General features: G+C 54.0%; 1 protein-coding gene and 1 long non-coding RNA gene across 3 annotated transcripts; one reads left to right on the plus strand and one right to left on the minus strand.

Annotated features, from left to right (window-relative positions):
* Nucleotides 1-15,050: 15,050 nt before the first annotated feature.
* Nucleotides 15,051-24,173, minus strand: MRGPRF (MAS related GPR family member F). 2 transcript variants are annotated; one of them, XM_522086.6, is made up of 3 exons: nucleotides 23,734-24,173; nucleotides 20,500-20,603; nucleotides 15,051-16,914 (listed from the first exon to the last, which is right to left on the minus strand). In XM_522086.6, exons 2-3 carry the CDS (start codon nucleotides 20,545-20,547, stop codon nucleotides 15,931-15,933), a joined length of 1,032 nt encoding a protein of 343 aa, XP_522086.2. In that variant the 5' UTR covers nucleotides 20,548-20,603; nucleotides 23,734-24,173; the 3' UTR covers nucleotides 15,051-15,930. The 2 variants fall into 2 exon arrangements, with proteins under 2 accessions (XP_522086.2, XP_063640295.1); XM_063784225.1 differs by lacking the exon at nucleotides 23,734-24,173 and adding an exon at nucleotides 21,169-21,776.
* An 84-nt stretch (nucleotides 24,174-24,257) lies between these two features.
* On the plus strand, nucleotides 24,258-25,234 carry LOC104001235 (uncharacterized). The gene is made up of 2 exons (XR_001707389.3): nucleotides 24,258-24,554; nucleotides 24,782-25,234. It is a non-coding gene; the product is annotated as an uncharacterized LOC104001235 (long non-coding RNA).
* Nucleotides 25,235-51,736: the final 26,502 nt, after the last annotated feature.

Genomic DNA, 51,736 nt, shown 5'->3' on the forward strand with positions numbered 1-51,736 from the left:
CTATCTTTTTGTTATTAACATTGCAAGAAGGTCAGATAATGTCGTCAGTTTTTTGATATTTGTTGAGATGCATTTTGAAGCCTAATGGATGGTTAATTTCTATTTTCTTTCTATATCCATTTGACTATGTTTTTAAAATTATGTTATTTGCATTATCTGTAGCTTTATTAATTTGTCTGCTATAAATATCAACCCATTATGACTGAGGTCTTGTCATTTTGTCTTCCACCTATTTTGAAACTTTGTTAAGTGACTACAAATCCAAAATTATTTGATAACACTGAGGAACTGTGTCCTTTATGTAGTGGTCCTCTTCATCCTTACTAATTTTTTTCTTTTTTGAGACAGAGTCTCACTATGTTGCCCAGGCTCCGGTGCAGTGGCCATGATCTTGGCTCACTGCAAACTTCGCCTCCTGGGTTCAAGCGATTCTCCTGCCTCAGCCTCCCAAGTAGCTGGGATTACAAGCATGTGCCACCATGCTCGGCTAATCTTTGTATTTTTAGTAGAGATGGGGTTTTGCCGTGTTGGCCAGGCTGGTCTTGAACTCCTGACCTCAAGTGATCTGCCCACCTCAGCCTCCCAAAGTGCTGGATTACAGGCGTGAGCCATCGTGACTGGCTCTTTATTTTTTATTTTTTTTATTTTAAGTTTGCAATTACCAGTTTCCTTCTACAGGGATATCATTACTTTTTCTTGTGAGAGCCCCACGTTGTCATAAAGGTTTTGCTACCCAGGCATTTGGCATTGGCCTCTGTGGATATTCAAAGGATTTCACAGGTCCAGGACCAGGTTTTTGATGGATTTCTTGGCTAGGAGATTTGGCATCATGCAAGTGGTAGTAAATTCAGATCCTACACCTGTGAATGGTGCAAATTTGGGGCTCTAGCTACTCAAATCGGTGCCCAACTCTACCCGCACGCCCACACATCCACACACCCAGTTACAGGTGGGGTGGAGCTCCTAACAGCACCCTGGGCAGAACACTGCTTCCTCTGGGCAGCTCCCTGGGCCCTGGCCTCATGCAAGTTCCCCTGTTCAAACTCCCTCCCCCACTTGATGCACTCCAAGACCACCTCCTAACCCCTAGCCCTCCCACCCCTAGCCCCTAGAGCCTGTGTCTCATCTGGTGCACCCTGGGCCCCCGGCGTCAGCTCTGGTTGCTGATTCATTTGTGGCACCTGAAGATTTCTCTTCCTGTCTGTCATCTTTCTACTCAGTATTTTATTTGGGTGGGGCGGGAGGGGAATTGTGTTTTCTCGAACATTTTTTGGTCTCCACAGCGGGAGCACAGACCCATGTCCCAGAGTTACCAATCTCCACAGGTCACTATAATTGGAAATGTCCCCTCAGGTTCAAAACGGATTTAAACATTTACCAAACTCATACTATGTGCCAGATACATACATTCTATATATATAAAAACACATATACATATATAATGGTGCACACACACATATGCACATAGACATATATACATATCACACATAGCATATATTCATATATACATATGTAGCACATATATACACATAGAGCACATAGCTCTATACACAGCACATATACATATACACAGTAAACACACATATATGTATACCCATGTACACGGACACACAGAGCACATATATAACGATGACCACGAACTCACAGTTGTGGGTAGGAAACACACAGTTAAAGGCAGTCCCACCCTACAGCTCAGGGTGTGACTAACAAGGTGAGGGACTCAGAGGGTAGGACTCAGGTGGGAAGGGGAGCTGGGGGGAGCCAGGTGAGGGAGCGGGGTGCTGGCTGCAGGAGAAGTGTGCGTGCACGTGGCTGGGTCCCAGGGTCAGGCCCTTCCCAGGCGGGCTTGGGCACCGGCTGCCTGATCCCTCTCCAGCTTGTTGGGGAACCCCCTTCTAATGCCATGGAGCCTGGCCTCTGCCTCTGGGTCACCTGTGCACCCACATGACCGCTGCAGGACGACGCAGGTCTACTCCATGCGGATTCAGGGGTGTTGGGGCAGTGCTCTGTGGGGAAGGGAGACCAGGGGCCCCGCAGCTCTGAGAGGGGAGGGTGCAGACACGTGCTGCTGTCCCACGGTCCTTGTACTTATACTTCTGATGGGTCTTCCCAGGCCATTGTCCCCCACCTGCCACCTTCCCCATCCCCCACTCTGCTCTGGGTGTCTGGACAGGGTGGTGATGTCCAGTGGGGCTCAGAGGCCCTCAGGGCGCCTGGCTTCCTCTTGGGGGTCACCAGGGAGCCCCTTGCAGACATTTCCCAAGGGCCCGCAGTGTGTCAGGGGCTATTCCAGGTACCAGGGTGCTGGAGAGAAAGAGACAGGCCCCTCCTCGCACCTGTGGATGCCGTTCTGCAGGAGAGACGGTCCCTGAGCAGGGACAGCAAGGTGGCTTCAGCCTGGCACCTGTGAGGGTGATGGTGAGAGCTGTGATGGGGGCCTTTTTTTTTTTTTTTTTTGACATGGAATCTTGCTCCGTCACCAGGCTGGAGTGCAGTGGCGCGATCTCAGCTCACTGCAACCTCTGCCTCCTGGGTTCAAGTGATTCTCCTGCCTCAGCCTCTCAAGTAGCTGGGATGACAGGTACATGCCACCATGCCCAGCTAATTTTTGTATTTTTAGTAGAGACAGGGTTTCAGTATGTTGGCCCGGCTGGTCTTGAACTCCTGACCTCAGGTGATCCGCCCACCTCGGCCTCCCAAAGTACTGGGATTACAGGTGTGAGCCACCATGCCCGGCCTTGATGGGGGCCTTTATGCGGAACCCTGATGGGTTGCAAAGGGATAAGGGTTGGGGGTGGGGCGTGTGTTAGGGAGATGGCCCCAGAGGACCCCTCCCGGTGGGAGATGCTCAGCTGCAGGGACCCCTGAGAGAGTGCAGGTGACATTCGAAGGAATGTGTGGTCATGGGTGGGGTAGGGGAACAGAGAAATGACAGGGAGGCTGATCTCTCCATTTACTGGAACGACGTGATTGTGTGCTGTATTCGAGGATAGTGATTCAGTGGAGAGGGGACTCCTGATGCGTGGGAGAGGCCGCAGCTGCAGGAATGATTTCCTGGGGAGGTGTCGAGAGGAGAGGGGACCCAGCCCACAGTCGGGAGCTTGGCCAGCTAGGAGCTGAGACATCAACATCATCAGGAGGAGGCGCAGAACCAGGCAGCCAGGGACTTGAGGGGGGAAGGTGACACTCCCTGGCATCCTCTTGCTCCTTGATAGCAGGAGGGTGTCAAGTATTGGGGCTGAGGAAAGGAAGAGGTACTTGGGGTGGAGGGGTTGAGAGACAGGAGCCCTTATCCCAGCCGAAGTAGAATAATGAGCTGTGGCTATTTTCTAGTAAAAGCCAACACATACATGAAAACTGGCCACATCAGTGGAGATGCCTGGCTTCTCTGCAGTGACGTGAGCTTCAGGACGCAGGGGTGAGTGGGGAGGTGGAGGGTGGGGGAGAGTACGTGTCTCTGCCACCCCTGAATCAGGGGCTGGCATACAGTGGTGCTCAATAAATGTATGTGGCTTGGCCCCTGGATTAAGCGCCCCGCAGCGCTTAATGAACTCCTGAACTCCCGGCCCTCCTTCCCTCGTCTCTGCAGATGGAGTGAGTTCAGCCAGCATGTCGGCTGGATGGGTGGGCACCGTGTCTGACTTGATCCCTCTGTCTGTCCACCTGGTCCCTAGTGTGAGTCCAACTGCACCGTTTCGTAAGCCCCCTGCCACTGCGCAGACCCTGGTGAAAGTGAAACATTCCACAGGGATTTGGGCTGTGAGAAACAGCCTGCCTCTTATCATATTCTGCTGGGAGAAAGTGCAAGCAACACCCCCATGATCTTATCAATATCCTGCCAGGCAGCAAGCCATACTGCCCAGACCCCTCCCACCCATACCTATAAGTACCCCAGCCTGTAAGCGGTGGTGGGCTCTGGCATCAAGCTGGTCCCCCACCTCCGCAGGTTTTTACAATATACCTGCGTTTCCTGTAGAGCCGCCACTCTCTCTGTGTGTGTGTGTCTTTCCTTAACCCTCACCTCCCCTTTAAAAAACCTAACACTAGGCCAGGCACAGTGGCTTACACCTGTAATCCCAGCACTTTGGGAGGCCGAGGCAGGTGGATCAACGAGGTCAGGAGTTTGAGACTAGCCTGGCCAATATGGTGAAACCCTGTCTCTACTAAAAAATACAAAAATTAGCCAGGCGTGGTGGTGGGTGCCTGTTGGGCACTGAGTAGCTGGTGGGTCCCAGCTACTCGGGAGACTGAGGCAGGAGAACCACTTGAATCCAGGAGGCAGAGGTTGCAGTGAGCCCAGATGACGCCATTGCACTCCAGCCTGGGCAATAGACCGAGACTCCGTCTCAAACAAACAAACAAAACAAAACAAAACAAAACAAAACCTAACACGTAGTACCATGCCTGCAGGTAGTAAATGTTCAACAAGACTTGCTGACGGATGAATGAGTGTGCAGACCAGCAGGTTATACACTGGCTGTTTCCTGTAGGGGGCTGAATGGTGGTCCCTAAAGATAGGTCCCTGTTCCAGAACCCGTGAATGTGACTTATTTGGAGGTAAGGTCTTTGCAGATGTAATAGAGTTAAGGATCTTGAGATGAGACCATCCTGGATGATGCAGTTGGCCCCTAATCCCAGTTCTTATAAGAGACACACAGAGGAGTTGCCTAGGGAGGAGAGGGGGCCTCATGAAGACACAAGCAGGGACTGGGTTTATGAGGCCACATCCCAGGAACGCCTAGAGCCACTAGAAGCCAGAAAAGCAAGGAGGGGCTCCCTAGAGCCTCAGGGGGCGCACGGCCCTGCCAACTCTAATTCTGGGCTTCTGGCCTCCCGACCATGAGAGAGGAGCTTTGTGCTTTAAGCTGCCCGGTCTGTGCGGCCACAGGAAATTCCTATGCCCCTTGGCGCAGGTGTGCCCACCATAGAGAGCAGAGTGCCATCGCCACACACTGCTCATTGAGGGGTTGATCCTGGACTTGGGAGAGGGCAAGTGGAAGCCCACCCACAAGACGCCTTCCCAGCTGAGCCCGACACAGCAGGAACAGCGGGGACCCGGCCCCAGGTGGCTCTGCTCTCAGCCTTCTCTTCCTAGGAAGGGTGCGGGGGTATCCAGGGCTAACCAGGGGGCCCCGTGCCCAGCACATCATGAGCACTCAGAGTTTATTGGCTGAGTGCCTGATGGACTGATGGACTGATGGACAGTGGGACCCCCGACTGCTCAACCCTCCTCAGGGTCCCACGGTTCCCCTGAGTGGCTCTGGGGCTCTGTTAGAGGTTCTGAGCTTGAAGCTTGCTCCTGATCCCCATCAGAGCCAAGAGAAGCCCCGATTTATGCCAACTCCTGCCCCCAGCACTAATCGATGCTGAACGAGGCCTCGAGGAGGTACCGCAGCGGGGGGAGGTGATCATCACTCAGGCCGGGGACGGCCGCACGGCGTCAACGGGTGTTTACAGTGTTCTAGTGTGCTCAGCACTGCTTTGCTTGGCCACTGAACACATCAGAGACCGTAGAGACCCCTGGGAGGAGAGGCGTTAATAGCAGTGACCGCCCCGGGTCAGGACCCATGGAGGTGAACGTGCACAGCCCTGAGACGGAGCACCTCCTAAAATTTGGGGGTCTTGTTCTTATTACCAAGGTTATTTGTGTTTACTGTAGAGCACATTGGAGACGCCGGATAGATACTCAAAATACCGAAAAAGAAAAATTGCTCATAATCTCACCACCAGAGATAATTCCTTTGGGAATGGATCCTTCCAAGCGTTTCCTGTGTGTAAGCTTTCACACTTTGGGGTATGTTCGTGTTATGCTTTGATTCCCTAGTTGTTGGGTTTAAAATATTTCAGATTTTTTTTTTTTTTTTTTTTTTGTGATGGAGTCTCTCTCTGTTGCCCAGGCTGGAGTGCAGTGGCTTGATCTTGGCTCACTACAAGCTCTGCCTCCTGGGTTCATGCCATTCTCCTGCCTCAGATTCCCAAGTAGCTGGGACTACAGGCGCCTGCCACCACATCTGGCTAATTTTTTTGTATTTTTAGTAGAGACAGGGTATCACCGTGTTAGCCAGGATGGTCTCAATCTCCTGACCTCGTGATCTGCCCGCCTCCACCTCCCAAAGTGCTGGGATTACAGGTGTGAGCCGCCGCGCCCAGACAATATTTCAGATTTTTAAAGTATTTTCTTTTTTCTTTTTTGAGATGGAGTCTTGCCCTGTTGCCCAGGCCAGAGTGCAGTGGCGTGATCTTGGCTCACTGCCACCTCTGCCTCCTGGGTTCAAGTGATCCTCATGCCTCAGCCTCCCGAGTAGCTGGGATTACAGGCGTCTGCCACCACCTGGCTAATTTTTATATTTTTAGTAGAGACGGAGTTTCACCATGTTGGCCAGGCTGGTCTCAAACTCCTGATCTCAGGTGATCCGCCCACCTCGGCTTCCCAAAGTGCTGGGATTACAGGCCTGAGCCACCACGCCCGGCCTTTAAAAGTATTTTCTATTTCCACTGCCTTATGGCCAATAATGGAGCCTGATTTTTAGAATGTGTTGAGGAGTGTGAGTGTGTGTGTGTGTGTGTGTGTGTTGGGGAAGGCACTAGGTTGGAAACTGTCCTCTCATATTCAATGTCAAGTAAGTTTTCCAATAGAGAATCTCTCATGTTAACTTTTAGGATTCCTGTCCTCAAAAGCCTTGCTTGACCTTTTGTCCATGCCACTGAAGACACAAAAATGTGTTCTTTCCCACGGCTAGTATGACGTTGTCCCTTTCTCCCTGTGCCTTAAACATCTTTAAAAACGACACAGATAAGATGCAAAGATTCTTATTTTGAAAGCTTCCAATGCTAAAGAAGAAAGAAGGTCTACCCTTGTCTTCACCCCCAGGTATCACTATAAATCCTTGAAGATTTTTTTTTCTGTGCATTTACCTATCAATATATGTTTTTTACATAAATGAAAATATAGGGCCTGGTTGTCTCGTAAGCTTGCTTTCTCAAAAACAAACTATGTCTTCTTGAATTTAGCTTGTCCGACGCTTCTCCGTGCTGTGCTGCACACTGAGGTGGCAGGTCCCAGGGTTGGTGACATGAGCTCATCCGCGCTTTGAATGTTTTTGAGGTGGGTTTCATTATTTCTGCTTTATTTGGGCTCAGAGAAGCTGAGACACTTGCTGGGCTACCTGGCTACCCTGGCCGAACAGGAACTCCCCCCACGTCCCACAGGGTGCAAAGCATCGCTTCTGTCCCCCATGCTCTCCTGCCTTCACCCAGATTGCAAAAAACAGGCCTCTCACCTGTCCTGGACGCAGTGTGTGGTCCCTCGGTGAAGGTGGCTGGTGCCTGCCCACTCCAGTGCTGGAGGCCTCAGCAGCCACCTAGGCCCAGGCCCCTGAGCCGCTCACCCTGTTCTGGCTCTGGCCTGAGCTGCCTGCTTCTCTCCCACTGGGCAGGGCTGCCCCCAGGCTCAGAGGAGCCTGTCCCCAGGATTCCCTGGTGATCTTCGCTAGGTTCCCTCTGAGCAGTGGGAAGCCGGGCCTGAGGTATAAATGCAGGATGGGTGCCGGCCCCGCCTGCCAGGGCCTCTGCACGTGGGTGCCGCGGTGCTGGCCCAGAAGAGCCAGCTCAAGTCTAATGGACCTGAGCACGACCCCCTGGCCCCCACAGGAGACAGCTTGGCGGCAGTGAAATGGAGGATGAGGCTGGGGCCTTCAAGGAAAGGTGATACCTCCCTTCCTGAATGCCACCAGGGATGGCCGAGGAGACCTCACAGCATTAGTGAGACCCACCGTGGGGGGTTCAGGTGAAGCCATGGAGGAAATGGGGGTTCTTGTGGGCTGGGAAAGGCTATTACAGCCACCCCCAACTGCCTGCCTGGGGAGATGCTCTGGCTAATGGACTCACTAAGGATGCTGCCTACGGAGGGATGGGGAGGAAGAAGAGCTGGGCCCGGAGCCCAGGATCTTATTTCCAGTCTGAGTTCCACTGCTCGTGAGTTGCGGAACCACACCATTCACGTGACCTCTCTGAGCCTCAAAGTCCTCACCAAAATGCCTGTAGTCCCTCAGGGCCTCCCTCAATTCCTAGAAAGAAGGGGAGCTCACACACATGCCACACAGGCAGATGGTAGAGCAGCCCTTTCCCCCACACCGGCCGAGGCCCCCTTCCTGTCTGGCGAGGGAAGAGTTCTGATGTGTCAGTCCCCTCAAGGGCAGGATGGAGGCCGGCATCTTATCCGTGTCACCTGCCCTGTGAGGGTGCTGGCCTGGAGCAGGTGCCGGGTGGGCCGTATGGGTGGTGCAGCGGATGGCTGAGTCTCTAGGACGGTCCCCGAGCTAGCATGGTGTTCATTCTCACTGCCCCGCCCTGCAGCGGAAGGAGGTATAGGCATGGGAGATGCTGGGCATCTGCTTTGAACAAATGTGCATGAGGAAAGAAAAAGCGGGGACCCCAGACGTTAAGGCTGATCACAGAAGTAACCCTAGGCAACTGACTTGGGGGACAGTCTTAGGGGTGTGGGCAGTGCTGACTCTGCAGTGACAGTGAGGACTTCCCTGGCCTCTTTATTCTGGGTTTGCTGTGCTGGACCTATGGTGCCTGTCTCTTCTCCAGGAGGGGAGATCCTGCCTGAGAATGGGCCAAGACCCAAGAGACAGAGACAGGCTGCCCAGAAAGACATAAGCTTCCAGAAGGTGGCAGTTCTCACATTTTTTGTGCCTTCTGTGCCTAGAACATTGCCTGGCATGTAGAGATGCTCACATTTCTTGACTAATTGCTAGTTGATTGACAGAGTCCCCAGATCCAGGCACCTGGATCCAGCTGTTCTTGAAGCCCATCTTTGCCTGGACTTTTTAGTAATAGGAGCCAGTGCATTCTGTGTGTGTGTGTGTGTGTGTGTGTGCGCGCATGCACACACACACGCATGTGTGTTTCAATGGGGTTTTTGTCATTTGCAACAAAGATTCCTGACCAGTGGAGAAACTAATACCTGAAAGAGGCAAAGAGGCTTGTTGCAAATACCTGCCTTTACATATGCAATTGACTGGGTCCTGGTGGGATGACACCGTGAGGTTGGTAAAGCCCCACTTTCTGTGTTGGGCCACATGTGTCAGGAGGCAGCTCAGCTCTGCTTCCCCAGGCCTTTAAAGAACATGTGACATCAGGAGTGGTCCCTGCAGATGTCTTATCTGAAGCCTCCCTCCGGGAAGAATCTGCTTTCAAGTTCATGTGGTTGTTGACCGGGCTCATTTCTTTGCCGGCTGCCAGGCTGGGAGCCTCTGTTTATTGCTGGCTGTTGGCCAAAAGCTGCCTTCAATGGCTTGCCACAGGGGCCTCTCTAATATGGCAGCTCACAACACGGCAGCCAGCAAGGGAGAGAGTCTGCTAGCAAGATGCAAGTCACAGTGCTGTGCAGCCTAATCAGCTTTGCTGTGTTCCATCGGTTAGAAGCAAGCCACTTGGTACAGCCCATGCGCACAGGGAGGGAATGACACGAGGGTGAGATGGCATCACTGGGGGCTGTCTTGGATTCTGGCCGCCACATCGGTGGGCTGACCAAGACCCCCCTTGCGCTGCTGGTTTCCTGCCTAGCACAGAATATGCCGCAGACCAACAACCACCGTGTGTTTTTGTTCTTTCCTTTTCCTTTCCAAGTGGGAATTCTAAAAAAATATTATTGTTATTTGCTTTTTCCTTTCCATTGCGTGTTGTGTGTCTGGAGAGTGACCATCATTTGGCCAAAGGGCACTGTTGTGGCCTGAACGGGGTCTCCCCAAAATTTGTATGTTGAACCCTCAAACCCCCTGTACCTTAGAATGTAACCATATTTGGAGAAAGGGTCTTTAAAGGGTTAATGAAGTTAAGATGAGGTCACTAGGATGGTCCCTGAATCCAGTCTGATTGGAGTCCTGATAAGAGGAGGTGAGGACACAGACAGGCACAGAGGGACCACCCTGTGAGGACACAGGGAGAAGGTGGCCGTCTGCAAGCCAAGGAGAGAGGCCTCAGGAGGAACCAGCCCTGCCACACCTTGATTTTGGATTTCTGGACTCTAGGACTGAGAGAAAGAAAATTTCTGTTGTTTAAGTGCTCCCACCAGTCTGTGGTATTGGTGAATGGGTGATAGCATCCCCAGAAAGTACTACAAGTACCTTTCAAAGAGGAGGTGTTTGTGGCTCTGACGGAGGGTGGCGTGAGTAACACCCAGGGTGTGGGCTCGGAGCTGGGGAGGCAGGCCCTGCGGTTGACTTTGGTCATCTCTCTTCTGTGGGGAAGGCAGGCATTTTATGTTGTAAATTATACAGCTACAGATTTTGGCTGGGAGCATTTAAAAATCATACGTAGGAAAGAAGTGGGCATGTAGAGGGTGGACTGAGGGGAGGAACGTGGCCAACACCTGCTGTTTGCCTGCCAGTTTGTTTGTTTGTTTGTTTATTTATTTATTTATTTATCGAGACAGAGTCTCACTCTGTCGCCCAGGCTGGTGTGCAGTGGTGTGATCTCAGCTCACTGCAACCTCTGTCTCTCAGGTTCAAGTGATTCTCCTGCCTCAGCCTCCCGAGTAGCGGGGATTACAGGCACCTGCCACCACGCCTGGCTAATTTTTGTATTTTTAGCAGAGACGGGGTTTTGCCATATTGGCCAGTCTGGTCTCGAACTCCTGACCTTAAGTGATCCACCCACCTTGGCCTCCCAGAATACTGGGATTACAGACATGAGCCACTGCACCCGGCCATGCTTGCCAGTTTTACCTTGGGCGCACCTCTTCCCTGTTTTCAGTCCACTGGGCTAAGGTGGGGTGACTGTCACCCCCTGTCCCCCATCCCTGCCTCCAGCTCCTGGGAGGGTGCGTGCCCCTGGCCTGGCCAGTGCACTTGATATCAGGACTTAAGCTAGAATCTCCAGGAAGGGCGTGCTCTTTCTGCTGGGATTGCAGAATTTGTAGAAGATAAACCGAGAACTGCCGCTTACCTGCCATTTAGTTTTTCCATTGAGAATAAATGGAACACAGACCAAAACAGGGATGAAAACAGGGAAAAGAGAAGTGGCCTAGCGAACATCATCTGCGGCCCTGGATCCAGCTGTGTCTGAAGCCAGAATCACTTCTGGAACTTTCTGGGTATGTGAGTTAGTAAACTCCCTTAAATACACACATACCTCCCATGTATCCCACATGCCAAAGCTAGATTAACCCGGGGTTTCTGTTACTTGCCACCAAGCACCCTGTCTGATACGGTGTAAAAGTCTGCCTGGGACACTAATCTACAGTGGCATAAAACCAGAGATGGATGGTCCACCCAGGTCGGGGCAGGGCTGTGCCCAAGGCTGGACCTACTGCCCAGTGGTGCCAGGGAACTTTGGGGGGATGATGGAAGCGATTCTTCCGCAGGGATAGAAACATTCTGATGACATGGGCACATAAACATTTGTCCAAGATAATTAAACTGGATATTAAATGGGTCAGTTTTATTTTATGTAAATTAGGTCTCAATTCAATTAATTAAAAAGATGTTTAAAAAAATCTGCCTGAGCGGGGGAGCCTCCTCTTGCATGCCAGGAAACTTGGCGCTGGCACTCTGACTCACCCGCGCAGAGTTTTCCATGAGTTTTGATTTTGTGAACTGTGCCCTGTTGTTTTCAAGTTCTCCAGCTGTCAAGCCCCTACTGGCTTAAAAGGGAATGTTTTGCACTTGTACTCTCAGTGGTTTTGGTTTGGGAGGATCTCTGCAATGTGTTTGCCCAGCTTTTTGGCCTTGTCACCAGCCCGTCGAAGGGCACATTTCCCAGGCCTGGTCATCTCCCTGTATGCCGAGGGGCCGGACCACACGTGGACCCTCATTTCCCTGCCCTACCTTCTAGATGAGGCCCTGGTTCTTGGGGAGGAAGGATGGTCCTAGCTGAGGATTCCAAGCCAAGCTGTGCAGATGTGAAAAGATCCTGGGAGCTTAAAAATCCTGGCATAAAATATAAAATTCAAGTTATCTGAAAACGACAACTGGCAGGGGATCCGGGAAAGCTGGGTGGATGCCAGAAAGGCATTCCGTTTTCCTTTTGTGAAGACAGGAGACAGAGACGGGAGAGGCATCGGCGTTCAGGCCGTTTGCTGAGTGTCCGCTGAGCACCTTGTTCCCAGTCCCCGCTTTGATTCAGATGCCCACAGCCTGAAACTGAGCTGTTTCCTCCATTGGTCTCCACAGAGTGTGGATAGGTCTCGATGGCCCGTCTGGGTTATCCTAGGGCTGTGATGGGCACGTCCAGGCCACTCCATGCGTCTCCCCGGAACCCCAGCGTCCAGTGCTTTGCAGATGGGAGATGGAAGGTCAGAGACCTGAGCCTCCAGGGCAACAGGAGGGCCACTGTGGGGAGTCCCTGGATGGTGATGTAGGCCTCCAGCCAGGGCCGTCCACCAGCGCGACTGACCTTGGATGAGAAACTCCATTCATGAGCCCCCACTTCCACAGCTGGGGCTGACAGTATGGGCCGTGTAGCCCTGCATGGACAGTCAACAGAAAACCTACGTGCAGCTCTTGGCCAGCACCCACTGCCCATAGTATGTCCGCAAACAGCAGATTGGTGCTGGGGACAAACCACTCACAGGCACATCCCTTCTGCAGTGGCCATTCTGCTCCCTGCCCTGAACGCCCGACCAGGGCAATCAGGCACAGCGGCCGCCACCCCAGGCCACTGCACAAACTCCTGGAGGTCGGTGCTGTAGCTGACTTATCCAAGGAAAGTGAGGCACAGCAAGACTGAGGTCCCATGGCTTATAGGTGGCAGCCCTCTGCCTCCCTGAGGCTTGCTCTTGACTTTCCAAATTTGGCCTTGCTTATCCCTTGCATAATCTAAAAGAGCAGCTTATTTTTATAGAAATAGTGGGTGGCAGGACGCACGGAAAAGTGGAGAGTTCTGCCCTGCCTGATGCCCCCACCCCTGCCCCTTCACCCCAACCTTCCCACATACCACATGGTTGTTACTAAGTCGGCTTTGTAACAACCAGGGCAGCCCAGATGCTCTGGTCCCATGCCCCACTCTCCATTCTGCGACCTGCTGTGGATCCTTTTTCCAGAGCTGTGGGATGGAAATCTCCCCCGCAGCCCTCGGCTCCTCCCAAGCCCACTTTAATAATTAAATACCAAAGGAAGGAGGAGGAAAGTGGAGGAGAGCGGGCAGTTCCCGCTCATCTCATCATCTGTGCAGTCTCCCTCCATTAGCACAGACAGCGAGGTGGTCCAGGGAGGTGCGGGAATCCTGGGGCTTTGCGGGGGGATGGAGGGGAAGAAAGCTTGTTCCCTAGCAAGACTGCAAACACCTGCACCTGAGAAGGGCCACGGGTTGGGGGAGGCCTAGTACCTGGGGTTCACCTCTGCCCCTCCCGCCTTAGGATCCATCAGGGCAGATGCCTCCTCCTAGAGTCGGACCCAGCCTATTCCTGACCTCCAGGCCCTGCTACTGCGTGAGGCTGTCCACCCCCTCACCGGCCCTGGCTCTGAGCTGTTGCAGCAGCATCCAGGCAGGGAGGCCCCTTCCTTCTAGGTCAGCAGCTCCCCACGAGGACTCAGGGCTGGAGTCCTGGGGTGGGGACTCCTAAGGAAGAGATGAATTCCCAGGAACTGGGATGCTCTGGGCCCTGAGGAGGAGCCAGGACCCCAGATGGACGCCCCCCCCAGCTGCCTTCAGGAGAGGGACGTGCTTCTGCCCACTTGTGTAGCTAGGATGCCCGTGCTGGTGGGAGCTTTCACCACTGGACGAGGTCCTAGCCCTGCCTCCTGGTGTGTCTGCTCAAGGCCCCACCTGGCTTCTCTGAGTCGCTGGAAATGACCTGTTGGACATGGTGGTCTCCAGCTCTGCTCTTCTGGGATCCTCTGACCAGCACTGGGGAGGGTGGGACTTGGAGGATGGCAGAGCTCGTTCTGGGCACTGGGAGGGAGCGGGTGGGGACATGCAACCTTCATCACCTAGAGGTCCTGGAACTACGACATCTGGGCCACATGAGATCCCCTCTTTTCCTAGAGCGGTGGTCTTGCTGAGAGGACCCGACCAGGATTGTTAGAAAGGGGAGCATGGAGGAGCAGTGGGCTGAGTGGGCAGGAGGGCAGTGGAGGTCAGGTTGGCCGGGCAGTGGATCATCAGGGACACAGAACTGGGGGGTCAGCCCACCGAGGGCTGGACCACTTCACCAGGGGCAGGCTGAGCAGGCTCCAGGGCCTGCAGTTAGAAGGCCACGTTCCAGGTGGCTGGGTGCGTGAACCTGGTGGTACTGCCCACGTCTCTACTCATTCCCACCTGGAGCTCGGAGTGCTGCCCGCCTGCCTGCTCCTGGCTCTGCTCTGCAGACGAGGGGCCCAGCTCTGTCAGCCACGTTTCCTGACTGGGGGCACCAACACCTCTGCCATGATCTCTCTCCATGGGACCATGGGGTGAGCAGGCTTGCCTTAAGGCTTGTCTCAAAGGAGCCAGGGTCCTAGGTTGCACACCAGGAACCCAGGATGGGGCCCTTCTGGGGGCTGACCAGAGGCAAAAGGGCCAGGCAGGAACCCTTCTAGCGTGGCGCTGGCTGGGCTGTCATCTTGGGAGGGCTCCCAGCCTATCGCTGGGTTGTAGAGAGATGTCTGGGCACTGGGAGGCTGGCTCAGGGATCTCAAGACAGAGAGGGGCATCCTGAACGGGGGCAACAGGAGGAGAGGCAGCAACCCACTCCACGGAGCCTCCGGTGGACACAGGCAGGACCATGGTGGCCGGCCCAGGGCCTGGCATGGAGGAGGTGAGAGCTGTGGCTCTCAGAGGCCGTGGGGGCCTCCGAGCTGAGAAGGGGCACTGGGATACGCCGGCACAGGACAGCCCGGCTGACCACGGCTCCCTCTGGCAGGGAGTGGACAAGCCACAGGAGCGGGAACACGGGTGTGTGCAGACCCAGCCCCAGGAGGAGGCCTGAGAGCAGAGGCAAAGAGCAAAGTATGCGGGAGAGCTGGCGGGGGGTGCCACCCGTCCCGGGACTCTGTGCCCTTGGGCGTCCTCACTGTCGGAAACAGAGACCCAGGGTAGGACTGTGGGCATGAAGCCTTCCTGGCTGCAAGTTATAAAATGTTTATTGATATACATTTTGTCTTTTATAAAACTTCCGTTGGCCACATTGGGCCACTGTACACCACAGTGCCAGTCCCCAGGTGGCCAGGGCGGAGCCAGTGTCCACTTTTGGGTGGGGGCTGGAGCCAAGAGGCTGTCCAGGAGCTGCCCAGTGGGTCCTCATGGCCTGCGGGATACCTCAAGTGCTCCCGGAGGCAGCCTAGGACTGGCTCGTCCCGGAGTCAGAAAAGGCAGGTCAACTACCCAAGGTGGCCAAAGGCCCTTCCTGTCTCCAGAGCCTTGACATAACCAGAAATCCCCCCATCAAAGTCACCAAATGACTCGACGGGGGGAAGGGAGGTTGTTTGCAGAAAGACTTAGCTACAAGGCATGTGAACCAGAACTTTCTTCCAGACACCATTTCCTTCACATTTGCTCACTGATAATGCCTTAAGAGGATCGAATCTCTGGAACAGCCCTGAATGGCAGGGATGAGGCTGCTGGCCTGGTGCTGGCTGGGACACAGTCAAGGAGGGCTGACCCAAGAGGCAGAGGTGGCTAGGCTGGGTGTTGACCTCCTCTCTTTTACCAACCAGCCTAGGGCAAGGAGGGGCCCCACCACCTAGGGGCAACTTCTGTACAAGAGGTCTCTAGGGGAGCAGAATGGGTGGGGGAGCCGGGCAGGGGCCACAGGGTCTGTTTGCTGGTGGCTGCCCAGTCTCCCAGCCACCCCTGGAGTCCCTAGCCCAGGGAGAAGGAGGCCCGAGGAGAGGAAACAGATCTTTCTTCTCCTGTATAGACTCAGAAGCAGGTGCCCATTCCTGTCCCAAGGCGAAGGGTCTTGGAGGCCGCTTCCTGCCCCTGCCTCCTCCAGGCGCTGGAGTCTCAGGAGGCGTTCCCCGGGGGACACTGCATCTCCATGGTGACTGTGTTGGGCGTGCTGCCCCCGGCCTCCCCCAGCTCAGCGCCGTCCCGCAGGGCCCGCTGGAAGACCACCCTGAGCGGCTCCCACAGCCGCTGCGACTTGTCCCTCCCGGCCAGGAAGTAGACGATGGGCTTGGCGCTGCTGTTGATGCAGATGCACAGGTCAGTGACGTACTCGGGGAAGGGGGCCGGGATCTGGAAGACCCAGAAGAGGAACCAGTCGATCCCTAAGTAGATGGAGGACACCAGGAAGACGGAGACCATGGCCAGGATGACGTGGTTGAGCTTGGCAGAGCGCTGGCGCCGTCGGGCCCGGCACTCCACGTGCAGGATGAGGGCCAGGCAGGGCAGCACCATGAGCGGGCAGCAGAGCAGGAACAGGAGGATGCCCAGGAAGATGTCCATGTGCCTGCAGGCCGCGCCGGGGGCCCCGCGGCCCAGGAACACGCAGAAGTAGTTGTGCAGGCAGGTGACCAGGAGGGACAGGACCCACAACAGGGCGCACACCACGGCCGACAGGCGCTTGGGCCGCCGGCGCCAGTACCAGGCGGGGAAGATGACCGAGGCGCAGCGCTCGGCGCTGACGGCCGGCAGGAGGCTCACGCCGGTAAGGAACATGCAGAGCCCCAGGACCCGGCACACGCTGCGGATGTAGTCGGCAAACGTGCCCAGGAAGCCCCCCGTGTTCAGGATGGAGAACACCGCCTTGCTGAAGAGGTAGCCCACATCGGCGCTGGCCAGGTGCAGGAAGTAGATGGAGAAGGGGTTCCTCTTGATGGAGAAGCCGAAAAACCAGAGGACCAGCCCGTTGCCCACCAGGCCACACAGGCAGAGGAGCAGGAAGATGTAGTTCATGACGGCCGGAGGCGGCAGCATCGCGATCTGCTCGATGGTCAGGAAGCCCCGGCTGTAGAGTTCCGGGGCCTCGGTCAGGCCGGGGCACATCTGCGCAGGTGCAGAGAGGGACACCTGTGATGCCGGCTGGCCCCCACCCACAGACCTGCATCTGGGGCCCAGCGTGGGGGAGGGGGGGTCCCAATTAGGGACTTGGGGCAGGGAGGGGGTCTGTAAGGCAGTGGCTGTGGAGCAGCTAACTGGCTGCAACTCTATCCTCAAACGCCCCTGACCTCACCTGATGTTAACTCTCCGTCCCAGCGTCTAGAGCTAGCAGCACAGAATGGTGCCTATAGGAGTAGAGGTAGCACCAGACAGTGCCCAGGAAGGGTGCCAGGCTGCCCACCGGTCAGAGTAGACTGTCCAAAAAACATCCAAGTCGCACAAAAAACTGCAGAGCCTTTCCTTTTTTTTTTTTTTTTTTTTTTGAGACAGAGTCTCACTCTGTCACCAGGCTGGAGCGTGCAGTGGCACGATCTCAGCTCACTGCAACCTCTGCCTCCCAGGTTCAAGCGATTCTCCTGCCTCAGCCTCCTGAGCAGCTGGGACTACAGGCACGCGGCACCATGCCCGGCTAATTTTTGTATTTTCAGTAGAGACGGGGCTTCGCCGTGTTGGCCAGGATGGTCTCGAACTCCTGACCTCAAGTGATCCACCTGCCTCCCAAAGTGCTGGGATTATAGACGTGAGTCACTGCGCCTGGCTGAGCCTTTCCATTTTTAAGAAGAGCAAAGAGACATGACTCCTAAACACAGTGTTAGAATCCTGGATTATACGCTGGATCTCAACAACTGCTGGAGAGGATATCGTTGGGACCACTGGGGAAATGTGAGTATGGACGATGCAGAGATAATGGCATTGCATCGGTGTTGCAGCTTTTGAATGTGACAATGTACTGTGGCTACGCACATTTTCACTATGTGGCTACGGGAACGTCCTTGTTCTTAGAAGATACAGGCTATTTGGGCATCAAGGGCTTGGTGTCTGCAATTTACTTTTGTTTGTTTGTTTGTTTTTGAGACAGAGTCTTGCTTTGTCAGGCTAGAGTGCACTGGCGCGATCTTGGCTCACTACAGCCTCCGCCTCCCAGGTTCAAGCAATTCTCCTGCCTCAGGCTCCCGAGTAGCTGGGACTACAGGCACGCACCGCCATGCCTGACTAATTTTTGTATTTTTAGTAGAGATGGGGTTTCACCATGTTGGCCAGACTGGTCTCGATCTCTTGACCTCAGGTGATCCGCCCATCTTGGCCTCCCAAAGTGCTGGGATTAGAGGCGTGAGCCACCGCACCCAGCCTTGCAATTTACTTTCAAATCATTCTGGGAAAAAAAGCCTATCTGCCAAGAGATAGAGAGAAAGCACTTGTGGTGAAGAGTTAACGATAACTGAGCTGAGGTGAGGTATTGGCGGGCATTGTACTATTCTTGCAAAATCTTGCAATGTTTCAAGAAACACGAAACTATTTGAAGAAATAAAATCACTTGTAAGTTACATTAAAAAAAAAAAAAAAACGAGTGGATCTTGGCCTTCCCCGGAGCTGGACCCTGTCCTCTAGTGGGATGGGAGGTGGCTTCCTGATGAGCCAGGGTTGCCCCTGGGGTTTCCAGATTGTGGGAAAGTCCAGGGGGTCCCTGGGGTGGAGGAGAGGCAGCAGCTATTTATCAAGCTGCAGGGAAGCATTTCAATACTTTAACTGTTGGTGTGGCTGTAAGAGTGCATCCCAGCTGAGTATCGGTCCTGCCGTCAGGGTCTAGGCTTGTGTATAAATGCATGCAGGTGGGCCAGGTGCAAGGAACAGGTGAGAGGGAGCACAGTGGCAAATCTGAGAGCCCCTCTCTTGAGCGAAGCGGGCAGCCTGCTGTGCTCCAGCTGATGGGGGCCAGGGATTGGGTGCACTGGAGTGGCTGATCGTCCTCCCCCGCTCCCTGGAGAAGCCTGAACTCTAGACTGGAATGTGGAACACCCGATCTTTAAATGTTAACATTTAAACACGCTGTGCAGGCCAAACAACCCATCTATCTACAGGCTGGCTCAGCTCTCCAGCAGTCCTCTCCGACCTTTCCTCCCAGAGGCAAAGGCTGCCTGCCCGGAGAACAGTCACTCCTCTTCCCACATCCAGCATCTCCCCCCAAAGGCTGGTTTCTGTTCCCACTGCTCAGGGCTCCCTAACAAAACAAAAGACAAGGTTATGAAGGCAGGATCCATTCTGCCACCTTCAGATGACTCCCAGCTCTGGCAGAAAGCTGGGTCCTGAGAGACTGTTCTCTGGGTTGGACACCCCGTTGCAAAGGGAGGGACCTCCTAGCCTGCTCAGGTCAAGGGGAATCTGAAAACAGGACTGAAGGTGTTGGCAAAACTCTGGGGAGACTCTGTGAGGTCACGGCAAGCACTGTAAGGGGGCCCTGCTCCCTCCCTGCCATTCTCTAAATACATTTATAGGCTCAACCCCTGTCGGCTGGTCTGTTCGCCCCAAATCCCACTCCTTAGCTTCTCTTTCCTGTGGGTGACCTAGACACTCTTCTGGGCTGGGGAACTAGACCGTAGGATCTGGTGCCCAAACAGGCCCAAGAGGACCAGCTCAGGTGCTGGGAAAGAGCTGGGCTTCAAGGGGCTGGATGGAGGCGGTCAGCTTACTCAGTGCCTCTTGCATGCATGCACGCTGGAAAAAGTCTGCAATCCCCTCCTTGGAGTCAGAGGGGGAGGCCGGGTGAGTCACTGGGCGTGTAGCTGCCGTGACCAGCCACATACTGCCTTGTAAAATGCCTGCTCTGGAGCCCGGCCCCACCCTGGGCTCTGCCTTTGCGCTGGGAGTTTCTGCAGACTGCCCCACCCCACCTACCAGTCCAACCTCTGCCTCCTGCGGCCGCCACTCCACAGCGGTCACTACGGGGAAGAGGGAGAGGGCCCAAGGGCGTGGGGGTGAGATCCCCAGGGCTGGGCTGGAGTTGCCACTCTGCTCCTGACCCAGGGGCTGATCCCAGTCAAGTTACTACCTGGGTGTAAGCCTCAGTTTCCTCAAATGCAGAAGAGGATGGATAGGAATTCAAGAGATCCTTCGAAGTTGAGAGCGAAGGAAATCCCAGAATTTTCAAGGGATTCAGAGAAGTAGGGGACTAGGTTGGCTGAGGGCAGGAGGAGGGTCAGCCTGGAGGGGTTGTCAGAGTCTCAGGGTGGGTGACTCATGACTAATGGACCCTGGCCTGGGCAACACTCTCGGAGTGGCCCAGGACCCCCTAGGCTCCATGGAGCACATGACATCAGGGCCACCTTGGAGTCAGCGTCCCAGGGCTTCCTGGCCCGCCTGGCTGTAGTAAGTAGCTGACTGCCCCACCTCTGCAGGGAAGAGATGAAACGAGACCTTGCAAGGATGCTACAAGGCGACCACAGTGTCAGCACAGCGAGGGACCTTGAGGTCCAGTCCTGGTGCTTGCCTCACTGATGAGGACAGGAGGGTAGGAGGGTCCAGGGAACTTGTGCCCGGCCACATAGCCCAGAGGAGCCCACTGCCCACGGTGGGTCCAGAGCTGGAAAGTGGGGCCAGGAAGGGGGGGATGGGGGAGGAGATGCTGGGCTGGGTCTGCCCCTCCCACCCACACCCGTCTGGGCAAGACCAGGGCCCTCCGCCTGTGGCACTTACCTTGTTCCTGTTGCCGGGATGGGCCTCCCAGGAGCAGTTTCCAGCCATCTCCAGGCCTGGCGCGTCTGGGCCCCTGCTGGCAGCTCACCAGTCTGCACACCCACCTGGCAGAAGCCCAGAGAGAGGGTGGATGAGGACAGCAGGGACCCCTCCCCTTCCTGGACCCCCGTGCCTAGGCCCCCAAGGCCTGCGGCTCTCAGCCATCACCTTAGAGGAAAGGCAATCACCCCACACCCTCAGCAGCAGGGGCATTGTGGGACTGTCCTGGTGAGATTCTGGAGGTCACCCCTGGGGCACGGCCCCCTCCTGCCTGTGGACTCCGCGTCAGCCCCACCGCAGCTCACTGGAAAAGAAGCCCTCTCCTTTCCCTCTTCTTGTGAGAGTTCTGGAGCCAGGCTGCTTTTGCAGACATACATTTACTTCCCCACACACATTTTTGGGGCACTTCCTTTGTGCCCTGCCTGGTGTGGGGACAGGGGTTTCCCAGCAATTGGTCCCAGAAGGAGGAGCAGGGGAAGAGGGATCATTCCTGGCAGGGGGGACCTGCTGGAGGAGGAGGGCTCTGGCTGAGCCGCGGTTTGTAACATGCTAAGGCATCTGGCCTTTCCCCTACATGTGCCTGGGAGGCAGGACAGCCCGGTCATCAGCATCACTGTCACCACCACTTACCCTGCCAGCCCGCCTACACCCATCATCTGGTTTGGTCCTCATGACCAGCTATGGGCCAGGTATCCTCATGCCCCTTTGATGGGCGCTCCTGGGCTTAGAGGGCGAGGTCACCTGCCCAAAGGCACACCCATAGCCACGCCATGCCCTGCAGCCTTGCAGATTTGTGTTTCGAGCAGCTGCCGTAGGGAGGGACTGCTGGCATAGAGAGGGGAAGCTGCATCCACCCTAGGGCTGCCAATGGGAGGCCTGGGGTAGGGGGTGACCCTGCTGGAGGCTGGTCCACCTTGGCCGGCCAGACCTCATGGGTCTGCCTGGCTTGGGTCCTCCGGAATTGATCCCTGTCCCCCAACCTGAGCTTCACCCCTTGGAGGAAGCTTCTCCCCGTGAAGCCCTGTGCCCCTTCCCCGCAGGGAAGCATCTATTATTATTCCCTGCTGTACTGGGGGGGGGTAAACTGAGGCTGTGAGCGGAGAAGGGCCTTGCTGGGCACAGCCCAGGTCGCAGGCTGCCGGGCCCCTCCTCTCCCAAGGGGAGAGCTGGGCATCCCGCTCAGCTCAACTCCCCGGAAATTCTTTCCTCTGCGCCGCGCGGGTCCGCCCGGCCTCAGCCAGCCACGTGCCCCCGCCCGCCGCCCACTCCTCCCGCCCGGGGGCGGGCCGTACCCCTGGCCTCCGCGCCCACCATTGGCTGGAAGAGGTGGCCGTCTGCGCGTGTGGCCCGCCCCCTCTTTAACCCTTGGCCTCCCGGAGCTGGTGGCGCAAGTGTGGCCCCAGGGACCGCTCCCAGGACCCTTCCCACCCAGTGGCCTGGCTCACCTCGGCCCCGCGCTGCCAGACCGCGCCGCTCTGCGCCTTCAAAGGGCGTTTGCGGGCACCTGTGCCTGGCCTACGGGTGACTCAGCCTGGGGTCTTCGGGGTGTCCCAGGGTGGGGGCACCTTGTGTGCCGGAGTGAGCCAGTGCATTGTGATGTGTGTGCAGTGGGCTTGCAGATCGCTGGTGCTGCGACCTGTATGTCTTAAGTCTCCCTCCTTGGACTCCAGTTGGGCCATTGCCCCGTTGCCACAGACAGGCCGTAACTTCTCCACGCTCTGGGGCCTGTCTGAGCTTTCCTGCGCTGCAACCCCAGACCTATCACCTGCCCTCATCCTTCCGGGCGCCTGGTAAGAGCCCCCCAAGCTCTCTCCATTGCCCCTACTCTTTTTGGTGGCCCTTCTGGACACCCACCACCCCTAGGTCTGGGCCCCCAGCCTTGTTTCCAGAGATGTCCTGACTCACAGGAGCCTCATCCATTCACCCTGGCCAGGCTAGACCCCAGCCACACCAACTAGTGCCCCAAAGGCAGTGGGCTGGGGCCCCCCCTACGCTGCAGGTGGGCATGCAGTGGGGGCCCCCAGCTCCCCTCTCTACCATCTGCATCCCTCCATTATGTGGGTGTCCCTGTGCATTTGTCCTTGTCCTGCCAGGGACAACCTGAAAAGCGATTTCACGCATGCACAGAAAGATCTAGAAGCCAGCGGACCCCCAGATGGGCCATATTAAAGGACATGTGTGTGACACGTGGATGGGGCGTGCGTGTCAGTACATGTGTATGTGTGTTCCTCTGGGTGGGATCTGGGCTGCTATGACAGAACTAGTTTCCACTGAAGCCGACCCAAAAAGCTGCCAGCACAGCTCACACCTGACTCTCCCCTCGGAGCAAGCCCAAGGGTGGCCTGGCCACCTGTCAGCCTCCTGCAGCCTTGCCCGCAGGAAGCTCCTCCTCTCCCTTCACCCCATCCCACCATGACCCAGCCCCGACGCCGCTGGGGCTGTCCCAGCCCCTCTCCTTAGCCGCTTGTGCCACCATCAGAGGGGCCTGTCTCGCTCCCCCAGACACAGAGCCTCTGTTTTCCTCACTCCGGGCCTGGAGTCCCCTGCTTAACAGCTTGGATTGAAGAGGCTTGTCTGGGGGGACTGAGACCTTGCAGATCATTCCAGGAGCCGCCTCCATCCAAGGCCAACAGCTTCATCAGGCCGCAGGCCTGGGAGAAGGTGGGACTGCAGTTGCCCAACATCCTGTGGCTGCCCACACGGACACCCCGTGTGCACCCCAGGGCTGAGAGCAGGGGGAGCCATCTCCCTGTGTGTGGGACACTGCCTGCTGGGTGTTCCGTTCCAGCCCCTCTAGAATGCATGCTTGAATGGCCAGTGAGGCTGGGGGAGGGACCGAGAGGGAGCCCTCACCCCCAGCAGCACAGAGCAGGAGCTGGACGGTGGGGCTGGGGGTGAGGCCAGCTGGGAGGGGTCAGGTCCTGCCACGGGAGGGGGACTTTTTAAGTTCCTCCATGGCCCCGGAACCCTGGAGCCTCAGGAGTGGCAGGGGAGCTTCTCCGGTGAGTGACAGCCTCTCTGGGGTCTCAGGGCTCCCTGCCTGGGGCCTTAGGATTTCTGGGAGCTGCCTGCCCCGACAGCGTCCACCTCTCTGCCCCGACAGTGCCCGCGTCATTTTCCTTCCCTGCCTGGCCCTCACCCTGCAGCCCCGGTTGTTGGAACACCCTCCCCTGGACCCTGGGCCCCTGGAGCTACCTGCAGCTGTCCTGATCCGCTGAGGCCTCCTTTTGTGGAGGGCTGTTCCTGTGACTCCCGCCTCCGGCCGGCCGACCCGCCGGGGCAGCAGGCCAGCGCCGAGCGCGGCCCAGAGCCTTGGAAAATAGGAGCTCAGAGTAGAGACCTCTCCTGCTGGAAGAGATGGCTTTGGAAGCAGAACCCGCCCCAAACCCAATTCCTGGCCCGGCAGGAGGGGGAGGGGGAGGGGAGTAGGAGGAGGGGCTGAGCAGGGCTGAGCGGGGATGAGGCTTCAGGAAGGAATGCCCCGCTCAGGAGCCCCCCCAGAGCCCCACCGGGAACTCATCTCTCCGCCTGGTGACGTCACGTTGGCCCGAGCACTGCAGCCCGAGTCCAGCTGTTCATCTCCCTCGCATTCTGCTGCTCGGCAAGGCTGCCCAGGAGAGGGAGCACCGGCTGTACACTTGCCTGGCGTCTTTGGTCTGCCCCCAGTGGGCATTTCGGGGCAGGCTGGCCCAGGAGGGGCTAGTCCCCACCCCGTTGTTTTAATTTACTCAGGGGCTGATACAGAGCAGTGGGGGGCAGCAGGGCGAGGGCTCCATGGAGGGGCAGTGCAGAACTGGCAGAGGTGGTCAGCACCGCCCAAGCGGCACCCCTCCCCCTTCCCACCCCGGACTCGGCCTGGGCCCCCTGGGGGCTTATGGAACCAGGAATTCCCTTTTCCCCAGCCCTAATAGCAATCAGATGGCGCAAGTGGAAAATCACGGCGCTCGGCGAGCAAGCTGGAAATTGGCGGGCTGTGGTGCCTGGTGCCTGCGCTGCTCAGCGGGAGGATGAGTCAGGTCCCCCTTCCCCGTTGAGCCCCTGGAGGCGGGCGGTGGGGGGGGGGGCCTGGAACGCATTCATGCCTGGGGCACTGAGCATTGGTAGGGGTGGGGGTGCAGAGTCGGGGGTGCGGGAGCCAGCAGGGTGGCCAGGAGGAGGGGGTGATGAGAAGGCTCCCCTCCTACCCTGGGCCAACTTTCTCAGGGTCCAGGAAGCCCGAGGGAATTCTGAACTTTCCCTGCAGGAGTGTAGTGCCCAGACTGGGAGAGATGTGCCTCTGTGGGCATCTTGAAGGGAAATGAGAAGCGGAGCTGCCCCTGCACCTGCGCCGGGAGCTGCCTGCCTCCTGCTTGTCCTGGCCATGTGCGAACCTCAGCGTGGAAGAGGGACTCTCGCACTGCTCCCTGCGTGGCTCAGCTGGCCTCCTGGGGTCCGTTTTTCAGGGATGGGGTGAGGAGGGACTCTGGGATCCTGGAGGCTCACGGGCCATGCCTGAGGCTGAGAGGCTGGAGGCAGCAGGCAGGGTGGTGACCCATCCCCTCCTCTCCAGGGCAGCCAGCTGGGGCCCAGCTGGAACGCTTGTTTACATGGGGAGGCCGGGGGAGGCTGAATCCCAGCGAGTTCCAAGTGTAATTGCGTTTGGACACTTAAAAGGAATTGTGTGAAGTGGGCAGAGGCTCTGAAGTCCACCGCCTTATTTGGTATGGAAATCTGTTTCTCTCAAAATAAGCGAGAGGCGCTTGTAAATGGGAAGGTCGTCCTGGCCTGAGTTTGTGGAGTCCCCTTCCCGTGGGCTTGGTGTGTCCGGCTGCTCTGGTGCAGTACCGCAGACCAGGGGCTTATCGGAGCAGGCGTTTGTTTCCCACGGCTCCGGGGGCTGGAAGGCCAAGATCAAGGCCTCCACAGATTCAGCATCTGGTGAGGACCCAGCCTCTCACTGAGTCCCCATGTGGTGACCCCTTTCAGGCAGGCGAAGGAGCTCGATGGGGCCTCTTTTACTCGGGCATTAATGCCATTATGAGGCCCCACCCTCATAACCTGCTCATCTCCCAAACACCCCACCTCACACAGGAGATTAGATGTCAACATATGAATTCAGGGCAGTGGGGCAGCAGGGCAGGGGGTGGGGCCACAAACATGCAGTCTGTAGCAGCCACCCTGGGGGTCTCTCCCCACCCCCTGGGGGCGTGGTGGGCTGTGTGTGTGGGGTGGTGCCCAGAGGCCCAGTGCAAGGAGTTCCTGTGCTGCCTCCAGGCTTGGGTGACCGTGGACAGTTTCCTTCCCACTGGGGACCTTGGTTTCCTCAGCTGTCAGATGGGAAAAGATAATGACCCACAGGGTACAGCAAGGAGGGATTGGATGCCGGGAGGAGCCGGGAGAAAGAGCTCTTCATGCACCTCAGCAACGCCACTCCCTGCTCCAGGTGTTCCGCTGGTGCCATGCCCTCCCTGCAAGGCTCAGGGCTCTGGCTGATGCTGAGAATGGGGCATGGTCCCTGCTCGTCCAGCCTTCACTTTCTAAACAGCCACCACCTGCCGTCAGGAGTCCTCCCCTGCCCCTCCCAGTAGAACTTTGTTTTTAATCATCCCTTGCCAAGGGCCTCATGGTCCTACGCCTGTCCCCATGTCCCCTCCTGAGGGTGCAGGCCTGGACCCTCCTCTGTTGGGGGGATCCTTGGGGGAAGGAGGTCGGTTCTGGACAGAGATGTCTCCCTGCCAGGTGCTTCTGTGGCCTATGGTTGCCCTGCTGCTCCCTGGACGAGGGGGTGGGTGTGGACCAGCCCTCGTGGCCCCTCTGAAGCCAGCACCATCCTCAGTAAAGACTACAGGTATTTCCTGAGCACCTGCAGGGTGCCAGGCACTGTGCTCTGTGCTGATGAATAGGACAGGCAAGGTCCCTGCTCTCCGGGAGCTGATGTCCAACAGAGAGGCAGACCAGGTCAAAGGAAACACAGTAAAATGCACCTGCGATGAAGAAGGTGTGCAGGGCCATTCGGCTGCTGTGGTGGCTCACGCCTGTAATCCTAGCACTTTGGGAGGCTGAGGCAGGTGGATTGACTGAGCTCAGGAGTTCCAGACCAGCCTGGCCAACATCGTGAAACTCCATTTATACTAAAAATACAAAAAATTAGCTGGGCATGGTGGCACACACCTGTAGTCCCAGCTACTTGGGAGGCTGAGGCATAAGAATCACTTGAACCCAGGAGGTGGAGGTTGCAGTGAGCTGAGATCACGCCACTGCAGCACCCCAGCCTGGGTGAGACAGCGAGACTCTGTCTAAAGAAAAAAGGTTGAACCAAGGCCTAGCTGTCTTTCCTAATAGTGAAAGGGACCCCTCTCCTTCTGCTCTGTTCCCCTCGTCCACTAGGCTGGGCCTTTCTGTGCTGGAAGGTGCATCTTGGGAATCTCAGCAAAAGTCCACATTATCCTCTGTCCTGCATGTGGTAGACCATTCATTTGTTAATTTGTCCATCTTTCCATCTATCCACTTACTCATCTACCCACTCAACTACCCATCTACTTGCTCATCCATCCATCCATCCATCCATCCTCCCATCCATCCATCCATCCACCCACCAGACCATCCATCCATCCATCCATCCACCCACCAAACCATCCATCCATCCATCCATCCATCCACCCACCCACCAGACCGTCCATCCATCCATCTATCCATCCATCCATCCATCCATCCATCCATCCATCCATCCACCAAACCATCCATCCATCCATCCATCCACCCACCAGACCATCCATCCATCCATCTATCCATCCATCCATCCATCCATCCATCCATCCATCCATTCACCCACCAAACCATCTATCCATCCATCCATCCACCTACAAGACCATCCATCCATCCATCCATCCATCCACCCACCAAACCATCCATCCATCCATCCACCCACCCACCAGACCGTCCATCCATCCATCTATCCATCCATCCATCCATCCATCCATCCATCCACCCACCCACCAAACCATCCATCCATCCATCCATCCACCCACCAGACCATCCATCCATCCATCTATCCATCCATCCATCCATCCATCCATCCATCCATCCACCAAACCATCCATCCACCCACCCACCAGACCATTCATCCATCCATCTATCCATCCATCCATCCATCCATCCATCCATCCATCCACCCATCCACCCACCCACCCATCCATCCATCAATCCATCTATCCATCCATTCATCTATCAATCCATCCATTCATCCATCTAGCCATCCACCCACCCACTCACCCATCCACCCATCCATTCATTCTTACCTTAATTCAACACATTTGTACTGAACACCAGCAATGTTGGTGCTAGGAAAAGAATTGTGGAAGAACCAGACATGGGGCATGGGGAGTAGGTGATAAATAGAAAAAACTGAACACAAGAACTCCAACCTGTGATTAGTGCATTGAGAAAACCAAACAGGCATAGTGGCAGAAACTTAGGTGGTAGGCTGGGAGGGATGGGAGGTGAGCTGAATAATGGCCCCTAAAGATGTTGACGTCCTAATCCCCAGATCCTGAGAACATGTGATTTTACACCTGGCCAAAGGGACTTTGCAGTTGGGATGGAGTGAAGGGTCTTGAGATGGGAGCATCATTGTGGATTATCCAGGTGGGCCCCATGTCATCGCAAGGGTCCTTGTAAGAAGGAGACAGGAGATCAGAATGAGTAGTGGGCCATGTGTTGATGTGAGGAAGGGGCCATCAGCCAAAGAATGCAGGCTGCCTCTAGAAACTGGAGAGGACAAGGAAACAAGCTGTCCCCTAGAGCCTCCAGAAGGAACCAGCCCTGCCAACACCTTGACTTTAGGCCTCTGATTTCTGGAACTCTTACTAGAATACGTTTGTGTTGTTTAAGCCACTAAGTTTGTGTCATTTGTTACAGAAGCCACAAGAAACTAATCCATGGGGATGGCCAGGCTTGATTAGCTGGGGTGGGGCTGGAGGCTCCTCTACAGAGATGATGCTTACACTGAGACCTGAAGGAGAAGGAGGAGGTGGCTGCTCACGCAACCCACAGGAAAGTGTTCCAGGATCAAGAACAGCAGGTGCAAAGGCCCCGTGATGGAAAGGATTGGTGCACTAGGAGAACAAAGGGCGTGGCTGCAGGGCAGGAGGGTAGGGCCTTGAGGCACCCTACAGGCCCCTGTAAGTCCAGGCACAGAGCTGCTGCCTTGAGCCCTGAGGTCTGGACATTCCAGTTTCCCATCTTTCCAATGTGGGACTCTCTGCCTTTTCCGATTCCCCACTTCCCTGATGCCAGATACTGCCTGACTGTGTCCATCTCTCCCCCGTCCCCTGGGCCACCTCCCTGCTGAGACCCCTCACTGGTGCCTCCCAGGTACATTCTCCTCGCTGCCCCCAGCAGAGTCCTTCCCACACACCCAGCTCCTCGGTGTGGTGCCTGCCCGTGGGTGGGTGGTGCACCCCACTGGCATCCCTCCTCTGCCCTGTCCACCTCAACTTCCAGGGCAGCCTGGACACCAGGTTTGGTCTACCTCGTCCACACCCGCCTGCTTCTGTCCCGCCTTAAGCGGATCCATGATGTCCCGTCATTAGACCTTCAATTTCAGCACAGGACTGAATAACTAACCTTCAAAAAGTTTGCAGTAGCCTTGTCACTCCTAAAAATAACAAATAATTCCTTAAACATCATTCAACATCCAATCAGTGTTTGCACACTTTTTTTACAGCTCTGCATGTGTGTCACAAGCTAAACAAGGCCCGTGAGTGGATGTGCTTCTTTTTGGGGTTGGGGAGAGACGGTGTCTCACTCTGTTGCCCAGGCTGGATTGCAGGCAAGATCTTGGCTCACTGTGTCTCCCGGGTTCAAGCGATTCTTCTGCCTCAGACTCTTGAGTAGCTGGGACTACAGGCAGTGCCACCACGCCTGGCTAATATTTGTATTTTTAGTGGAGACGGGGTTTCACCATGTTGGTGAGGCTGGTCTCAAACTCTTGACCTCATGTGATCCCCCGACCTCGGCCTCTCAAAGTGCTGGGATTACAGGTGTGAGACACCGTGCCCTGCCTGATGTGCTCCTTTTAATGACAGGTTCCCCACAGCATCTCCCTGTCCCTCTTCCTCAGTCTCTCTCCTTCCTGCCCTCCTCCTCCCCCGGCCCTGACTTGGGTCAAGAAACAGACACATCACACTATCAGGGAAATAGGGGTTCACACGTGGCGTGGGCAGGTCTGAGGCGTGCGAGTCTGGAAAGCTGTAGTCAGAGAATCAGAGGAATGCTCACTGGGACTTTGGCCAGCCCCTGTGTGGGTACTGGAGCTGGAAGAGCTTGGGAAGCTGCCCCGTGTGGCCGCCACAAGCCTGAAGGAAGAGCTCGTGGGGAGGTCTGTGAAGCCACTGCATCTGGGCGCCATGGCCTCCTGGGAATCACGGGTCCCAACTGACTCACCTTCCAAACCTCACCACGAGCCCTTCTCATTGAGAAACTCTGACCCAGCATCTGTCATGGAAGGGACTCGGGGAACAGTTTCCAGCCATAGGAGGAGGTGATGGGACTGAGAGGCCGTCCAGGTCCAGCACACTCCAATTGTCAATTTGCCATGCGGATACTCTTTTAACGAGACTTAACCTTTTAGTGGGGAGGTGCAAGGAGTTTATTTTAGGGGGTGACCCCAAGAAACATTACAGGGAAGGAAAAGAGTTCTGAGAATTCTCTCCCACTTTGCTTTGAGGGGTCTTGTCTTTAGCTTACCACTGCCCTTGCCTTCTTTGTGGATTATTATGGCAACAGACACTTGCAAACCCTAGGTAGGTCCTCAGCGAGGGTGGCTTGAGCAGCCAGAGACAGGCTGAGAGCAGCTGCCAGGATGGCTGTCGGACCCTCAGGGGCCTGGCGGGAAGCTCACTCCTGCTTTGGGGCAGCAAGAGAGAGGGAAACAGGAGTTGAAGTTGCGCTGAACACTGAGGTCACGTGTGGGCTTTCCTTCTGGGCCTGCCACTGGTACGCAAACAAAACTCAAATATGTCTTCAAACCCAATCAAACTTCGTCACAGTTTCCCCTGAGACTGGTGCAAAACTAGTACAAAACTCTTGCTTTCTCAAGTCTGAGAGATCTGGGGTCTTCTGTTTGGGAGAGACCATGTTTCCTATAAACTTTTTATCAGAAGCAGCTATTTCCAGACAAAACTTCTGATTGTTCAGCCTCGAATGCATCTCTTGAATCTGGAATTTCCCCAAGGCTTGATTCCATGGGATGGCTGAACAGATAACACTGACTGGGGGATGGGTGTAGGTGTGTTGGTGTGTATATTTCAAGTCACTTTTGCTTCTTTAAAAATATTTAATTCCAGGAACATTTTTTAAAATTGTGATAAATTGTGCATAGTATGAAATTTATCTTTAGCCATTTATATATTTTTTTCTTTAGCTGGAGTCTAGTTCTGTCGCCCAGGCTGGAGTGCAGTGGCACGATCTCGGCTCACTGCAACTTCCGCCTCCCGGGTTCCAGTGTTTCTCCTGCCTCAGTCTCCTGTGGAGCCGGGATTACAGGCATGCACCACCGCACCCAGCTAATTTTTGTATTTTTAGTAGAGACAGGGGGTTTCACCATGTTGGCCAGGCTGGTCTCAAACTCCTGACCTCAGGTGATCCACCTGCCTCGGCCTCCCAAAGTGCTGGGATTACTGCGCCCATCCCCATTTGTCCCTTGATCCATATCTGGGTCATGTCCATCTCTGTCCTTCCTAAGCCACACCTGCCTTGCACATTCTGTATCTTCAATGCTAGGTATAGGGCTGACAGCTATGAACACACATCAGATAGACTAGGAATGGGAGGGAGGGAAAGGAAAAAGAACTCAGTAATATATACCATGTACGCATACCGAAGCAGGGCTGAGAGCACACGCAACCACCGCAAACCTTGTTCCCGTGATAAGGAACAGATAAGGCCTCTTTTCCCCGGCACGTTCCACGCTGCCTTTGCCCACCCGCCATTTCAGCTTGTCACTGTTCTTGGCCTGGTGGGGCGATCCAGGCCTTCATTTTTTTTTTTTTTTTTGAGATGGAGTCTCACTCTGTCATCCAGGCTGGAGTGCAGCGGCATGACCTTGGGTCACTGCAAGCTCCGCCTCCCAGGTTCAAGCAATTCTCCTGCCTTAGACTCCCGAGTAGCTGGAACTACAGGCATGTGCCACCACACCTGGCTGATTTTTTGTATTTTTAGTAGAGTAGGGTTTCACTGTGTTAGCCAGGATGCAGGCCTTCATTCTCGAAGGATCTGTGCCCTGGGTGGGGCTACCTCTTTTGCATTGCTGTAGTTTCCTGTGACTTTTTACCATGGGACACCAGAGTGCTATGGGATATGTCAGAGAATCTCCTGGATTCTAGGCATGGGTCAGTCTCCCATTTCCATCATAGCAACCCATGAGGGCCAGCCACCTCAGCTGGTGCCGTGACCCCCTCTGTGCTGGTGGGCTCAGGGGTTGATGGTTCAGAGCCTACACTTCATCCTGTAGTCCCACAACATGTCATCGTCTGCCATGAAAAGGTCATTCCTGTGTCCAAAAACTGCTCCTTGCTTAGGATGATGGGGAACTTGGCAAGACAGAGAATTCAGTGGGTACAAGCCAACGGGTCCATTGCATTTGTGAAAACGAAGTTTCTTGATCAGAAGCAATGCGTGGGGAATACACTAATGATCTGTAAGGTCCCATACGCCCATGGATGGTGGTTCTGGCAGAAGCACTGTAGGCAAGAAAGACAAATCCATATTCAAAACAAGTGATTGGACGGGTGCGGTGGCTCATGCCTGTAATCCCAGCACTTCGGAAGGCCAAGGCAGGCAGATCACAGTGTCAGGAGTTTGAGACCAGCCTCACCAACATGATGAAACCCCGTCTCTACTAAAAATACAAAAAAGATTAGCCGGGCATGGTGGTGCGCTCCTGTAATCCCAGCTACCAGCCTGAGCAACAGAGCAAGACTTTGTCTCAAAAACAGAACAAAAAACCAGTGATTATTCCAGGAAAAACAAATCTCTGCCCTTTCCACAGTGGAATCAGTCCAAGGAAATCAACCTGCCACGCACGAGGTGGCTGGCTGTCCCCTGGGAAATGATGTCCCATCATGGGCCTGTAGGATCTCAACAGTGATTGTAGATGGTCAACCTTGGCCAGAGGAAGCTCACATGGCTGAGCTCATGGGAAACCAGGTGGCCAGAGAAACAGGCTGAGTGTCATCCTCGGAATAGGTCATCCGGTCCACCTGTTTAGTGAGAACCGTCTCTGGGAGGCTGACCGTTGGCCAGTATTTACATGGGACACAAAGAGCTATCTGCTCCCCTTATGCCCATTAAAAGGGATTCGCCTTCATGCCTCTTCCCGAGACCTTGGATTAATTGTCCAATAGTGTTCCTTCCAAGCTCCGGAGCAGTCGTTAGGTCCTGCCCATGAATCAGTGTAGACTCACATCTCTGACCATCTCTCCTTCTGTGTAATGTGAACAACCAGGTGCACTGTTTGCAAGTCTGTCCCCGGACACTTCAGGGCCACCCTTACTGGGGCAGTAGAGCTCCAGCTGCCCACTTTCAGGCGATGCCAGCGAGCCATACATAAAACAGACCTGGAGTTTTTTCTTTCTTGGTCAGCTGGTCATAAGGGACTCCCATGAGATCATTCGTGTGGAGGCGGGGAGGAGCTCTGCAGTGAAGGGGGTGCACGGGAGTCTGGGCCATCTGCTTGTGCAACTGACTTCAGGAGCTGCTCAAGTCTGAGCTCACGTGGCCCACTTCTACCTGATCACGGTGCTACAGCACACATTACGTGTATCATGTGTTGGATTGGTTACCGTCTAGTTTCGGGTGGGCAGCTCAGATCCTGTGGGAAAATGTGACACATTTAGTCCAACAGCAAGCCAGAAGCTGTTTTTCTTTTTCTTTCTTTCTTTTTTTTTTTTTTTTGAGACAGTGTCTCACTCTGTCTCCCAGGCTGGAGTGCAGTGGCAGGATCTTGGCTCACTGCAACCTCTGCCTCCCGGGTTCAAGCGATTCTCCTGCCTCAGCCTCCTGAGTAACTGGGATTACAAGCGCCCACCACCACGCCCGGCTAATTTTTGTATTTTTAGTAGAGATGGGGTTTCACCATATTGGCCAGGCTGGTCTTGAACTTCTGACCTTGTGATCTGCCCGCCTTGGCCTTCCAAAGTGCTGGGATTACAGGCGTGAGCCACCGCACCCGGACTTTTCTCTTCTCTTCTCTTCTTTTCTTTTTTTGAGACAGAGTTTCACTCTTGTCACCCAGGCTGGAGTGCAATGGTGCCATCTCGGCTCACTGCAATCTCCGCCTCCCGGGTTCGTAGCAATTCTCCTGCCACAGCCTCCTCAGTAGCTGGGATTACAGGCACCTGCCATTATGCCCGGCTAATTTTTATATATTAGTAGAGACAGGGTTTCACCATGTTGGCCAGGCTGGTCTTGAATGCCTGACCTCAGGTGATCCGCCTTGGCCTTGGCCTCCCAAAGTGCTGGGATTACAGGCGTGAGCCACCGCGCCCAGCCCAGAAGCTGTTTTTCAAAAGGAGAATAGTTATCTTCAGAAGAGGACATGTCTTTGCTCTAAAATCCCAGTGGTCTCTTCTGTGACACCTGTTGGAGCCTGCCAGAGGCCTCATACAGAATCCCTACTTGCCCCGGACACCTCAAGATCCACTGGATCTGTTGGGTCTGCTGGGCTCAATAGCATGACAGCTTGAAAGCAGCCTGGATGTATTGCAGAGGCTTCTCTCATTCTGGGTCCTGAAACTGGCAGCAGCCTTGCAGGTTACCAGTGAGTCGGTCGGAAGAGCACACCTGAACGAGGTGTAAGCTGCACCAAAACCCAGAGCCCCACCAAAGGTCATGCCACTTTCTTAACAGGAGGGGGTGCCTGGTGCAGCAACTGGTCTTCCTCTTCAAGGGGCTATCTCAACACGCCCCCCACCATTGTACCCCTAGAAACTTCACTGAGATGTTAGGCGTTTTGTGGGGTTCATTTCCCACTGGCTGACATGCATGTGTCTTGCCAAGATGGCTCGGGTATTTACTGTTTCTTCTCAGGTCCAACGCACACATGCTATCACTACAGTTGGTCAGTTCATCAGCCTGTGGAATGGTGAGGTAATGGAAGTACTCCAGAACTAGCTGTCACAGAGGGCTGGAGAGTTGGTAGACCTGAGGTAAGGGGCTAAAGGTGTTTTCCTGTCACTGCCCAACGGAACACACTTCTCATTTGTTTCTATTTTTTTCTTTTTTTTTTTTGAGACAGAGTCTTGCCCTATCGCCCAGGCTGGAGTGCAGTGGTACGATGATGGCTCATTGCAACCTCTGCCTCCCAGGTTCAAGCAATTCTTGTGCCTCAGCCTCCTGAGTAGCTGGGACTACAGGCATGCACCATCATGCCTGGCTAATTTTTGTATTTTTAGTGGAGACGGGGTTGTGGTATGTTGGCCAGGCTGGTCTTGAACTCCTGACCTCAAGTGATCCTCCGCCTAGGCCTCCCAAAGTGCTGGGATTAGAGGCATGAGCCACCGCGCCTGGCCTGTTTCTGTTAAGTAATGAGTATAGAGAAAAATAATTGGTATTGAGTGTTGGGAGCTGTGTTGATTTGCTCCATAAAAACATTACATCCAGAAAAGCACATGAAGTTGCAGTTACTGCTTGACTAAGTTCACAATATGACTTTTGGTTTTCCATGTTCGGAGAGAGAGGCAGTGCTGGTGGCATCCATGTGGCCCTTTCTACCATAGTAGCCCTCACTCTACCAGTCAAGGAGCCACCCCATGGCTTCTACACGACTGAGTGCCTCTTCCACTGTACTTTCCAGAATGAGAAAATAACCACAGGGTGGGTTTCAGGGCCTGCGGAGCCTCCCATGAGATGGATCAGAACAAACCCCATTCATTGCTTGACCTCCAAAAGCCCCTGCTTTGACTGTGGGACCGCAGTGGCTGTGTGCATCAGGCAGAACGAGTACCGCTAAGACTCAGTTCCCTGTGACCGCCCTCCCCTCTGGGTATTTGCCTTTCCATATTCACTCTTCCCAGATAAATGGCACAGGTCCCTTTGGGGACAGCAAGGAAAATGTGTGTACATTGTAAATGTTTGGTGGCAGAGCAGCGTCCTTCCTCAGTGAGACCCAGCCTCAGTTTATTCAAGGAGCTCTGGGTAAAATCTGGGAACTGGGTCAGGGCGCCGAGCCTCCACCACAGTGACTCAAGTCAGCTGTCCGTTCACAGAGCTCCTTAATCAGGTCAAGTAAGATCTTAGTAGGTTGCCAAGATGTTAGGCTGAATGATGTTAAATTGTAGTTTTTCTTGTTGAAAATGGTTAAACAGCCGGGCACGGTAGATCACACCTGTAATCCCAGCACTTTGGGAGGCCAAGGCGGGTGGATCACTAGGTCAGGAGTTTGAGACCAGCCTGGCCAATATGGTGAAACCCCATCTCTACTAAAAATACAAAAATTAGCTGGGTGTGGTGGCGCACACACGTGATCCCAGCTACTCGGGAGACTGAGGCAGGAGAATCGCTTGAACCCGGGAGGCAGAGGTTGCAGCAATGAGCCGAGATCGTGCCACTGCACTTCAGCCTGGGTGATAGAGCAAGACTCCATCTCAAAAAAAAAAAAAAAAAAAAAACTAAAAACAAAGAAAAGAAAAGAAAGAAAATGGTTGAACATTGGCAATTTTACGTGGTAAAACCAACTGTTTCAGTCCTAGGTTCTTCATGGTGACTTAACCACTGCCAGGGAACTGTGGGGTGGGGGTGGGGGGTCAAGCCATTCTGATTATTAATCCAGTTCTCTGTGATGTAACGACACCCTCCCTGTCTGCGTGGTGAACTGTCCCTTGGCCCCGCCACTTTGGGATTCCACCATCCTCACTGAATTCAGGAAGCCCATTTCAATGGCAGCATCTCCCACTGTCACTCCTGGCCTGCAGAGAGCAGCCACTACAAACTCTTCAAACATGCTGATATTCCTGACCCAGTGTCTTTCTCAATGCTTGGGTGAGGGGCCCTCCTGAGGGCCTAGTTAGGGGATGAAAGAGTAGATTGCGGGTGGGCGCAGTGGCTCACGCCTGTAATCCCAGCACTTTGGGAGGCCGAGGCAGGTGGATCACCTGAGGTCAGGAGTTCAAGAGCAGCCTGACCAATATGGTGAAACCCTGTCTCTACTAAAAATTTAAAAAATTAGCCGGACGTGGTGGCAGGAGCCTGAAGTCCCAGCTACTTGGGAGGCTGAGACAGGAGAATTGCTTGAACCCAGGAGGTGGAGGTTGCAGTGGGTCGAGATTGCACCACTGCACACCAGCCTGGGTGACAGGGCTAGACTCCATCTCAAAAAAAAAAAAAAAAAAAACAGAGTAGACTGTACATGATACATTCACTCCAGTATTCCTCTCCTTAACTCTGGGGGTTTTTTTTTTTTCTGTTTTGGTTTTGTTTGTTTGTTTGTTTTTCGAGACAGGGTCTCTCTCTGTCATCCAGGCTGGAGTGCAGTGGTGTGATCACAGCTCACTGCAGCCTCATCCTTCTGGGCTCAGGCCTCCTGAGTAGCTGGGACCACAGGTGCGCACCACCACACCTGGCTAATTTGTTCCATTTTTTTTGTAGAGATGAGGCTTCACCTTGTTGCCCAGGCTGGTCTCAAACTCCTGTGCTCAAGTGATCCATCTGTCTTGGCCTCCCAAGTGCTGGGATTCTGGGTGTGAGCCACTGTGCTTGGCCCTACTCTTTGGACACCTTTCTCTACTGCAGTGGCTCTCAATCAGGGGAGATTTTGCCCCCCATGGGGACACTTAGCAATGTCCAGAGGCATCTTTGGTTGTTATGGCTGGGAGGGGTACGTTTCTAGCATTGAGTGGGCAAGGGATGCTGCTAAGGTCCCCACAACCTCCCCCAACAGCAAAGAGCCATCTGGCCTCAAATATCAATAGTGCTGAAGTAGAAAAACTCTGCTCCATGGAATTCCAAAGAAGTCCTGGAATCCCATCTTCATTTAAAATGGGTCACCACTGGGCTGGGTGCAGTGGCTCATGCCTGTAATCCTAGCACTTTGGGAGTGGAGGTGGGTGGATCACTTGAGCTCAGAAGTTTGAGAACAGCCTGGCCAACATAGTGAAACCTCATCTCTACTAAAAATACAAAAATTAGCCAGGGGTGGTGGCAGGCACCTGTAGTCCCAGCTACTTGGGAGGCTGAGGCAGAAGAATTGCTGGAACCCGGGAGATGGAGGTTGCAGTGAGCTGAGATTGTGCCACTGCACTCCAACCTGGGTGACAGAGCAAGACTCCATCTCAAAAAAAAAAAAAAAAAAAAAAAAAAAAACAAGGCCTGGCATGGTGGCTCATGCCTGTAATCCCAGCACTTGGGAGGCCGAGGCAGGTGGATCACTTGAGGTCAGGAGGTCGAGACCAGCCTGGCCAACTGGGTGAAGCCCTGCCACTACTGAAAATACAAAAATTAGCTGGGCATGGTAGCGGGTGCCTGTAATTCTAGCTACTCAGGAGGCTGAGGCAGGAGAATCGCTTGAACCCAGGAGTCAGAGGTTGCAGTGAGCAGAGATCGCGCCATTGCACTCCAGCCTGGGCAACAAGAGTGAAACTCTGTCTCAAATAAATAAATAAATAAAAACATGGGTCACCACTGCTCCAGGTTTCAGTTGATGGAATGGGCCAACTCTAAGAGCCACTCCCAGGTGCTGAGTGGACACGTGGAGCTCAGAATCTCTGGTGAGTGCACCATATCAAAATAATTAAGCCTGACCCGGCATTACTTTCTTCCCCCACCCCGCCGGTCTGACACCCTTAGGGTTTGTTCCCCTACAGATTTCCTAGGTTTCTGCCAGTATGAACCGGAAATAGCTTGCAATTCTTTTGTTGTGTATAGTACATCTTCCTGGGTCAGATTTTGTGGCCACATTCCTGGAGCTCACCGGGATTTCCATCTAGAAGCTGGAGGTGGTAGGGGCTCTTGAGGAAGAGTCTACCCTAGGATTAGAATCTTCCCAAATGGAATCCGTTCCACCATTCAGGGATCCACTCTTTCCCCGTCAGTGCCCTGACTTTCACAGAAGAGAAACTTGCGGCCCTGAGTTCAAGTGTAGTAGTTGAACTTGATTCTATTTTGCCACCCAGGGGATCAGAGTTTGGATTTGTTTATTTTTTTGATCTCTCAACTCTGTGGCTACAAGAGATATGGACTTCTTTTCAAGCACCAGTGGAGGGTTTCTGGTACTTTAGGTCTTGAACTGGATATTTAAAACCCTGAGCTCCTATATTTTCCCCCCAGCAAATTCTCCGGTGCAATAGGAGGAGGCCACCAACTTCACAGGATGCAAACTCTGTATTTCACCATCGCGTTCTGTTGCAACAGCTACCGTTGCCTGTTTGCCTTCTGCAGGCACTTGACCCCATGTGATTGCTGATGAGGACTGCAGCAAGCTTCCCACACCTTCCCCAGCCCCACCCTCCAGCTCCTCCTGCATTTATGGAAGCACTGATTTCTATAGTAAGCCCCTTTTTCTCTGGAATGCATGGAGTGGCCCTGCTTTCCCCTCCAAACTCAGATGGATATGGTTTTTAATTTTTTAGTTTAAAAAAATTTCTTTTTGGCCAGGCGCGGTGGCTCACGCCTGTAATCCCAGCACTTTGGGAGGCCGAGGCGGGCGGATCACAAGGTCAGGAGATCGAGACCATCCTGGCTAATACAGTGAAACCCCATCTCTACTAAAAATACAAAAAATTAGCCGGGCGCAGTGGCGGGCGCCTGTAGTCCCAGCTACTCGGGAGGCTGAGGCAGGAGAATGGCGTGAACCTGGGAGGCGGAGATTGCAGCGAGCCCAGATAGCACCACTGCAGTCCGGCCTGGGTGAAAGAGCAAGACTCCATCTCAAAAAAAAAAAAAAAAAAAATTCTTTTTGAGACAGGATTTCACTCTGTCACCCAGGCTGGAGTGCAGTGCAGTGGCATGATCACGGCTCTCTGCAGCCTCAACCTCTGGGCTCAAGCGATCCTCCCATCTCAGCCTCCCGAGTAGCTGGGACCACAGGCACGCACAACACCCGGCTAATTTGTTGTATTTTTTGTAGAGATGGGTTTTTGCAGTGTTGGCCAGGTTGGGTCACAAACTCCTGATTTCAAGTGATCTGCCTGCTTCACCCTTTCAAAGTGCTGGGATTACAGGGATAAGCTACTGTGCCTGGCCAAAAAAATATTTTTTTAGAGATAGGGCCTCACTCTGTTGCCCAGGCTGACTGGAGTGGCGTGATTGTAGCTCATTGCAGCCTCCAACTCCTGGGCTCAGATGATCCTCCCACCTCAGCCTCCCGAGTAGCTGGGACTACAGGCAGGCCTATGCTACCACAATTGGCTATTTTTATGATTTCTTTTTTTTTTTTTTTTTTTCTGGTAGAGACAGGGTCTCGCTATGTTGCCCAGGTTGGTCTTGAGCTCCTGGCCTTAAGCAACCCTCCTCCCTCTGCTTCCTAAAGTGCTGGGATTACAGGTGTGAGCCACTGCACCCAGCTTACTATACGTCTTTTGAAAACCTCTCTAGGCTGGGTGAGGTGGCTCATGCCTGTAATCCCAGCACTTTGGGAGGCTGAGATGGGCAGATCACAAGGTCAAGAGATCGAGACCATCCTGGTCAACATGGTGAAAGCCAGCCTCTACTAAAAATACAAAAATTAGCCAGGCGTGGTGGCACATGCCTGTAATCCCAGCTACTCAGGAGGCTGAGGCAGGAGAATTGCTTGAACCTGGGAGGCAGAGATTGCAGTGAGCAGAGATCGTGCCGAGATCGCGCCATTGCACTCCAGCCTGGAGACAGAGCGAGACTCCATCTCAAAGAAAAAAAAAAAAAGAAAACCCGTCTCATTGTTAAACTCTTACCAGGAACCTTATAGAGAAGGGGATTCAAGGACTTGCAGCCTTAGAGGGATGTGCTGGCGGGGCCACGTTACTCTTTCTTGGTTTAGTGTAGATTTTGTTGTTGAGAACCTTTGTGTTTTTATTCTTGTGGCTACCCTCCCTCAATACCTTCATATGATACCTTTAATCCCCTCTTTGTTGGCAGGGGGGATTGTCGATTGGTTTTCTTTTGTTGATTGGTGTTCTTTACTCAGTTTAAAAATTTTTTATTTTATTTTATTATTTCAGAAAAATTTTCTTGAATTATAATTATTATTTGTTCTGCTTCATTGCTTTGGTTTTCTTCTGGGATTCCTGTTGTATGTATCTTGAATCTTATTTGCCTATTTTCTATAGCTATAATTTTCTCTGGACTTTTTTTTTTGGCTTCAACATTTCTTTTTGGTTTAAAATTTTTTCTGCTTTCTTTCTTTCTTCCTTCTTTCTTTCCTTTCTTCCTTACTTTCTTCTTTCTTCCCCCTTCCCTCCCTTTCTTCCTCCCTCCCTCCTTTCTTTTTTTCTCTCTCTCTTTCTTCCCCTCCCTCCCTCCCTCTCGTCCTTCCTTCCTTCCTTCCTCCTTTCCTTCCTTCCCTTCCTTCTAGATGAGAGTCTTGTTTTGCGCAGGTTGGACTTGAACTCCTGGGCTCAAGCGATCCTCCCTCCTCAGTCCCCGAGTAGCTGTGACCGCAGACATGAGCCCCAACAGCCTGCTTTTCCTAGTCTGTTTCTCTTAAGGCTTTATTTGTGGTACTCATTTGCCCTTCTACTCCTTTCAGTTTCAGTCTTCATTTCTTAATTCCTTTTCTCTTTTAAACTCCTTTCTGATTTCATCATCTCTTTACAACTTTTCCTTTTCACCGATTGCTTCATTTCTGAGTTTTTCTAGTTTTGATTTATGCTATTTTCCATAACTTCTATTAGTTTCTTAATATCTAAAATCATAGCTTGTTGTGCGATGTTAAAGTGACTGCTTCTGTCTGTTTTGAGGACATGTCCTTTGGGCACACCATCGTTGGCTGGGTAGGGCTGTCATTCTGCTCCTTTGTCTCTCTTTTTTATTTTTATTTTTGAGATGGAGTTTCGCTCTTTTTGCCCAAGCTGGAGTGCAATGGCGAGATCTTGGCTCACCGCAACCTCCGCCTCCCAGGCTCAAGCAATTCTCCTGCCTCAGCCTCCTGAATAGCTGGGATTACAGGCATGTGCCACCACGCCTGGCTAATTTTTGTATTTTTAGTAAAGACAGAGTATCACCATGTTGGTCAGGCTGGTCTCGAACTTCCGACCTCAGGTGATCTGCCTGCCTTGGCCTCCCAAAGTGCTGGGATTACAGGTGTGAGCCACCGTGCCTGGCCTGTCTCTTTTTGTATAGCATCTCTGTATGGGATTGGACAACACTTCCTTCCTGTTGATCATTTCCCCCCCACAGTGAGATGCATCTTTCTGAATATCTCTGGGGGAAAGGTGGGCCAGGATAGCTCCCTTGAGAGCGCCCTCTGCTCTTATTAAGTTGGTGCAAAAGTAAAAAACTGCAATTACTTTTGCACCAACCTAATAGTTCTGAGAAGAGATGGTAAACACAGCCCCTTGCTTTCTGCAACCTGCTGCCTCTGTTCTCTTCTCTCCCTTTTACTGGGACCTGTTTTCCTTTGTGCTTCTGCCCTGGTCAATTTGGATTCTACCCCCAGCAATTTCTTCTCGGCGCAGGGCTTTGTCTTGGAAGCGAGTTGCATTTTGTGAATTTCAAGAGTCCATGGCCCAGATGGCTCCGGCACCGTCTGCCTTACTGCTTTCTCCTTGCAGGCGCCTGCAAGTGGAAGGAAGGCTGTGAGTCTCCCTGCTTTGACTCTTGTTCTCTAACTGGACTATGGGCTTTCCAGGGAGTACCTGCTGTGATTTGGGGGTCTCTCCAGATCTCAGGACCATCAGAATCCCCCTCTGCATTGACTTCTCTCCTCTTCCTCTCCTGCGGTTGCTGATACCATGCAAGGCTTGTGGCTGTCAGTGACTTGTACCCACCTGCTTGTGTGCTGTGGACACCTTGCCATCTAGTCCCGTTGTGGCTATAGTTATCCAGAGGTTTTTGGTTTTTCTATCCTAGATGCTCTGTCAATTGTTGGGGAATTTGGGGAGGTGGAAAAAACTATGGCATCACTGTCCCATCTTCCCAAAATTGCTTTCAAACCCCCTTACCAAAAAGTAGCAGAAACATTCATTATAAAAGCCACAGTGTGGATGGCAGCCCCCAGTGTTCTTCAGGGGAAATGAGAAGCTTCAAAGAGCAGAGCATGACATGTCTCAGGGCCTGGGTCCCTGTCTTGAGACTGCAGAGACTCTGTGGATAGAGCTCTAAGCAGGGCTGCCCTGTCCTGTTGCTGGGTTGTGCACTCCTCAAGTGCCCCTGGCTGAGAGGGTAAGTGGGGCTGAATCCCAGCCCATGCTGTTTGCTGAGTCCTGCGTCTGGTCCTGGGATGTACCCCTCCCACCTTGATAATGTACGCAGGACCTAGCAGCTTTCCTGACCATAGGGGAGGGGGTGGCTGTGTGGTTTTGAGGCCTTTTTTCTGCGGGGGGCGGAGGGGGGTCCCTGCAGGGAGGCCTGCAAAGCCTGAGTTCTCTCCCTGAGATGGGGAGAGCGACCACCAAGTTCCATGCATGTCCTCCCTGGTCTGAGCTGCACCAAAGTCACTTCTGGTAGAAACGTGGAGCTCCGGCTGGGCGCGGTGGCTCACGCCTGTAATCCCAGCACTTTGGGAGGCTGAGGTGGGTGGATCACGAGGTCAGGAGATCGAGACCATCCTGGCTAACATGGTGAAACCCCGTCTCTACTAAAAATACAAAAATTAGCAGGGCGTGGTGGTGGGCGCCTGTGGTCCCAGCTACTCGGGAGGCTGAGGCAGGAGAATGGCATGAACCCGGGAGGTGGAGCTTGCAGTGAGCTGAGATTGTGCCACTGCACTCCAGCCTGGGGGACAGAGTGAGACTCCATCTCAAAAAAAAAAAAAAAAGAAATGCAGAGCTCCCTCACCTCTGTCCTGACCCATGCTATCTTCAGCCTCATCTGGGAAAGAGGCTTCCGGGAACAGGAGGAGGGGGACCCTCAGCCAAGCCAGGAGCTGGATGAATCATGCTGGCTTGGCCCAGTCCACAGGGGCTCCAGGTAGAGGGACTCTAGAGCCACAGTCCTCCCGGAGGAGTTTCCCCAACTTTCCAGCCCCTGGCCCGCCATGGACTGCTGGGGTTCCCGGTTGGTGCGGGCCCTTTTCCGCCCCTCGGTTTGTGATCACACTGTTTTCTTTACCACTGTCCCTTGGAAAACTTCCATGCATCCTTCAGGGCCCAGCTCAGATGTCACCTCCTCCAGGAAGCCTCCTCATGAAGCCTTGCTTCTTAGCCCAAGCTCAGTTTGTCCCTTCCGTAAGTGCTGCTGCTCCTGACTCCATTCAACACGTGTGGATTCTATCGTGCATCCAAACACCATTTGCTGAGCAGCTACTATGTGTTCAGTCTCTGTGTGTTACCCTGGGGTAAATGAGACAGACCTGGCTCCTGGCCCCGGGGGGATGTGCGGTGAGATTATCAGGGAGGGGCACCATGGCAGATATGCTGCTGTCCCCAGTGCCCAGCAAGGACCTGGCATGCAGGAGATGCTTCATGGGGGTTTGGTGCTGGGCGAATGTCCTCAGCGTGGAGGCCTCAGCCAGCACAGCAGGGGAGCAGAGGCTGTCTTTGGCATCAATCCCTGAGTAGCTTCCTGGTCCCAGCTGCTGGCCTGGGGGACATTGCCCACTCTCCAAGCTGCTCACATACATTAGTAGCCGCTGGAGATGGGTGGGGGCTTCTCAGCTTCACAGGGGCAAGGTGCAGTGGCAGAGTAGGCCTTGCCCATGAACCGCCAGGGTCCCCTAGCCGAGATGAGTTCCCTCTGGCAGGCTGTGGAAGGATCATCCCTCCCTGGGTGCGTGACCCCCAGCCCCGCCCGACCTCAGGTCTATCCCGGGGCCTCCCCTCCCACCTCTGAGCTCTGGGTCCCCCGCTGTAAAACGCCTGCAAGGCTGGCTCAGAGTCTGGTCCCAGGGCAACTGTGGGGTTGGCCGTGGCCCCACCCTACTGGGTCTCACTCACTCTCAGCTCACCTCAAAGCCCTGAGGTGGGAGTCCTGTGGAGCCCCTTTCTGTGCCGGAGCACACCCAGACTTTTCTCTTCCAGCCTGGGGCTCCTCGTCTGAGGGCAGGGCTGCCTTTAAGACATCGTGGGGTTTGGCCACCCCAGTGCAAGCTGCCCCCACCACGGCCCCTCTTCAGGCCCAGGGGTGAATGGCTGCTTGCACCAGGTAACCGCAGCCCAGTCTCAAGCCATTGCGTCCCAGAGGCACCTGGTCCCCCTGGAGGGTTGGCCTTCTTCCCCTCTAATCCCCCCAGGCCTCTCCCAGGGACCTCTTAAAAGCACAGATCCCACGTGTTTCTCTCCCTTGCTCAAGACCGTCCGGCGGCCTTCTCCTTGCTCTCAGAGTGAGGTCTAAACCCCTCAGCACGGACACCAGGCCCCACGGGGTCTGCAGCTGCCCCTCACTTCCTCTGGGTCATCTCCCCTCAAGCTCACTGCTCCCAGCACCGCCCCTGCACACTGCGGCTCCTCCTGCCTCCCTGTCTGTACCCACCGTGTGGAGGACCCCTCATCAGCCTTCAGACTTCAGCTGAAGCGGCACCTCCTCCCAGAAGCTCTCCCTGTTTATCTCATTTAAAGATGGCCCTGCTGCGTGTGCGCTTTTGAAAATTGCACCATAATTCGCTTACTATAAAATGGGCCCTCTTAAAAGGATACACTTCAGTGTATATTCACAAGGTTGAACAACCATGACCACTTTCCAATTTCAGAATGTTCTCATCACCCCAAAAGGAAACCCTATCCCCGTTAGCAGTCTCTCCCTGTTCCTCCCTCTTCCCAGGCCCTGGCAACTGTAAAGCTGCTTTTTCTCTCTCAGGACCTGCCTCTTCTGGACATTTCGTATAAATGGAATCGTGTAATATGTGGCCTTTCGAGCTGGGCTTCCTTCACTCAACATCATGTTTCCAAGATCCATCCCCATTGAAGCCAGTGTCGGAGCCTCACTGCTTTCTGCGGGCGAGTAACATACCGTCCGGAGTGGGTTACGTTGGTTCCTTTCATCAGTCCCTTGGTAGCACAAGTCCAGTTTGTACTTTTTATTTTTATTTTATTTTATTTTATATTATTTTATTTTTGAGATGGAGTCTCACTCTGTCTCCCAGGCTGGAGTGCAGTGGCACGATCTTGACTCACTGCAAGCTCCGCCTCCCAGGTTCAAGCGACTCTCCTGCCTCAGCCTCCCTAGTAGCTGAGATTACAGGCGAGTGCCACCACATCTGGCTAATATTTGTATTTTTAGTAGAGATGGGGTTTCACCACATTGGCCAGGCTGTTCTTGAACTCCTGAGGTCAGGTGATCCGCCTGTCTCGGCCTCCCAAAGTGCTGGGATTACAGGCGTGAGCCACCGTGACTGGCCTGTACTTTTTATTTATCTGTGTGCTTGTTTTTCTTTTTCTTTTTGTATTAATTAAAAAAAAATTGCCGTGTGCAGTGGCTTATGCCTATAATCCCAAAACTTTGGGAGGGCAAGGAGGGAGAATCACTGAGCCCAGGAGTTCAAGACCAGCCTGGGCGACATAGCAAGACCCCGTCTCTACAACCAAGAAACAAATTAGCTGGACGTGGTGGCACATACCTGTGGCCCAGCTACTTGGGAGGCTGAGGTGGGAGGATCGCTTAAGCTGGGGAGGTCGAGACTGCAGTGAGCTGTGATTGTGCCACTGTACCCCAGCCTGGGTGACGGAGCTAGACCCTATCTCAAAGAAAAAGAAAGAAAGAAAGAAAGAAAGAAAGAAAGAGAAAAGAAGACGAGTGAAAGTCCTAACCGCCTTTGTCTCTAAAAAACTGTTTTTAGAGACAGAGTCTCACCCTGCCGCGCGGCTGGAGCTGCCATGCCATCACAGCTCACCGCAGCCTCAAACCTTGGGTGCTCGTTGTGTGTGGTTGTAGGGGGAGGGTCTGAGCTCGGCACTGCCTCCTTGCAGGGGTGCATGGTGCCACCCGCAGCACGTTTGCACTCTCCGACCCAAGACAGACTGGTGGTGCCCCCTTGCTGGCCCCTGCGCCCCTCCACGCAGGGAGATCTGTGCCCTAGGAACAGCTCCCAGCCATAGCCAGGGACCACCAGGAGTGGGGAGAACAGCCTGCTTCTCCACCTCCCTGATACCTCTGAGGCTTGTTCTATGTGGTCTCCCAGAAGTCTCCACGGGGCCTAGCCCCGCTGCCACTGCTGAAAACTTGCCTTATTTGGCTTCTCCCCTCCCCTGCGCCCCTTCCCTCTTTCCCTCCCACCCTTCCCAGGCTCTCCACCAAAACACACTACTTGTGCTCAAATCCTTGTCTCAGCGGGAGCGTCCAGGGCCCCGGCCTAAGAGCTGGCAAGACCCCAGCTTCCACCCCGCTGGCTGTCCTCCCAGCTAGGCCTGACTGGCCCCTGCTTCTCCTGGGGCTTCACCCCCAGGGCCCCTCCCAGCCTTTTCCCCTCTCTGTACCCCCAACCCCCTCTCCCGGGGCTTCACCCCAGGGGCCCCTCCCAGCCTTCTCCCCTCTCTGCACCCTCGACCCCTCTCCCAGGGCTTCATCCCAGGGGCCCCCTCCCAGACTTCTCCCCTCTCTGTACCCCCAACCCCACAGGCCTCTGGGCTCGGACTTCAGCCCTCACTTTCCCGACGCCACCCTAGTGACTCTCGTCCCCCACCGGCCCCTTCCTTGGCTGCCACCACAAGCCATTTGGTTCACAACATAGCAAATGGCCTGGGTCTCCCCGAATTCCTGTTGCTTGTGTCATATGCAAGAGAACTCAAAATAGCACGTGCAGCCCGCCCTGGCCTGGGAAGTATCTGGTTTTCCCAGGGGTTGGTCCCCAGGGCAGGACAAGGGGGTTTGCTCGCCAACGCCCCATTTTTGGGCCCTGTGCCCAGCTCACACGCTCTCCTTCCCCTCCAGGGCCAGGCTTGGCTTTCACTGTGCCCCTCGCTCACTGTGTGACCTCAGACAAAGCACACAGCCTCTCTGAGTCTTCATTTCCCAGCGTGCAACACAGGGATAATCCCTGGGCTGCTCTGGGCAGTAGTTTCAATGTTGAAGTGTGACAAGGGATGGGAGAATAGCTTATGAGTTTTTTTTTTTTTTTTTTTTTTTTTTGAGACAAGATCTCTCTCTGTCACCCAGGCTGGAGTGCAGTGATGGGATCATAGCTCGCTGCAGCCTCGACCTCCCCGGCCAAAGCGATCCTCCCACCTCAGCCTCCCAAGTAGCTGGGACTACAGGTATGTGTCATCACACCCAGCTAATTTTTAAAATTTTTTGTAGCGATGGGGTCTCCCTATGTTGCCCAGGCTGGGTTTGAACTCCTGGGCCCAAGTGCTCCTCCTGCCTTGGCCTCCCAAGGGATTGGAGAATACCTGGTGATTTTAAAACAGCATTTTTTTTTTTCTCCCAGAGAATGGGCATGAAGGGAAGGGGGTGGGAGGGCAGAAACCTGGCCTGGGGCCCTACCGCATGTCCCTTCTGTCTGCAAACCTGGGCCCTCACCATCATTATCCCCATTCTACAGATACAGAAACCGAGGCTCAGTGAGATCCTGGGGTTGCCAGAGCTCATGGGGCTGGCGGTGGGTGGGTCAGGGCACAGGCTTTGCTCACATGACCATGAGGCTGACGGTTTTTGCTTTCTTCCATGTGATCTTAGCAATCATCAGAGACTGTTACAATGAGCACGTTTGGTGTTATTCATTAGTGCCTAGGACAGTTCATGATATGTAGTAGGTGCTCAGTAGATGCGTGGGTGAATGAATGAATGAATGAATGAATGAATAAAAACCACAGAGCTCCCCTTAGAAAGACCGATACGGATACATGACCCCTGTGGATGCAGCTAAACAGAGGAAACCCAGCTGCACGTGGGCAGTCGGCCTGACGCACCCGGAGCCGGGGAAGTAAATATGGCCAAGAAGCACCTGGAGCAGGTCCGGGGTGCTCAACCGCAGACGGCCAGTCTCCAGGCTGCGGGGACGCTCGGGTCTTTCTTGGGAGGTTCCTGCAGGGGAGCGGAGCTCCTGCCTCCCCAGGCATTCTCCGTCTTGGGAGACATTGATTTCAGTGCAGCGCTGGTGCCTCCAACTCATTGCTGGACCTCACAGAAGCCCCGGCAGCCTCCCCGGAAGACATCATTTCTTCCTCCTATAAAATAAAGGGGGAGAGATGATGGGCACTTTGGCCAAAGTAACACAACTGGGGCAGTTTTTGGAAGCCCAGGGAGGTATTTCTGATATTCAAACCAAGTTAGGTGCAACCTCTGAGTGCCTTGGGAGAAAAAGCTCCCAGTCGATGGCACCAGCCCTCGGCCTTGGCAGGACATAAGGGACCCTCAGGCTGAGCCAACATCACTGTCCCCACCAAGAATAAGTCTTTCTCCACTGCTGGTTCCAAAAGACATGCGTGACGGGCAACAAAAGCCACATTGGAGAGTGCAGCTGTGCTGTGAGGGTCGTTCTTGGTTCATTTATGGGGTAGCGGGGCGGGGGGAAGAGGAGGACAGAGTACTCTTATGACTCTCCTGGGTTGTTTTCTAGCCTAGGGGGAGGGTAGGGAATGGGGTTTCTGTGCCAGGGACCCCCTTTCTCATCGACCTCACACAACACTGGCTCACACAGCTGGGCCAGTCTCCTTCGCAAGAGGAAGCCGCTGTGTTGGGGACTTGGACGGCAATCCTATTCCCAGAAGAGGGGTCTTGTCCTAGACCCCAAGAGTGTGTTCTTGGATCTCTCGTGGGAAAGAATTCAGGGTGAGTCGCAGAGTATAGTAAAGTTAAAACAGTTTATTAGAAACCACTCGGCCGGGCGCGGTGGTTCGTGCCTGTAATCCCAGCACTTTGGGAGGCCAAGGTGGGTGGATCACGAGGTCAGGAGATCGAGACCATCCTGGCTAACACGGTGAAACCCCGTCTTTACTAAAAATACAAAAAATTAGCCGGGCGCAGTGGCGGGCGCCTGTAGTCCCAGCTACTCGGGAGGCTGAGGCAGGAGAATGGCGTGAACCCAGAAGGCAGAGCTTGCAGTGAGCCGAGATCACGCCACTGCACTCCAGCCTGGGCGACAGAGTGAGACTCCATCTCAAAAAACAAAAAAAGAAACCAAAGAAACCACTCTAGGCCGGGAGCAGTGGCTTGTGCCTGTAATCCCAGCATTTTGGGAGGCCGAGGCAGACAGATCACCTGAGGTCAAGAGTTCGAGACCAACCTGACCAACATGGTGAAACCCTATCTCTCCTAAAAACAAAAATTAGCCGGGCGTGGTGGCGGGCGCTTGTAATCCCAGCTACTTGGGAGGCTGAGGTAGGAGAATCGCTTGAACCCGGGAGGCAGAAGTTGCAGTGAGCCGAGATTGTGCCACTGCACTCCAGTCTGGGGGACAGAGCAAGACTCTGTCTCAAAAAAAAAAAAAAAAAAAAAAAATCACTCATTGCAGAGTAGGGCCTCCTCAGGAAGCAAGAGGAGGAATGCTTCTATCTTAAACATAGTGCTTGCTTATACAGGCTGTTAAAAACAGTGTGCTTTATTACAAAGGCTTGTGATCAGCTTGTGACAGACTATTAGCATTATTTTCCTATGTTACTACTGATTTTAATAAGAATTTACCAGTGTACTATTATCTTTAAGAAAAACCTCTTCTGGCTGGGCCCAGTGGCTCACCTGTAATCCCAGCACTTTGGGAGGCTGAGGCAGGTGGATCACCAGGTCAGGAGTTTAAGACCAGTCTGGCTAAGATGGTGAAACCCCGTCTCTACAAAAATTAGCCAGGCACAGTGGCAGGCACCTATTATCCCAGCTACTTGGGAGGCTGAGGCAGGAGAATCAGTTGAACCTGGGAGGCGGAGCTTGCAGTGAGCCGAGATTGCGCCACTGCGCCGCAGCCTGGGTGATAGAGTGAGACTCCGTCTCAAAAAAAAAAAAAAAAAAAAAAAAAGAAAAGAAAAACCACTTCTTCTTCTTCTTTTTTTTTTGTAGCCCAGGCTGGAGTGCAGTGGTGCAATATCAGCTCACTACAACCTCTGCCTCCTGGGCTCAAGCAGTCCTCCCGGCTCAGTATCCTGAGTAACTGGAACTACCGGCATGCACCACCACGCCTGGCTAATTTTTAATGTTTTTGCAGAGATAGGGTTTCACTATGTTGCCCAGGCTGGGCTCGAACTCCTGGGCTCAAGCAATCCACCTGTCTTGGCCTCCCAAAGTGCTGGGATTACAGGAGCAAGCCACATGCCTGGCAAGAAAAACTTATTCTTAACCCAAGAATGCTTTTTGTTCTTGAAAGATTGGGGCATTTCCATCAGTTCTGGGTCTTCAGTTAGTTAGCATCATCAACTCATTCTCTCAACCATAAAAAACATCTTGTGGGCAAGACAGCCCAACCCCCTGGAATGTAACCCAGTAGGTTTGGCCTTATCTGGCCTTTATTCAAGATGGAGTCACTCTGGTTAGGATGCCTCTGACAATCCCAGCGAGCTGCTGTGGGTTGACCAGTGTATTAGTCCATGCTCACATTGCTAATAAAGACATACCTGAGACTGGGTAATTTCTAAAGGAAAGAGGTTTAAGTGACTCACAGTTCAGCATGGCTGGGGAGACCTCAGGAAACTTACAATCATGGCGGAAGGGAAAGCAAATATGTCCTTTTTCACGTGGCAGCAGCAAGGAGAAGTGCTGAGTAAAAGGGGGAAAAGCCCCACTTATAAAACCATCAGATCTCATGAGAACTCACTACCACAAGAACAGCAGCATGGGGGTAACTGCCCCAATGATTCAATTACCTTTCACTGTGTCCCTCCCACAACATAGGGATTATGGGAACTATAATTCAAGGTGAGATTTGGGTGGCGACACAGCCAAACTACATCAACCGGCCTGGGTCAGCCTCACCCTCCTGACATCATCCTACCCTGGGTGGGCCCTGGCGTCGTGTGAAGCAGTGGATGACATACCAGGGCTGCTTCCAGACACTGTGCCACCAGCCCTCTGGGCGATGCAACATCACAGAGTCCCTCTAGCCTCGGCTTTCTCATCTGCCAACTAAGAAGAGTGACAGTGTCCTTGGCTCACAGGCTGGCTGTGAGAACCAGATGGGAAGTGGGGTGTGGGATCTTAGGAGGCATAGGAGCAGGCGTATACCTAAAGTCTC

Source organism: Pan troglodytes, chromosome 9 (assembly GCF_028858775.2).
Source record: "Pan troglodytes isolate AG18354 chromosome 9, NHGRI_mPanTro3-v2.0_pri, whole genome shotgun sequence".
Lineage (NCBI taxonomy): Eukaryota > Metazoa > Chordata > Mammalia > Primates > Hominidae > Pan > Pan troglodytes.

Excerpts from the sequence above, each read along its gene's own strand:
- MRGPRF (XM_522086.6), bottom strand. The coding sequence starts at position 20,547 with ATGGCTGGAAACTGCTCCTGGGAGGCCCATCCCGGCAACAGGAACAAG. Across the intron at positions 16,915-20,499 it reads ATCCCGGCAACAGGAACAAG|ATGTGCCCCGGCCTGACCGA; the intron begins GTAAGTGCCACA and ends GCACCTGCGCAG.